General features: G+C 35.9%; 1 long non-coding RNA gene across 4 annotated transcripts; it reads left to right on the top strand.

The window, feature by feature from the left end:
- The first annotated feature begins 41539 nt into the window (after nt 1-41539).
- LOC145108324 (uncharacterized) lies at nt 41540-45251 on the top strand. Of its 4 annotated transcripts, XR_013708201.1 has the most exons (11): nt 41540-41869; nt 42081-42191; nt 42363-42560; nt 43052-43397; nt 43482-43572; nt 43657-43778; nt 43896-43982; nt 44072-44203; nt 44301-44458; nt 44534-44639; nt 44723-45251. It is a non-coding gene; the product is annotated as an uncharacterized LOC145108324 (long non-coding RNA). The 4 variants fall into 4 exon arrangements; XR_013708199.1 differs by lacking the exon at nt 43896-43982; XR_013708202.1 differs by lacking the exon at nt 43896-43982 and having other exon boundaries at nt 43482-43585.
- The last annotated feature ends 26838 nt before the right edge of the window (nt 45252-72089 follow it).

Below are 72089 nucleotides of genomic sequence, written 5' to 3'. Positions count from 1 at the left end.
AGACTGCGGTGTGGCTCGTAACAATCGTATATTAGTATAGTTAGACTGCGGTGTGGCCCGTAGCATTAGTATAGTAAGACTGATGGGTGGCCCGTAGCATTAGTCGGCAGATAGTGTAGAAGTGTGGTGAGACTACGGGATGGCCTGTAGCATTAGTTGGCTGGTAGCGCAGAAGTGTTGTAAGACTATGGGGGTGGCCTGTAGCATTCGCTTGTTGGCAGAACGAGTATAGTAAGACTACGGGGTGGCCCGTAGCATTCGTCGGTCCCTATTCGACAGTATGAATGTATCAAATGCATGATTCGCTGGCAGGGTTTTTCAGATAGTTTAAGATAGGGCAGGCCAGCCACTCGGATGTGAGTATGCCACATTATGATTGGATTCAAAAGGAGGTAGATCACTGGAGACCAGAAGTGATGTAAGACTACAACGGTTTTGGTAGCATTCACCTTTAGTAGTAGATTTGCTGGCAATGAGTAGTCAGACAGTACAATCGGGTGGGTCAGCAGGAATGCTGGAGCCGTGAGTAAGGGTGTGGATCGAGGGGTTTCGATAGCTAAAGTTCTTCGGAGGTCGTTGGAAGCGACTGAGAGATTGTGCTTGAAATTAGTAGCCGGTGGGAGTCCGGTAATCCAAGTAATGTCAGATCATTTGCCGAGCAAGGTACTATCAGTTCATCCGAATAGTGGTTAAGAGACAGCAGGATGTTCGGATAGAAAGGAGTACTGTGAGGAACCTTGTGCGCGAATTACCTCACCAAACGAAGGCACTAAGTCACTTAAAGACAAATTGAATAATCTCAGAGTAATGGGTTTGACCCTGCAGCGCAGCTCTCGTATGAGTCTAACCGTTACAGGGATGAATCTGCTACTCGATGGATTATCTGAGCCCTCTGTCAAGTATCAGTATGCTACAGCTAGTTATGGACATGCATTTTGTTCTGATGATAGTGTTGAGATAATCAGCACTGGGGAGTGTGCATTGGTCAGTTACTCGATGAGGTTTTGGCATGGTAGTTTTGGATTATAGGTCGTCCGTCAGGGAGACAGCCCAACATGGGATTCAAACTTTGGGGAGACAGAAATGATTTGCGGAAACTCAAAGTTTTGTTTGGTTTTAGGATGTGGGACGTGTAAATTGCACGATTCAGTAGTGGTGCCTTTAGGGGATATCCAGGAGGGTGACAGCCTGAGTTACAACGAGCGGCCAGTAGCTATCCTCGACAGGAAGTCGAATGATCTGAGGATTAAAAGGGTGGATCTGGTGAAGGTGCAATGGCGGCACCACAATGGCTCAGAATGGACTTGGGAGTCGGGGGACGGGATGAGAGAGCACTACCCGGATCTTTTCCGGATTCAGCAGCAGACTTCGAGGACGAAGTCTAAAATAAGTGGGGGAGATTTGTAGCACCCGGTTCTTGGTACCTATTCAAATTCAAGAAATTTGGTATTTACTCTAGGACTCGGCGAGTTGGGGGCCCAACTCGTCGTGTAGACTCGACATTATGCGGGGGTTTTAGTAACCTACTCGACGAGTCGGGGGACCGACTCGACGAGTAGAAGTTGTCTGGACAAACACTAATGTTCAGGGTTTGCACCCTATTTAAACAACTTTTCTTGCCTCAACCCAGCCTCCATCGTTCCTCCCAACCCAGAGAAACCCTAACTTGAAACCCTAAGCCATTATTGAGTGTTCTTGAGATTTTTGGTGCCTTTTGTGTGTATTAGAAGTTGAAGAAAAAGAAGGAAGCTTGGAAGTTCAAGTGGAAGTTAGTAGATCAAGAGGTTGTGCCACAACTCCAGCTCACTTGAGGTATAAAGCTGAAACCTTGACTATTCTTTGCTTAGATCTTGATTTGGGGCTCTTTTCTACCTTTTCCTAAGCCTTAGTGAAGCTATAGTCGAAATTGTGTGCATAAGTGGGTTTGTGCTTCAGATCTGGAACCATTGAGGGTTCCCATGGCATAAAGGTGCCAACCTTATGGCCATGGGAGACCCATGCTTCATATATATATACCTCTTTTATGGCTTTTTTAGCCAAAAACCCCATGCATGGACGTCAAGATTGGAACTTTGCGTATGAAATGGACCTTAGGAGGTCAGATCTATGGTTTTGATGCATTGAGACCCATTGTAATCGACTGTATAGTTTTGGACAAAGAGGGACTCGGCGAGTCACTTGGGTGACTCGGGATGCTTTTTCCCCCAAAACGTCTTCTGGAAATGGTTTAGATTGAGTGGAAGGAACACTCAGCCTGCTAGGGGTTTGTATTGGACCTGGAAATCATAGGACTCGACGAGTGTATGAACAGACTCGGTGAGTCCAAGGCAATCTCCCAACTCATGAAGATGGACTGCACGAGTTCTTCATACAACTCGACGAGTCATAAACTGAACATGTTCGTATGAGGGAGATGAACGCGACGAGTTCAAAGAGAACTCGGCGAGTCGATTGATGATGGTCCCGATATTATGGGTGAAGAAGGACCCGTCGAGTTGTTGCTAGACTCGGCAAGTAGAGTTGGGGTTTTAACATTTTATGGAAAAGGGGACTCGACGAGTTGGCGGGCCAACTCGGCGAGTCGAGTCAACTGGATGTTGACTTTGACCGGGGTTTGACCTTGACTGTGGGCTTGGACTTGGGTTGACTCTTGTAAGAGGGTTATGATTATGAATTAGTAATCGAGAATGGTTGTTGTGTAGGGATTGAAGAGTTGAGACAAGCTGATTTTCGTGCCGAGGATCGTGCTGACACTACACGACATCGAGGTGGGTCTCCTCACTGTTTGTATGGGTCTACGGCCACAATGTCGGCCCATTTAGTTTATGTATGGTAGGAAGACCCGGGGGTAGCCCTAGGAATTATCCTTGAAAGACCAGGAGGAGGCTCCTGGCACACAGTATGTTATTATGTATGGTAGGAAGACCCGTGGGTTAGCCCTAGGGAACATGTATGAAAGACCAGGAGGTGGCTCCCGGCACACTGTATGCTATTATGAATGAAAGACTAGGAGGTGGCTCTCGGCACAATGTATGTTGAGTAGCCTAGTAGAGTAGTATGTATAGTTGTCTTTGTGATGCTTGAATGGAAGACCAGGGGGTGGCCCTTGGCACTTGTCTGTAAGACCCAGGGAGTGGCCTCAGGCTTGATAGGAAAGACCACGTGCGGCCCGTGGCATAACAGCAAGACTATGTTTGGCACATAGCACCTTACTTGATTATGGATATGTTTGTTATGTATGGCTCATTGTTACGTATGGCATGTATGGATCAGTTGATATGTATGGTATGTGGTATCTGGGGAACTCACTAAGCTTCGTGCTTACGGTTTTCAGCTATTTGTTTCAGGTACTAATGTTTTTCCAAGGAAGGAGCTCGAGGCGATCGCAACGCATCACACCATATTTTCCGCACTAGATGATCTTTGGGATTTAAAACTTTGATAATTGTTTTATTAAGAATGTTATCAAATGATTGAGCAAAATTTATTAAGCGGTTTTAATTAATCAAAACGAAATTTTTGGTCTTGAATTTTGGGATGTTTCAAAGACATTGTTCCATGTATTTGTCTGGTTGCTATCTAGAACAGAGGATTATATGATCACTTATCTTAAATGGCGTATCATCATCATCTCAGTTCCGCGAGACCTTGAAAGAGCTACGATTGCTAATCGGTTCCTGAAGTCATTCTTGTAGTTATAGTTATTAGACTTATCCAAGTGGGAGACTGTTGGATTAGGTGTCTAAGTTCATAACTATTTCTAGAATGTACTTGACCCGATTAGCATGGTCCATTTAGGTTGCATGGCATTGCAATACTTGGATAGACCAAATTGAGAGAAAGGACACTTAAGGTTTATTAATATATTATAAGTTCTAATATATTAATAATATTATTTAATTAGTATTGATCAAAGAATTAATTTGGAATTAATTAAGTGATCAAAAAGAGACTAATTAAATATATGGGGTTGATTGTGTAAATCATCTATTCTTGTATAGTGGGCTAATGATCAATGGTTTGTATGGATTGGGTTAAAAATCATAAGGTGCTCCATGGATAGTCCATAGAGGTTACAGACCTATGGATCATGGAATATGGAAAACCATGACAATTAGGGTTTACATGGTGTAACCCTACTTGTGCCACAACTATATAAGGACCCCTAGTCTAGCAAAATCGGGACTACTACTTGTACAAGAGAGGGCAATCCGATTTTGAGGTTTAGTGAAACTTATCTCAAGGTTATTCTAAGTGTTGTGGCGTTGTATGAGACATTTGAGGCATCACACTTGAGGTGTTAGGCTCACAAGGTTCTCAAGGAATCCAAACCACAAAATGTATGTTCTTCTTCTAGCATTTATGTTTAAAATTTCCCCATGTATGCTAGATAGGTTAAGAACCTTGGAAAATCAAATTTGCATGTATCATAGAAAAAACATAGATCCAAGGTTTCTAGGGTTGCATATACACCATAGGAGTGTTAGAATGCTCAAAACCCTTCAGTAACCACCAGAACGTCGTCGGAAACACCGTACAGTCGCTTATTTACTCTTTCTACAACTCCGACTGTCAGAAACCACCTCCTCCACCTCTTCTCTTCCTGAACCTTCACTGATCCCGTTTCACTGACCACAAGATCTCGTTTCCTAATCTTGTTTCACCAGAACACTAGATCTAGTTTTCAGATTTAGAATCAGAGTATTCCGACCTCTGACAACAGCTCATCGAGACAGACGCTTTCATCGCCGAACTTCACTCTCAGTTGTTTACCGATCTCGTTTCACCGGCGACCACCGTTGCGACATTACAGCTCATCATCTAGCTAATCCTGTTCTTCCCTGCATACTGGTATGAATAATCTCTTACTCCAATCTTCAATTTGATGTACGTTACCGTTGATTCCCCGATTTCTTTATGAATACATTGTTGCAGCACTATAAACAAATGAATATTCCGCTCGTTTGGGAGGCGGAGAAGTCCGGCGATTTAATTGAGTGAAGAAATGAAGAAATAAAAATGAATCAACATCAATGGAAAAATAGAATAAATGGTGAAGAAAGACAACTGTGTTTGCACATGCGGCAGAAAGTGGTCAAAGAAATTAGGTCAAAAACATTTCCAAACTTTTCTTTTTCTATCTACAACGTAAATCTTAGCCCAATGTGTTTTTTAACCCAATCCTAAATAATTATATATGATATATTTATTAAATATTAGAAAGTTATAAATATATAATTACTAACGTATTAAAATACTTTTTTAATTAATTTATAATAACATTTATATTTTACTTGTCTATTTATAATATAATATGAAATATTATAAAAAGGTAAAAAAAATGCCATATTTTATATAAAAAATTTATATGTATAAATATTAATCATGCGGTAGATGCAAACGAGAATAATTATGGAATCGAGAATGTGATATTAAATTAATTATATGTGAATCGCTTAATCATATGTGAATAACATTGTTTAATCGCTTGCGATTAAACATATATAATAAGAAAAGTTGTTAAAAATAAAAACATCCATTCTATGTAGATTTACATGTGAATAACAGATTTAATAACATACGATAAGGTTAACCATATATGCCTAACATGGTTTAATCAAATTTGAATAAATACATATAATCAAAAGTGATTATATACACGACAACAACTATTAAATCAAAAACACGAAAAGGAATATTGTCCACATGAATCACATGTGATTAAATAAATATAATCACATGTGATTAAATATACAAAACCAACTATTCTATACAAAACGCGAAAATGAATATTGTCCATCTAAATCATATGCGATTAAACACATAAAATCACATATGATTATATGTATCTAATCAGATATGATTTATATGCACAAGATTCATTTTTGCGTTCTCGATAGTGGTTCTCATGTATTTAATCATATATGATTTTATTTTGAAAAAAATATTGTCTATATAAATTATATGTGATTAGATACATATAATCACATGTGATAAATCATATGTGATTAGATACATATAATTACATGCGACAATTGAATCAAATACGCGAAAATAAATATTGTCCATATAAATCATATATGATTAAATACATGAGACAAATTATTGAATCGAAACCACAAAAATAGATATTATCTACATAAATCATATTTTATTAAATATACATAATCACATGTGATTATATGTATACAATCACATATGATTTTTATGGAGAATATTCATCGTCTCGTTCTCGATTCAATAATTTTTTTGTCAACTTTAATCATATGTGATTAAATAAATCTAATAACATATGATTATATGTATCTAATCACATATAATTTATATACTATATAAATTGAATCGAAACCGCAAAAATAAATATTGTCCGTACAAATCATATTTGATTACATACATATAATCACATTGATTATATATATCCAATCACATATGATTTATGTTGATAAGATTCATTATTGTGTTCTCGATTCAATAATTGTTCTTTGTCAACTTTAATCATATATGATTAAATACATCTAATCACATCTTATTATATGTATCTAATCACATATGATTTATATAGACAAAAAAAATCTTGTCTATATAAATCATATGTGATTAGATACATATAATCACATGTGATTATATGTATAAGAGAACAACCATTGAATAAAAAATGTGAAAACAAATTTTTGTCCACATTAATCATATGTTATTAAATACATATAATCAAATATGATTAAATACATGAGAAAAATTATTAAATAGAAAACATGAAAATGAATCTTGTTTATATAAATCATATGTGATTAAATACATATAATCACATATGATTATATGTATTTAATCATATGTGATTTATGTGATTAAATACATAGAATCAAACATGATTTATATGACTATAAGCATTCAATCACATTTGGTTGAAGGTAGTAGGAGGTGTGGTATGGCGGAGATGAGTGGTGGTGAAGGTGGGAGAGGGTGGTGTCAGGTGGTAGTTGTAGGTGGTGGTGATGGTGATGGGGGTCGTGGATGATAGTTGGTTTATTGTAATTGTGAGTGGGGGTGTTGGTGGTGGTGAAGGGTGGTGGGTGGATCGGTGGTGGTGGTATTGATGGGTGGGTGATGTAGAGTGGTGATGATGGGTGGTGGTAGTAAGTGGTGGGTAGGTAGGTGGTGGTTGGTGGTGAGGGGGTGATGGTGATGATGGGTGGTGGTAGGTGATGGTGATGGGTGGTTGGTAGAGGCATGCGATGGTGATTGATAGTGGTGGTGATGGTGGCGGGTGGTGGTGACGGGTAGTGGTGGTTGGTGGTGGAGGTGGATAGTGGATGATGAGTGATGGTGGTGGGTGGTGAGTTGAGTGGTGGTGATGGGTGGTGGAGGCGAGTGATGGTTATTGGTGGTGGTAATAGGTGGGTGGTAGTGGCAGGTGGTGGTGGTGATGGTGGGTGGTAGTGGGTAGGTGGTGGTTGGTGTTAGTGGTGGTGATGGAGGTAGTGGTGGGTGGGTGGGTGGTTGGTGGTGGTGTTGGGGGTGTCGGTGGTTGGTGGTAGTGGAGGGTAGTGGTGGTGATGGGTGGGTGGGCGGCGGTGGTGTTGGTGGTTGGTGATGGTGGTAGCGGGTGGTGGGGGTGGTAGTGGCGGGTGATGGTGGTGATGATGGGTGGTGGAGGTGGCTGCATGGTGGTGGCGGGTGGTGGGTGGTAGGGGTCGGGGTGGTGGTGGTGGTGGCTGGTGAGGGTGGTGTGATGGGTGGTGGCGGATGGTGGAGGTGGGTGGTGGTGACGGGTGGTAGTGGGTTGTAGGTTGTGGTGATGGGCAGTTGATAGTGGTGGTGGGTGGTGATGAGTGAATGGTGGTGGTTGGTGGGTGGTAGTGGGCGGGTGGTGGTGGTTTTGGTGGGTGATGGGTGGGGTGGTGGTGTTGGGTGGTGGTTGTGGGTTGTGGGTTGTTGGTTGTGGTAATGTGTAGTTGCTAATGGTGGTGGTTTGTGGGTCGTAGGTGGTGGTGATGGGTGGTTGGTGGGTGGTATTGGTTGAGTGGTATTGGTTGAGTGGTGAGTGGTGTAGGTTAGTGAGTTTTTTTAATTGTTTTTAACTATTTTTTTATTTATATGAATATTATTTATAGTTTTTGATTTAATTACAAAAGTGCCACCTTGCAAATTAAAGTAGGATTTTTGTTGTCAAATGTTCTCGCAATAAAAAAACTTCTCGATTGAACGCTCAACTATATATATATATATATATATATATATATATATATATATATATATATATATATATATATATATATATATATATATATATATATATATATATATATATATAGAGAGAGAGAGAGAGAGAGAGAGGAAGAAACATTTGAGAACTCACAATTTCTCAAGAACCCGAGAACTAAAGGTGGAGCGTTAGATCGAAATTTTGAATGGTTTGGATCGATCATGGCATAATTATAATAATCACTTGTTTTAATGGCATCAAAGACATTTTATAAGGAATTAGAGGGGCATATTGGGAATTAAAAATATCATTTCCTAACAATTAATAATTAATTTAGTTTACCAAACACACACTATTTCTCTCTCTATTCCTTATCAGATCTCTCTTTCCCTCTCTCTAACTCTCACATCCTTCTGCATCTCCATCATCAGTTCGCCAGTTTATCGCCACCATCGAGGAAGTATCATTTGCGAACTCATAGTTTCCCGAGAACTAAAGGTGGAGCGTTAGATCAAAATTTTGAATGGCTTGGATTGATCATGGCATAATTGTAATTATCACTTGTTTTAATGGCATCAAAGACATTTTATAAGGAATTATAGGGGCATACTGAGAATTAAAATATCATTTCCTAACAATTAATAATTAATTTAGTTTATATACCAAACACACACAAACACACATTATTTCTCTCTTTATTCCTCATCAGATCTCTCTTTCCCTCTCTCTAACTCTCACGTCCTTCTGCATCTCCATCATCAGTTCGTCGGAGTTCATCGCCATCGTCGACCTCACCTCGGCGTCCTCTGTCCACTGAAGATCTGAACGGAGTTTCTCCGTTCGAACAATTGCCTTTTCACTCTCCAGGTCTACTACATCCGCCTCTACTCCTCCCACTATTGGAAACAATCTCTCACCACCTTCCTCCTCCTTCCATCCACCACTTCTACCTCTTCCTACGATGAACAATGACTTAACGATCCATTGTCCTTATCTGTCATTTGATCGACAGCGAATCCATGAGCCAAGAGATCGACATCGTTGATTTTCATCTTCGATTGCAACAATAATCGTCAAAGATCTGGTAAGGGTCTCTATCTGCATAACCTCCGAGATCAAATTTTTATGAGCTTCGATCTCACTCTAAATTTAGTATCTGATGATGAAAATTTAGGTATCATCTGTTTCTATTGTTCATTCCAGACCTTTGTTTAACCTTTATAAATTGTTTTTGCCTAATCGTTAAGCTGAACCTGTTTAGTCAATATGTTTTTAAAAAGAGTTAAATCCTTATGTTGATTGTAGGTATAAAAATAGACGCCTGTGTTAAAGAAAAATATAGATATTTGTTTGCACTCAACATGTTCGATGATATGCCTCAATGAGAAATATCACATGTTACACACTTTTCCAGTTTAGGGTAGTTGTAATTGGTCTTGGTGTTGAGCTACTTCCTATGTTTCTCCATGGATGCATTCCATTTTTAAAAGTTGAGGTATCTTTTTTTAGTTTTTATGCCAAATTTATTATTTAAAAAAAAGATTAAAAAAACATTTTGCAATTAAAAATTGCTTATTATTTACATGTGATTTACGTGTAAATCCCATATAAATAAGTGATTTACATGTCATTCACATGAAAATATGTGATTTACATGTGAATTATATGTGATTAACATGTGAATTACATGTGATTCATATGTGAACTACATGCGATTTACATGTAAATCACGTGTAATTCACATATGAATCACATGTAATTCACATGTAAATCACATATTTACATGTAAATCAGATGTAATTCACAAATAAATCACAAGTGATTCACATATGAATTATATATTATTCACATGTAATTCACATGTAATTCACATGTAAATCACAAGTGAATCACATATAAGTTACATATGAATCACAAGTGATTCACATATGAATTACATGTGATTCACATGTAGATCACATAAGAATTACATGTGATTCACATGTAAATAACATGTAATTCACATATGAATTACATGTGATTCACATATAAATCACATGTAATTCACATATGAATCATATGTGAATCTTACATGATATATACATTTGCATTTTTGTGAGTGTTCTTGCATTAATCAATTTTTTTTTAATTTTCTTGTAGATTTTGAAAATTTTGTGGAAAATATTGAAAATGTAAAAAGTGCTAAATTGAAGAAAATATGGAAATTTGATATGAAGAAATGATAACACTGTGAATCTTTGTAGTTTTTTGATATTTTATTTTGCATCGAATAAAATACTTGTATTATTATGTTTATAGATTGATTAATAAAAATCGGATTTTTTATAACTTACTTACGAATATTATAGTATAAGAAATATGCATATATGCATTTGAAAAAATATGCATATATGCACCTAAAATGTTGATTTTTTTTTGTTAATAAATCAGAGTGTTTTTTTTTTAAATATTCTAGTTTTTTTTAATTTATTGATTTTTAAAGATTTACTTTTTAAAAAAATGCACTTTTTTAAATAAAGTTTTTTTTAAAAGATTGTAGTTTTTTTTTTTTTGAAAAAATGCAGTTTTTTAAAATAATTGCAGTTTTTTTTTTTGGAAAAATGCAGTTTTTTTTTTAAAAAGTGCAGTTTTTTTGAAAAAAATTGCAGATTTTTTTGAAAAAAATGCAGTGTTTTTGAAAAAAATGTAGTGTTTTTGAAAAAAATGCAGTTTTCCAAAAAAAAATTGCAGTTTTTTTTGAAAAAATTGCAATTTTTTTAAAAGAATATTTATTTTCATTTTTATTTAAAAATTCATGTTTTCAAAAAAAAATTCTCCATTTTTTTTAAAAAATCGAAAATTATTTAAAAAAAAATCTGAAATTTTATTTATTATGTTAATTTTTAAAACTTTTTATTAATATTTCCAATAAGAAAAAAATTAAACATTAAATGAGATCGGTAAGATGACGATAATGCCCTTAATGAGTTAATTTTGATCTAACGTTTCAACTTTAGTTGTCAGGTTGTCGGGAAACTATGAGTGTTCAACGGATCTCACCAATATATATATATATATATATATATATATATATATATATATATATATATATATATATATATATATATATATATATGGTGTTTCCTTAGGAACAATACTTTGATCCTATTGGTGCCTCTTTTTTTATTTTTTTTATTTTATTTAGTTATGGGCAGTAGAGTGGTTGACAATAACAACAACGTCTGTCTGATTCTACCGCCAGTTTAACCGATAACAATGGAATTAGTGTGCGTATCCACTACTTCATTCCTTGGAATTATACGAACCCACTACTGATCTTTGTTAATATACGAACCCACCTGCTCGCCTCATGTACGCCCAATGTTTATTCCAATAGACCAACCTTCTTTTCAGATTAGTTAATCTTCAATACATGGATCGCATGGCTTTTGACTGCTCCAATTTGCTTCATAGATTCTCTTGCAGATGGAGTTATATTACTTGTATCAGTCAACAATTCGTCAATTTCATGTTGTCCAGGTTTGATTTTTTTTCATTCTATGCTCAATTTGGCTTTTCTGTTTGAAAAGCTGCCCTTTGAAGCCCTAATTTGCACTTTAGAATTGATCAAATGGTCTTCTAAAGCGTTCAGTGTGCTACATGTGCTTACTTCGCCATAGTATTCATCGACTCCGGATTTGGGTGTGTGCTCTTCAATTTGTTTCCCAAACTCTCTCCTGTATCTCCTTAAAAGGGTCCAATTTTCCAAAATACTTTCAGTGATTATGTTTTCTGTTTTAGTTTCTTCATTCTTCTTTTCTCTTCTCTTTTTTCTTGGTTACACTTCAAATCGTCACCAAAAGACATCTAGTTCATCTTCCTGTTTATTTATGTGGTTCGTTTGTTTTATTTGGGCGTCTATGTGTTGAATATACAGAAATCAACCCATTTTTGGGTAAATGAGTCGAATTAATTTGAAGATGTTTACCAACTATGTCTATACTGATTGGGCATTTATTGCAGGAGCTTCAGAGAATAAAACTTTAGTTGAAGATTTCTCATCTACAAGTTCTATTAGAGGTAATATAGTCTCATCATATAGTGTTTCAGGGCTGTATATAGCCTTGGTGTTTGCAATTATACGTTGGAGATATCGATGGGGTAAGAGTATTGAGGCATGACCTCATCATGATTGATGTTTTGTATGTTGTTTTCTTATTTGATTTCATTGTTTTTTTTATTCTTGATTATGAAGCTCAGTAAAACCTTAACTAAAACCTTAACTGAATTATGCCCATCGAGTGTTTGTTAAAGTGCTAAATATAGATGTTTGATCTGTTACATCATTATTTTTTTACTCTGAGTTTTCCTGTACATTAATTGATTAAAAAAGGTTTTTTTGTCAGTTTTTTCAACTGTTATATCATTGTTTTTTTAACTCTATCCCATTTTTTGCTAAGTAAGGAACGCCTCGCAGTAGCAGCAGCTACAACCATGGCTGATAAGTATGGAATTCAAGTCCCAGAATCTTTGAAGACAAGACCACCAACGCCATGACAAGACGAGAAGCAACTATAATTGTTGATGTTAGGTAACCTAAATCCTTCTTCAACATTACCATTTATAAGAAAATGTATTTTCTTATAAGTTATAAAAATTCTCTATATTCGGCTACTACCTTAGTAATATATGAAAAGGGTACTTGAAAAATACCATTTAAAGAGAATTTACATGCTCATACTAGTAACAAATATGGAACTAAGCAAGAATACATCATCTTACATAGCCAATGCGTTGCAGTGGGTCCATTTCACACTGATTTGCATTAGTTGATGGGCCTGCGGCTTTTGAATTTAAGCAAGGGGACAACACTGTAAGTGAAAAATAATTATGGTTTATGGGTTCCAGTTTTGCTATTTATTTGACATTTTTTTTGTAGGGGAATCCATTATTGAATTAGTGGAACTTGCTAAAAACACCAACTCAGAAGCAAAAAGAAAATGATCATGATTTTTTTGTAGGTGTAATACTTATTTTGATGTAAGTAGTTCTTTTGAAGATTTTTTTTTTTCATATTCGTATATTTTTAAAGTCGCCGTGATGAAAATGTTTCAAATTTACATATGTAGCCTTCTCAACTGGAATGGTTTTTTTTTTTCTTTTAAATTTCGTTACACTGCTATTTTTATTGGAATGTTTTTGGAAGGAAATGTATCTTGGTAGAGTTGGAATATGAAGGAAGCATGAACAATTGCATGTTTGGTCGACTTTAAATGGAATGGAATTCGATAAATAAAAATTAAATTTATTTTTTAATTTTTTATTTATATTTAAATAATTTTTGTTAGCCAAACGTTAGATATCTCCCATTATTTTATTACATTTTTTTCGTAAAAGGCCAATAGGGTGTACGATTATTGGTTTACATGAGAAAAACGACCATTTACCTTGAATTAGAAAGTGAATAACTAGCTTTTGGTTTTTCCTTCCTTCCGTAGTTCCGTTTATCCTTATTATAGCATTGTATTTCACAAATGATACCCAATTATGATTAGATATTTCAAAGTACAATAATATAATTGGATTGATTTTTCAAAGTACAACGTCTCATTAAGAAAAAAATGAAGGTACAATGTTGTAATAAAAAGAAATGTAAGTGAGACAGCTTGAATAAACGAATAATATGAAGCAAGCTGCCATTTCTTGCATTTAACTCTAATAGAAAACAAGAATGGAATCATATTTCCTTCCATCTGGGCAACCAAACATGCCATGAAACAGAATCTCGAATTCCATTTCCTTCGGAAAAACTCCCTTTAAACTAATTCATTTCATTTCATGGAAGCTTGAATTCCAATTCCTTCATTTTGCATGATTGCTATTTTTCATATTGTAATAATAAGGTACTGAAATATGATTTTTTCGAAATTATGTTGCTATTAATCCGGCGTTCTTTGTGATTTTGAACTTTAGCAGGTGTCATAGTGGTGGTCGTTATTGGAGGAGCATCAACTAATGAACAACTCACTAAATCCACAATTAAAGCTCATAAAATGCAATAAAGACAAAGCTATCAGTGAAAAGAAATGTTACCATGTTTTAGGAATTAACATCTGAAAAAGCTACACAAGGTAACTTAATCCAAGTTATTACCTCTTTACATTTGTGAAATTACACTACTGCCCTTCCTTAGGCTACTATTTTTACAAAAAACAGGCTAGCATAGGGTTAAATGAACTTGATTAATTTTTATTGGTTTTCGGAATAGATTCATCGAACTCCACCGCAAAGGAAAACTAATCATCTTCCATTTCCTTAAAAAGGACTCTAGGTAAACTGTAAGCCATGTTACCAGTGTTACATTTTACATTTTTATTTTTCTTGTTTTCCTAGAGTGTTACATGTAGGTCGATTTTTATTTCACTTCACACCGATTTCTTTACTTCATTCAGTTATTCTAAAATCTTTTTTTGTATATCAAGCTTACATATAGTGATTTATGCTGTCAGGTACCTTAATCCAAGAACATGAAGGTAAAATTTATAAGTTTTCTCACTTCATTGACTTGCTATAACACATTACTTAAAACAAGATTTTACAAAATCTTTTTTTCCAGTCTTTGGACTGTAAAGCACACTTTTTTTACTTCTTTCAACTGTGCAAAAAGTCTTTTTTTGGCTTCCATTTCGATAATCTTTCCATTTTATATGTATTACATCATCTACAAATTAACAAATTTGTCTGGTTGTTTATTGTCTTTATGTTGAAAAAAATGTAAGTGAAATACAATGATCAAAATTGTTACAAAAAGTATATTTCTATTTTTTTCAAGTAAGATGCTCAGATCTGGGACCTGTGTGTAGGACCGAATCTATATATATATATATATATATATATATATATATATATATATATATATCAAATTTTAAGAAAACATATATAATTCCATTGTACGAAAGGGAGTGCTTCTAAATACGATATTATCCAGGTTAAATTACTTGAACCAATTAATTTTAAATTTGCACATGGATTCTAACTTTTACACATTTGTTGTTGCAGAGGTGGGAGATATACAGAACACGATGCTAAATCCATTGTTATGCAAATACTAAATGCAACTTCATTTATTCATTTACAGGGAGTTGTACACCGTGATTTAAAGCCAGTGGTATCTGTTGTATATACAATTACTTTTTTTTTAGTTTAATGACTTAATCTCATTCATTTTAACACGATGATGCTTGCATAGAACTTTCTTTTTAGTACAAAATACAAAGATTCTCCAATGAAGGTTATAGATTTCGGTTTCTCCAAAAACGAAAAATATTTTTTTTTCACTTTCCCTGTGGCATTCCCTCATTGGTTGGTTTATATGAATCATATAGTCATGTGAATACAAAAACAAATGCTGGTGCAGAAGGTTGCAAAGATTTTAGATACAGGAGCTGTTCGGTAAACCTGTAAAGGATGTCACTGTGTATTCTGGTGGCTCTGCAACTTTTGATCTTCCGTTACATGTTGCCAAGGCCATCCCTGGTGCTTTTTCTCACTCGTATGGTTGTAGGGATCGATATGCACATACACTCTCTACTAGAAACCATTGTCATCTTACACATGTAAAGGATGTGTTTGTGAATTATGGTGGATGTCTATGCATTTTTTTGATCAAGTGTAATTCAATTTGAGTGGTTGTTTCTTAATATGATCTTGTGTGAAGTGGGGATACTTCACTAGTTATGTATTATTTATTTAGGAATGTTTGTACAAATTTGACATTGTATCATGGTAATTGTATTCTAAATTATTTATTTTTTGAGAACATGACTAATAAACTTTCCTTTTTTTTTTATTATTTTTTTTTATTTTTATTATTTTTTTTATTTTTCTCATTGAACTCGTATTTAACGAAAAAATAGGATTTTTCCAAACATATTTCCAACGGAAAAAGTTTATTGGAAGTTTCCGACATAATTCCAGACCATAAGATAGCATTTGAAATTAGTACCTAATCATAACACCAACACCACGATAATTGGAAAATCACCACTCCAAATATAATTACTATTCGTCCCCGGCGCCTTGTTTTGATATAAATACTCTGTTAAGTCTTGTCGCACGTTTCAATAGATTGAATTTTAAGAGCTTTTAATGTATAGATATTTATACTCTCATAAAGTATAGAGGTCCTCTGTGTAAATGTATTCTGGTTATTATTTAAAAACATGGAATACAATACAAACAATAACAAGTATTTCACTAACATACATGATATCAAGTCGTATTCCTACTGCAATATGATACATTCTGTTGATTTTTTTCTAGTCGACGCCAAGGTCTTTCCCCTATCCTCGTTGATCTCTCATCAAGGCTCAAATGATTTTTGCTACATCCACTACAAAAAATATGTCATTTAGTGGCAAATAAAAAGTGTCACTAAAAACCCAAAAAATGCCACTAAAGGCCACTTGGAGAATCGCGACACCAATAAAAAGTGTCACTAGAAACGCTCCCACTAAAACCCTTTAGTGACATTTTCGGATGTGATGCTGCAACATTTTGGGACTTTAGTGGAACTTCGTTTTTTGTCACAATAGAAGATAAGTTTTTTGTGGCATATATTATGTGCCGGTAAATACTAACTCATTTCTAAAATTTATGTTCTTTTAGTGGCACTTTTTTAGCTCCACAATACAATAAAAGTTTTTTATGACACATATTTTGTGTCCTTAATACTAATGTGATTTTAGAATTATACTACTAATAATATCAACAAGATTTTTAGCTATAATATAATAGAAAAAAAGCTAATTAAATTTATATACCATGAAAAATAATAAAAATTTCATTGTTTTACATCAATGTCAAATTAATTTAAATATAGAACCATATAGACACTAAATATAAAAAGCAACTAAACAAACAACCCCTTTTTTTTTAAACTTCATTGCAGTTGAATTTATTCCCCGAACTTTATGTTATCTTCAATAACCTCATATAGAACCAACACTAGCAGTTCTCTATCAAATACAAAAATGAAAATGTCAAAAGTTTTCTATTTACGGTAATTTTGATAATATCCAGGCTGCAAGATATATATATATATAGATAGTTTAGTACATACCTGACATATACTTGTTTTACATATTTAATCAATAGGGTGAAAAGAGCTTGGTTCAAAAACTTCTCCCACATGCTTAGCAACATTTATATGGAGCAAGTTTAGCAAATTTATTAATCTTTTAGTATCTTTAATGAAAAATATATATTTATAAAAAACTTACATCATGACGATCAACTAAGTTAGCTAGACTCCTCCACTAGCCGAAATTATGTCTATAACACCAAAAACTACCCTCCATTTTTTGGCATCAAGTGTAACGCCCGCAGATCCGGGCTAGTCAATTTAGAGACGATGAGCATTAAAAATGAGTTTTTGATGCAAGGTTATTTAGAAGGATTAATCTTAACCAAGTTTTAGTATATGTTACAAGGGCTCCGTACATATAAAGAACGCCAAAATCTGAGTTATAACGAAGAAGTTATGGCCCGTCGAAGTTTTACAGCAAAACCGGCACGGCACCGGGAGACGTAAATAGTGAATTTACGGTAGAATAATTTTTATCCTTAATGATCTAAACAAAATTAGTAGTATACGTTAAACCGAGAACATACAAAAAAAGAACGCCCAAATCTGACTTCGTATGAGGAGGTTATGAATTTTATAAGATTTAGCATAGCAGTGCACGACCCGAAACTCGAATTTTAGTTCGAGCGGTTTTTGGCCTACGCGACCTAAATGAGAGTTGAAGATCTCATTAATAGGAACTCAACGGTAAAAAGACAGACGAAAACGGAGTCCGTATGTAGAAGTTATGAATTTTACGCGGACATTTAACACTATAATCTCCTCGTAGTGTTAAATTTAAGATCGGTCGAGAATTAGCCGACGGAATCAAAATGAAAGTTGTAGATCTTATTTTTAACTACGCGTTTATATAAAGAACGTCAAAAACGGAGCTCGTATGCGAAAGTTACGGGGTTTAGAAGTCGGCAGGGTGCTGCTGCAAAAGGAGTGACGTGGCACAATCTTGGCCATTGCTTTCTCCCCAAGGCTTGCCACTAGATGGTGACATGTGGCACTAATTTTAGCCATATTTTACCCTATAAATACAACCCCTTCTACCCTCATTTCTTCACACCTCCACACTTCTCTCTCTACTCTCTCTCTAAGCCTCCCAAAACTCCCCTAGCGCTAGAAGAAAGCCCCGGAGCGCTCGACGGCTCCGAGAAGAAGAGCTTTCGGCTCGGAAGTTCTGCCCCTGCAGAGCGCGGCTTCTAGCCAAACCCCCTCGTAGGTAAGATACGCCTACCTAATTTTTAATATAGCTTTTATTTAAATATAGTAACGTTATTAGGACCTTATAATAATTATTTGAGCTATTATTATGGGTTATATAAGTGTTGTTATAATATCTTTTTAACTACTCGTGGTACGGGGAATCTGGTTTGAAGGGCCGCATAGGGTTGTTGGATTTCAGAAGTGCTATATCCCAAAATGGTCCTGCCCTCCGGTGTTTTATGTCTGCCCCTGTCTGTACATAGTGGTTGGAAAATATTGTTTAAACGCTTATATAATAATAATAATAATAATAATAATAATAATAATAATAATAATAATAATAAGACTAATAATTAGTCACGGTAAATATTAGACTAAAATCTACTGGTAATAATACTAGGTTTCGTCGAAGGAAATTATTTTAAAGTAAACGAAGCGCTGCCCGAGTACCGAGTCACCACCTTATCAAGTGAGTGCATAGTCCCTTTCATCTTACACATAGATATGAAGTATTTAATATAAATTACATGTTATGTGTGCATATTGTCTGTATACTTGCCGTATGTGTTGGGTGAAAGATTTTTATACATGTTTTAAATGATTTAAACTGTATATGTATTTTATATCTACAAAATGTGTTGGGTAAAACATGGGTAGATGAAATAGTTGTTGTGTGACAAAAACAAAATGATGAGAGGTGATATAGACCATGAGATAAGGGTGAGAGGTAAACCATGAGAGAAGACTTTTACCCATGTGTTGGCCCCGTCATTCAGCAGAGTATGGATGACAACCACAGACTATTCTAGACAGTCCAGTGGACACTAGTAGGCTCGCAACCTGTAGGTGTTTTGAACTGTGTGCTCACCAGCTGTACTCTAAAAACCCCTTGACATGTGTTGTGAGAGGAGTCTCGGAATCGATATTGTCGATAAAAGAGAATAACCCTGGCGACTATGAGACTTAGTGCCTATTGAGTAAACCATGGCATCGATGGACTTCGTGCCGATTCCTTAGGATAATCCTTAGGAATGAATGAACGATGAATAGCTGATTCTTAGGGTAGATCCTTAAGAGTAAATAAGATAATGGGGATGGGTAATTGGGTTGATTGATTGTTTGATGATTAAACATAATGATTATATTATTGTGGGTTGAAAACCCTATGTACTCACCAGGTTTCCCAACCTGACCCACTCAAGCTTATTTGTATCACAGGTGTCGATATGAAGCTACCTTACACTGAGAGATTTAAAAGAGATGTAGATCACTAGTGTAAATGAATGTAAGTTTTGTTTATGCTTATGTTTCTGTATTGACGATGACATCCCAAGGTTTTGAAAATGAATAAAAATACATTTCTTCGGAAATGCTTTGATAATGTATTTATCATGTTTTTCTAGGAACAAATTCCGCAACATTTTTATTAAAAGAGGTACTCTGATTTTTATAAAGCATAAACAAAATCGGTCTTTTCTGGCCGTGAAAATGGGGATGTCACAGTTGGTATCAGAGCATTAGTTTAAGCGAACTAGGAATAAGGATTTATTTCTAGACTTAAACTTAGAATGCTAAGCGATGATCGTGAGGAGTGTGTCTAATATATTTTAGGAAGTGCACCTGAATAGACACGGGCACTAGCTCATTTAGGGAAGATGTCTAAATTGCTTTTATGTGCTAAATGATTTGTGATGCTTTATTATGCTATCGTTTGATCGGATCTATGGTCTGTTGCCGACCGGATCTGGAAACTTTATGTGTTCAGATTTCTAAACGTTTAATTACGATATTAGACCTGACATTTAATTTTTCGAAGTAATAAGGAGGAATACGCGTCTAAACCTTCCTCTATCTATATTCTCGTCTCGATACACCAAACAACTGCTTTGGTGTGTAGAACATCATGGTGAAGACTCGTAGTGAATTGAGTAAATGGAGGAAATGAGAAGGCTTACGATATTGAATGGTACATATCGGAAGATATCGTAAGAGTGATGTCTTGCCTTTAGAACGCGTCTAAGAAATAATATATCTAGTACGGGAGAAGTACACTTTCGATTAGCAGAAAGAAAGATTTTTGGTATAATCCATGAAGTTATCCCATCGTCTGACATTTCCATCACCAACCGAGTTGAAGCAGAGTTGATGATTGAAGATGCGCATGGAAGAAGTCCTAGTAGAGTCTAGGGAAAATTATATGGTTGTTTGGACACATTTGTATGTGTTAAAATTGTTTTTGTGATAATGACTTGGAGAACTGCGAGACAATACTTGGGACGAGTATGAGTAGGTGTGAAAGGTAGTAGAGGCCTATACTACCGGAAGCACAAGACTCACGCTTGGATCAGGGAAAGTCACAAGGTTACCAAGGAGCTAGTAATTGATTTCGTTTTGTTCATGTATGTCATTACCATCGTTTCGGTAATGACTAAGAAGATTGTTGTTATTCCGACCCTAGTGGTCATATCATATCGAGTCCGACTAAGATGAGTCTGTTACGTGGTTCAGAGAACCAAGTTTGATGTAGCATCCGACTTAAGCCAGAAGATTAAAGTGAAAGATAATCAAAGCGATCAATAGAAGTATCGTGATCGTTGTTAAAGAAGCTAGTAGCTAGAAATGCTACATGTTAAAATGTTATTATATCACATTAGAACATGAAGGAAAGTATATTCCATTATGGAATTTGACTCTAAGAGACCTGAGTCTAAGCGTTGCAACATACGATGATAGGTCATTAGAAAATGACACATCGTTCCATTGTAGTAATAAAAAAAACTTATCTTAAGTTTGTATCCAGTGAGGATCGAGATTGTGACTTGAAGGTCATAATTTGGAGTCTAACGTGAGATAGGGAGCAAGTGCAAGATCGAGCACCACCTGCAGTCGAGAAATCCAATAATTAGATACTCATTCGAAGGAACATAGAAGTTACAATTATTACCTAGGATAAAGAGATAACGTACGGAGTCATTATACAGCCCTGTTTCGTTGATGATTCCGGGACGTAATCATCCTAAGGGGGAGATAATTGTAATGCCCGCAGATCCGGACTAGTCAATTTAGAGACGATGAGCATCAAAAATGCGTTTTTGATGCAAGGTTATTTAGAAGGATTAATTTTAACCAAGTTTTAGTATATGTTACAAGGGTTCCGTACATATAAAGAACGCCGAAATCCGAGTTATAACGAAGAAGTTATGGCCCGTCGAAGTTTTACAGCAAAACCGGCACGGCACCGGGAGACGTAAATAGTGAATTTACGGTAGAATAATTTTTATCCTTAGTTATCTAAACAAAATTAGTAGTATACGTTAAACCGAGAACATACAAAAAAAGAACGTCCAAATCTGACTGCGTATGAGGAAGTTATGAATTTTATAAGATTTAGCATAGCAGTGCACGGCCCGAAACTCGAATTTTAGTTCGAGCGGTTTTTGGCCTACGCGAACTAAATGAGAGTTGAATATCTCATTAATAGGAACTCAACGGTAAAAATACAGACGAAAACGGAGTCCGTATGTAGAAGTTATGAATTTTACGCGGACATTTAACAGTATAATCTCCTCGTACTGTTAAATTTAAGCGCGGTCGAGAATTAGCCGACGGAGTCAAAATGAAAGTTGTGGATCTTATTTTTAACTACGCGTGAATATAAAGAACGTCGAAAACGGAGCTCGTATGCGAAAGTTACGGGGTTTAGAAGTCGGCAGGGTGCTGCTGCAAAAGGGGTGACGTGGCACAATCTTGGGCATTGCTTTCTCCCCAAGGCTTGCCACTAGATGGTGACATGTGACACTAATTTTAGCCATATTTTACCCTATAAATACAACCCCTTCTACCCTCATTTCTTCACACCTCCACACTTCTCTCTTTACTCTTTCTCTAAACCTCCCAAAACCCCCTAGCGCTAGAAGAAAGCCCCGGAGCGCTCGACGGCTCCGAGAAGAAAAGCTTTCGGCTCGGAAGTTCTGCCCCTGCAGAGCGCGGCTTCTAGCCAAACCCCCTCGTAGGTAAGATACGCCTACCTAATTTTTAATATAGCTTTTATTTAAATATAGTAACGTTATTAGGACCTTATAATAATTATTTGAGCTATTATTATGGGTTATATAAGTGTTGTTATAATATCTTTTTAGCTACTCGCGGTACGGGGAATCTGGTTTGAAGGGCCGCATAGGGTTGTTGGATTTCAGAAGTGCTATATGCCAAAATGGTCCTGCCCTCCGGTGTTTTATGTCTGGCCCTGTCTGAACATAGTGGTTGGGAAATATTGTTTAAAAGCTTATATAATAATAATAATAATAATAATAATAATAATAATAATAATAATAATAATAATAATAATAATAATAATAATAATAATAATAAGACTAATAATTAGTCACAGTAAATATTAGACTAAAATCTACTGGTAATAATACTAGGTTTCGTCGAAGGAAATTATTTTAAAGTAAACGAAGCGTTGCCCGAGTACCGAGTCACCACCTTATCAAGTGAGTGCATAGTCCCTTTCATCTTACACATAGATATGAAGTATTTAATATAAATTACATGTTATGTGTGCATATTGTCTGTATACTTGCCGTCTGTGTTGGGTGAAAGATTTTTATACATGTTTTAAATGATTTAAACTGTATATGTATTTTATATCTACAAAATGTGTTGGGTAAAACATGGGTAGATGAAATAGTTGTTGTGTGACAAAAACAAAATGATGAGAGGTGATATAGACCATGAGATAAGGGTGAGAGGTAAACCATGAGAGAAGACTTTTACCCATGTGTTGGCCCCGTCATTCAGCAGAGTATGGATGACAACCACAGACTATTCTAGACAGTCCAGTGGACACTAGTAGGCTCGCAACCTGTAGGTGTTTTGAACTGTGTGCTCACCAGCTGTACTCTAAAAACCCCTTGACATGTGTTGTGAGAGGAGTCTCGGAATCGATATTGTCGATAAAAGAGAATAACCCTGGCGACTATGAGACTTAGTGCCTATTGAGTAAACCATGGCATCGATGGACTTCGTGCCGATTCCTTAGGATAATCCTTAGGAATGAATGAACGATGAATAGCTGATTCTTAGGGTAGATCCTTAAGAGTAAATAAGATAATGGGGATGGGTAATTGGGTTGATTGATTGTTTGATGATTAAACATAATGATTATATTATTGTGGGTTGAAAACCCTATGTACTCACCAGGTTTCCCAACCTGACCCACTCAAGCTTATTTGTATCACAGGTGTCGATATGAAGCTACCTTACACTGAGAGATTTAAAAGAGATGTAGATCACTAGTGTAAATGAATGTAAGTTTTGTTTATGCTTATGTTTCTGTATTGACGATGACATCCCAAGGTTTTGAAAATGAATAAAAATACATTTCTTCGGAAATGCTTTGATAATGTATTTATCATGTTTTTCTAGGAACAAATTCCGCAACATTTTTATTAAAAGAGGTACTCTGATTTTTATAAAGCATAAACAAAATCGGTCTTTTCTGGCCGTGAAAATGGGGATGTCACAGTTGGTATCAGAGCATTAGTTTAAGCGAACTAGGAATAAGGATTTATTTCTAGACTTAAACTTAGAATGCTAAGCGATGATCGTGAGGAGTGTGTCTAATATATTTTAGGAAGTGCACCTGAATAGACACGGGCACTAGCTCATTTAGGGAAGATGTCTAAATTGCTTTTATGTGCTAAATGATTTGTGATGCTTTATTATGCTATCGTTTGATCGGATCTATGGTCTGTTGCCGACCGGATCTGGAAACTTTATGTGTTCAGATTTCTAAACGTTTAATTACGATATTAGACCTGACATTTAATTTTTCGAAGTAATAAGGAGGAATACGCGTCTAAACCTTCCTCTATCTATATTCTCGTCTCGATACACCAAACAACTGCTTTGGTGTGTAGAACATCATGGTGAAGACTCGTAGTGAATTGAGTAAATGGAGGAAATGAGAAGGCTTACGATATTGAATGGTACATATCGGAAGATATCGTAAGAGTGATGTCTTGCCTTTAGAACGCGTCTAAGAAATAATATATCTAGTACGGGAGAAGTACACTTTCGATTAGCAGAAAGAAAGATTTTTGGTATAATCCATGAAGTTATCCCATCGTCTGACATTTCCATCACCAACCGAGTTGAAGCAGAGTTGATGATTGAAGATGCGCATGGAAGAAGTCCTAGTAGAGTCTAGGGAAAATTATATGGTTGTTTGGACACATTTGTATGTGTTAAAATTGTTTTTGTGATAATGACTTGGAGAACTGCGAGACAATACTTGGGACGAGTATGAGTAGGTGTGAAAGGTAGTAGAGGCCTATACTACCGGAAGCACAAGACTCACGCTTGGATCAGGGAAAGTCACAAGGTTACCAAGGAGCTAGTAATTGATTTCGTTTTGTTCATGTATGTCATTACCATCGTTTCGGTAATGACTAAGAAGATTGTTGTTATTCCGACCCTAGTGGTCATATCATATCGAGTCCGACTAAGATGAGTCTGTTACGTGGTTCAGAGAACCAAGTTTGATGTAGCATCCGACTTAAGCCAGAAGATTAAAGTGAAAGATAATCAAAGCGATCAATAGAAGTATCGTGATCGTTGTTAAAGAAGCTAGTAGCTAGAAATGCTACATGTTAAAATGTTATTATATCACATTAGAACATGAAGGAAAGTATATTCCATTATGGAATTTGACTCTAAGAGACCTGAGTCTAAGCGTTGCAACATACGATGATAGGTCATTAGAAAATGACACATCGTTCCATTGTAGTAATAAAAAAAACTTATCTTAAGTTTGTATCCAGTGAGGATCGAGATTGTGACTTGAAGGTCATAATTTGGAGTCTAACGTGAGATAGGGAGCAAGTGCAAGATCGAGCACCACCTGCAGTCGAGAAATCCAATAATTAGATACTCATTCGAAGGAACATAGAAGTTACAATTATTACCTAGGATAAAGAGATAACGTACGGAGTCATTATACAGCCCTGTTTCGTTGATGATTCCGGGACGTAATCATCCTAAGGGGGAGATAATTGTAATGCCCGCAGATCCGGACTAGTCAATTTAGAGACGATGAGCATCAAAAATGCGTTTTTGATGCAAGGTTATTTAGAAGGATTAATTTTAACCAAGTTTTAGTATATGTTACAAGGGTTCCGTACATATAAAGAACGCCGAAATCCGAGTTATAACGAAGAAGTTATGGCCCGTCGAAGTTTTACAGCAAAACCGGCACGGCACCGGGAGACGTAAATAGTGAATTTACGGTAGAATAATTTTTATCCTTAGTTATCTAAACAAAATTAGTAGTATACGTTAAACCGAGAACATACAAAAAAAGAACGTCCAAATCTGACTGCGTATGAGGAAGTTATGAATTTTATAAGATTTAGCATAGCAGTGCACGGCCCGAAACTCGAATTTTAGTTCGAGCGGTTTTTGGCCTACGCGAACTAAATGAGAGTTGAATATCTCATTAATAGGAACTCAACGGTAAAAATACAGACGAAAACGGAGTCCGTATGTAGAAGTTATGAATTTTACGCGGACATTTAACAATATAATCTCCTCGTACTGTTAAATTTAAGCGCGGTCGAGAATTAGCCGACGGAGTCAAAATGAAAGTTGTAGATCTTATTTTTAACTACGCGTGAATATAAAGAACGTCGAAAACGGAGCTCGTATGCGAAAGTTACGGGGTTTAGAAGTCGGCAGGGTGCTGCTGCAAAAGGGGTGACGTGGCACAATCTTGGGCATTGCTTTCTCCCCAAGGCTTGCCACTAGATGGTGACATGTGACACTAATTTTAGCCATATTTTACCCTATAAATACAACCCCTTCTACCCTCATTTCTTCACACCTCCACACTTCTCTCTCTACTCTCTCTCTAAACCTCCCAAAACCCCCTAGCGCTAGAAGAAAGCCCCGGAGCGCTCGACGGCTCCGAGAAGAAAAGCTTTCGGCTCGGAAGTTCTGCCCCTGCAGAGCGCGGCTTCTAGCCAAACCCCCTCGTAGGTAAGATACGCCTACCTAATTTTTAATATAGCTTTTATTTAAATATAGTAACGTTATTAGGACCTTATAATAATTATTTGAGCTATTATTATGGGTTATATAAGTGTCGTTATAATATCTTTTTAGCTACTCGCGGTACGGGGAATCTGGTTTGAAGGGCCGCATAGGGTTGTTGGATTTCAGAAGTGCTATATGCTAAAATGGTCCTGCCCTCCGGTGTTTTATGTCTGGCCCTGTCTGAACATAGTGGTTGGGAAATATTGTTTAAAAGCTTATATAATAATAATAATAATAATAATAATAATAATAATAATAATAATAATAATAATAATAATAATAAGACTAATAATTAGTCACAGTAAATATTAGACTAAAATCTACTGGTAATAATACTAGGTTTCGTCGAAGGAAATTATTTTAAAGTAAACGAAGCGTTGCCCGAGTACCGAGTCACCACCTTATCAAGTGAGTGCATAGTCCCTTTCATCTTACACATAGATATGAAGTATTTAATATAAATTACATGTTATGTGTGCATATTGTCTGTATACTTGCCGTCTGTGTTGGGTGAAAGATTTTTATACATGTTTTAAATGATTTAAACTGTATATGTATTTTATATCTACAAAATGTGTTGGGTAAAACATGGGTAGATGAAATAGTTGTTGTGTGACAAAAACAAAATGATGAGAGGTGATATAGACCATGAGATAAGGGTGAGAGGTAAACTATGAGAGAAGACTTTTACCCATGTGTTGGCCCCGTCATTCAGCAGAGTATGGATGACAACCACAGACTATTCTAGACAGTCCAGTGGACACTAGTAGGCTCGCAACCTGTAGGTGTTTTGAACTGTGTGCTCACCAGCTGTACTCTAAAAACCCCTTGACATGTGTTGTGAGAGGAGTCTCGGAATCGATATTGTCGATAAAAGAGAATAACCCTGGCGACTATGAGACTTAGTGCCTATTGAGTAAACCATGGCATCGATGGACTTCGTGCCGATTCCTTAGGATAATCCTTAGGAATGAATGAACGATGAATAGCTGATTCTTAGGGTAGATCCTTAAGAGTAAATAAGATAATGGGGATGGGTAATTGGGTTGATTGATTGTTTGATGATTAAACATAATGATTATATTATTGTGGGTTGAAAACCCTATGTACTCACCAGGTTTCCCAACCTGACCCACTCAAGCTTATTTGTATCACAGGTGTCGATATGAAGCTACCTTACACTGGGAGATTTAAAAGAGATGTAGATCACTAGTGTAAATGAATGCAAGTTTTGTTTATGCTTATGTTTCTGTATTGACGATGACATCCCAAGGTTTTGAAAATGAATAAAAATACATTTCTTCGGAAATGCTTTGATAATGTATTTATCATGTTTTTCTAGGAACAAATTCCGCAACATTTTTATTAAAAGAGGTACTCTGATTTTTATAAAGCATAAACAAAATCGGTCTTTTCTGGCCGTGAAAATGGGGATGTCACAGTTGGTATCAGAGCATTAGTTTAAGCGAACTAGGAATAAGGATTTATTTCTAGACTTAAACTTAGAATGCTAAGCGATGATCGTGAGGAGTGTGTCTAATATATTTTAGGAAGTGCACCTGAATAGACACGGGCACTAGCTCATTTAGGGAAGATGTCTAAATTGCTTTTATGTGCTAAATGATTTGTGATGCTTTATTATGCTATCGTTTGATCGGATCTATGGTCTGTTGCCGACCGGATCTGGAAACTTTATGTGTTCAGATTTCTAAACGTTTAATTACGATATTAGACCTGACATTTAATTTTTCGAAGTAATAAGGAGGAATACGCGTCTAAACCTTCCTCTATCTATATTCTCGTCTCGATACACCAAACAACTGCTTTGGTGTGTAGAACATCATGGTGAAGACTCGTAGTGAATTGAGTAAATGGAGGAAATGAGAAGGCTTACGATATTGAATGGTACATATCGGAAGATATCGTAAGAGTGATGTCTTGCCTTTAGAACGCGTCTAAGAAATAATATATCTAGTACGGGAGAAGTACACTTTCGATTAGCAGAAAGAAAGATTTTTGGTATAATCCATGAAGTTATCCCATCGTCTGACATTTCCATCACCAACCGAGTTGAAGCAGAGTTGATGATTGAAGATGCGCATGGAAGAAGTCCTAGTAGAGTCTAGGGAAAATTATATGGTTGTTTGGACACATTTGTATGTGTTAAAATTGTTTTTGTGATAATGACTTGGAGAACTGCGAGACAATACTTGGGACGAGTATGAGTAGGTGTGAAAGGTAGTAGAGGCCTATACTACCGGAAGCACAAGACTCACGCTTGGATCAGGGAAAGTCACAAGGTTACCAAGGAGCTAGTAATTGATTTCGTTTTGTTCATGTATGTCATTACCATCGTTTCGGTAATGACTAAGAAGATTGTTGTTATTCCGACCCTAGTGGTCATATCATATCGAGTCCGACTAAGATGAGTCTGTTACGTGGTTCAGAGAACCAAGTTTGATGTAGCATCCGACTTAAGCCAGAAGATTAAAGTGAAAGATAATCAAAGCGATCAATAGAAGTATCGTGATCGTTGTTAAAGAAGCTAGTAGCTAGAAATGCTACATGTTAAAATGTTATTATATCACATTAGAACATGAAGGAAAGTATATTCCATTATGGAATTTGACTCTAAGAGACCTGAGTGTAAGCGTTGCAACATACGATGATGGGTCATTAGAAAATGACACAACGTTCCATTGTAGTAATAAAAAAAACTTATCTTAAGTTCGTATCCAGTGAGGATCGAGATTGTGACTTGAAGGTCATAATTTAGAGTGTAACGTGAGATAGGGAACAAGTGCAAGATCAAGCACCACCTGCAGTCGAGAAGTCCAATAATTAGATACTCATTCGAAGGAAAATAGAAGTTACAATTATTACCTAGGATAAAGAGATAACGTACGGAGTCATTATACAACCCTGTTTCGTTGATGATTCCGGGACGTAATCATCCTAAGGGGGGAGATAATTGTAATGCCCGCAGATCCGGGCTAGTCAATTTAGAGACGATGAGCATCAAAAATGAGTTTTTGATGCAAGGTTATTTAGAAGGATTAATCTTAACCAAGTTTTAGTATATGTTACAAGGGTTCCGTACATATAAAGAACGCCGAAATCCGAGTTATAACGAAGAAGTTATGGCCCGTCGAAGTTTTACAGCAAAACCGGCACGGCACCGGGAGACGTAAATAGTGAATTTACGGTAGAATAATTTTTATCCTTAGTTATCTAAACAAAATTAGTAGTATACGTTAAACCGAGAACATACAAAAAAAGAACGTCCAAATCTGACTTCGTATGAGGAAGTTATGAATTTTATAAGATTTAGCATAACAGTGCACGGCCCGAAACTCGAATTTTAGTTCGAGCGGTTTTTGGCCTACGCGACCTAAATGAGAGTTGAATATCTCATTAATAGGAACTCAACGGTAAAAATACAGACGAAAACGGAGTCCGTATGTAGAAGTTATGAATTTTACGCGGACATTTAACAGTATAATCTCCTCGTACTGTTAAATTTTAAGAGCGGTCGAGAATTAGCCGACGGAGTCAAAATGAAAGTTGTAGATCTTATTTTTAACTACACGTGAATATAAAGAACGTCGAAAACGGAGCTCGTATACGAAAGTTACGGGGTTTAGAAGTCGGCAGGGTGCTTCTGCAAAAGGGGTGACGTGGCACAATCTTGGGCATTGCTTTCTCCCCAAGGCTTGCCACTAGATGGTGACATGTGACACTAATTTTAGCCATATTTTACTCTATAAATACAATCCCTTCTACCCTCATTTCTTCACACCTCCACACTTCTCTCTCTACTCTCTCTCTCTAAACCTCCCAAAACTCCCCTAGTGCTAGAAGAAAGCCCCGGAGCGCTCGACGGCTCCGAGAAGAAGAGCTTTCGGCTCGGAAGTTCTGCCCCTGCAGAGCGCGGCTTCTAGCCAAACCCCCTCGTAGGTAAGATACACCTACCTAATTTTTAATATAGCTTTTATTTAAATATAGTAACGTTATTAGGACCTTATAATAATTATTTGAGCTATTATTATGGGTTATATAAGTGTCGTTATAATATCTTTTTAGCTATTCGCGGTACGGGGAATCTGGTTTGAAGGGCCGCATAGGGTTGTTGGATATCAGAAGTGCTATATGCCAAAATGGTCCTGCCCTCCGGTGTTTTATGTCTGGCCCCTGTCTGAACATAGTGGTTGGGAAATATTGTTTAAACGCTTATATAATAATAATAATAATAATAATAATAATAATAATAATAATAAGACTAATAATTAGTCACGGGAAATATTAGACTAAAATCTAGTGGTAATAATACTAGGTTTCGTCGAAGGAAATTATTTTAAAGTAAACGAAGCGCTGTCCGAGTACCGAGTCACCACCTAATCAAGTGAGTGCATAGTCTGTTTCATCTTACACATAGATATGAAGTATTTAATATAAATTACGTGCTATGTGTGCATATTGTCTGTATACTTGCCGTATGTGCTGGGTGAAAGATTTTTATACATGTTTTAAATGATTTAAACTGTATATGTATTTTATATCTACAAAATGTGTTGGGTAAAACATGGGTAGATGAAATAGTTGATGTGTGACAAAAACAAAATGATGAGAGGTGATATAGACCATGAGATAAGGGTGAGAGGTAAACTATGAGAGAAGACTTTTACCCATGTGTTGGCCCCGTCATTCAGCAGAGTATGGATGACAACCACGGACTATTCTAGACAGTCCAGTGGACACTAGTAGGCTCGCAACCTGTAGGTGTTTTGAACTGTGTGCTCACCAGTTGTACTCTAAAAACCCCTTGACATGTGTTGTGAGAGGAGTCTCGGAATCGATATTGTCGATAAAAGAGAATAACCCTGGCGACTATGAGACTTAGTGCCTATTGAGTAAACCATGGCATCGATGGACTTCGTGCCGATTCCTTAGGATAATCCTTAGGAATGAATGAACGATGAATAGCTGATTCTTAGGGTAGATCCTTAAGAGTAAATAAGATAATGGGGATGGGTAATTGGGTTGATTGATTGTTTGATGATTAAACATAATGATTATATTATTGTGGGTTGAAAACCCTATGTACTCACCAGGTTTCCCAACCTGACCCACTCAAGCTTATTTGTATCACAGGTGTCGATATGAAGCTACCTTACACTGAGAGATTTAAAAGAGATGTAGATCACTAGTGTAAATGAATGTAAGTTCTGTTTATGCTTATGTTTTTGTATTAACGATGACATCCCAAGGTTTTAAAAATGAATAAAAATACATTTCTTCGGAAAATGCTTTGATAATGTATTTAACATGTTTTTCTGGGAACAAATTCCGCAACATTTTTATTAAAAGAGGTACTCTGATTTTTATAAAGAATAAACAAAATCGGTCTTTTCTGGCCGTGAAAATGGGGATGTCACAGTGTATTGAGTACCTGAAATGTATATAAAAATGAAAATCAGAAAATGATTTTAGAAAAAAAGGGAATTTTATAAATTTATTACAAATGTCCAAAATACAATTTACAATTGCTTATTTGGTGTTCTTTTAACTACATCACATTGTTGTTTAGTGCTATGTGTGTACATGATATAGGATGGTAGAAACAAGTAGGCTCATTTGTTGTATTGTCAAAGAAAGGGAAAAAATGGAAAATTGTTCAGGCTAAAATGATGTTTATATTGGTAAAATGACCATTATATCCTCTGATCAAATCTTTCATTTAAAAAATATTAAATAAAAGTAACCTAATGTTCAAATAAAAAGTAACCTAATGTTCAAGGTTATTCTATTTATGTTGCCAAACTAAAGTAAATCTAACATCATATCAAAGTCTAAGCATTGGCATATATGGAATCACCATGTGCATAGCTTGATTTTAAAGATCCAAATTAGATTAATATTTCATATCACAAAAAATATAAACATACAAGAAATGATTATATGCAAAAAAAACATACACTTTTCTTCCTACACTTCCTAAAGATTATAGCAATTTATTAACTATATACCAGTTGATTATTTTGATTATGTGGCATCTAATAATAGTAACTTACTACAATATTTTACCAATCATAGCAACATTACTTTAGTTTTTACTAATAAAAGCAACATACTTATATTTCGTTGCGATTATAGGTTACAAATTGTTATTACCGGTAAAAAGATATAAGTATGTTGCTATTTATGTGTAAGAAATTTAACTATGTTGCTTTTATTGGTAAAAAAAGTAAGTATGTTCCCATTATGGCTAAGGAAAAGTAGATGCAAGCTAATATTGGTATAAAATGAAATCGTAATTAGTGAAACGTATGTTTCTATTTCCTGTAATTAAACTAAGATTTTTTTGTGTGAAAAAGCATAAATGAGGCAATACGTAAGGTGTTTCCAAAGTTTTAAGGGTATATACAAATGCAGGCCTAATATCAGACAATCTTCACACTGATCAATAGGAGGTTGAATATAAGCAGTCTCCATTAACAACTAGATTAAACGAGAACCCACTTATATATAAATCATGAAAGTGAGAACTGATTATTGAAAATTATCATCAAAATTACGATTTTTGCCAACAGGGCATAAACTATAAAGTACAATCCTTGACTTGAGCATTATGACCCCATGGCTTTAATTGATCTTGTTGTTTCACTATATGCCTTACTTGCTGCAACCTTTTCTTTTTAAATAAATTGGTACTTTTTCCTCAATTTTTGTAATTGTTGCTCTATCGTTCACACTTCACACTTCAAAGCTTCTGAATCAGCAGGGCTCTCATTTAATGAAGCATTTCATTTGGATTTATCCATGAATCTATGTATTCTCGTCTGATTATCTGAAAGAAGGAAAACTTAAAGTTAAGTCTTTGGATGTCATAAATGGGGGAATGAAAGATTTGATTCAACTAACCTTATGTTCAACAGTTTCACCGATAGGCAGATCTTCCTGAACCACCCTAGCACCACCATGACCTCCGCCAGTCATCAATAGACCCATTAACTTGTGTATTGTAGTTGTCGTTATCATATCATCATGTAATTGGTTAAATTGTGAAGCATAATCCCCCCGATTCCTACCTCCCCTGCATAAATCCTGCTTTGAAGCAATGACGTTCTTCAATGACTCAAATAAGCAACCAAGAAACAATGATTTCACATAATGAAGATTGGGAGCGAGTTTATGTTCACACATGTCGACTAAAATTTCCTAGTAAATGTCAATTTCTAATACATATATCAACTTATTAAGATAATAAATCCATAGCAAGTTGAAAAAAAAAGAATGAAATTAACAATGAGGTTGAAGTGCTTACCATTTTCAACAGTTAAAAGAGGACAAATATCGAGCCGGGGTGCTATTCTGCCTGATGAGATTTGAACTAATTATAACTATCGAAGTTCGGAAATCTAGGTGAATTGTAACCGTGCATCACAGACGTTGATGGATGTGAAAGATCCTGGTTATGAATCAACATTTCTCGCCCTTCCTGCTTCATAGGCATTGACGACGGCGACGTATAGTCTAGAAAGTCAAGGAAATCATGTTAATAATATTCATATTTCTTTTGTCGCTTGAAGAGCCTTTACTTCGGCTCCTGATTTGAGGCGGCGAATACATGATCCATAAAATCCTCGTCTCCGTTCTCGTTGAGTAGATTCGAACAAAAGGAGCTCATAGAAGAGAGATAATACAATAAGGAACTCTAATTCTCATCCTGTTGATTTTGATTTCGAGTTTGTTGATCATAATTCGGATAAGGATCCAATGAAACAACTGTTTGATCTTGGCAAACTCGCCGTCGACCCGGATGTATGACGTGAACTGTTAAATGCGATCAATTAGGGTATAAGAAATGGGAAACATCATATTTTACATAACAACTATATGCAATAAACTTTGTTCATTTTGTAGAGGGCAATAAGGGGGATTCAACTTTTTTTAGTGGCACAAAACCAAATTGGTAAAACACATAATAAAACTTTAGTGCCATATAAAAAAATATATGTCATAAAATATAGAGTTTTTAGTGGCATTTTAATATATTTATGCCACTAATGAATACTAATATTAGCGACATAAATTATTAAGTGTCATTAAATCTATTAATTTTATAATGGAATTTAAAATATGCCAATGAAAAACATGTTATAGTGGCATAAAAAAGATTTGTCATTAAAAGTGTATGCCACTAAATGTCATTTTATTTGTAGTGCTCCAAGCTACCACCAACATTCCTATTTCTCCCATAAGCCAGTCACGCACAAACATTGCCGCCGCCATCGATCCATACACTACTATTTCCGCTTCTTGCCTTCCTTCTCGATCTACGGTGTAGTATAGTACACGTTGCTACAATCCTTCAACCCAGAGTAAGTGCATTGATCTTTTTTTCTTTTTTATTTCAATTGTCTATTGATTTTCCGGTATCATGTCCACTAGCACTGCACATTCATCTACTACCGCACCTACTGCTCAACAACTTGTCTATGCAGTCACGAATGTTTACAAACAATTTAATTTCAAGCTAAGAGTAGATGGCTCCAAATATAAGTTATGGTGCAAATATTTTCAAGATATTTGCAACGGTGCTAAAGTCCTTGGTCACATAAATGGAAAATCCTAACGCACTATTGAAGATGATGAAGATTAGGAGTTCATTGATTCACAGGTCAAGTCTTGGGTCTATTCTCCATGTGATCCGAATCTCCTTCAAATTATCTCCAATGATAATTACACCGCCAAGGATTTATGGGACAATCTCCATGAATTTTTTTTCTCAACAACAAGATGTCTAGAATGCTTCAACTTCAAGACCAATTTCGGACTACAAAGAAAGGTGTTTTATTTATTATTGAATATTGTCACAATCTCAAAAATCATTTCGATGTTGTCTCCGATGTTAACTCCGAAATTACTGAGGTGGAACTTGTGATGCAAATTACCCGAAAACTCCTACCCTCCTACCATAGCATAATGGATGTTTTTACTAACACAAAACCGTTCATGTCTTTTTCAACCAAAAAACATGCTCCTTCTACATGAGTCTCGTGAAGAAAATGTCGATTCATTGTTTGATGCTTAAAACACCACTACTATAGCTCTATATTTGGTTTCCACTCAACTTGGAAAATCAAAAAACAAATGAACTAAAACTATAACATCAAGTTTTAGCATGTTTCTTATTTCAATATTGTGGACCGTAATTCGATCATGTAAAGGCCTTAGGATTCAAGGGAATATCGTTTAGACCCTATCAGATCTTGATAATTTTGGTTAATTGATTAAAGTCCTCGAACTGTGCTTTGAAGCAAAAAGGTTAAAATAGGAAAAGTAATATTTTGGGCTCCTTGCATGGATGATGGTTTTATTTCGACATATATAAACTCAAAAGTAATTAGATAGGGTTGTGGGGCTTGTCAATACTTTCGCGTGCATATAAAGATCACTAAAAAGTAGTTGAAATGAAAAAGTTATGATTGTTTGAAGGTAGAGTAGAATTCTGTGAAAAGCCGGTGTCACGAGATGAAAAACATGTTGTCACGAGGCGAGAGTTGTAACGAGGTGACAACTAAATTGTCACGAGGTGACCACTGGGTAGCCCAAGACCACTAAATTTTTTTAGGGTTTTCATGTAAATGGAATGATTCATGTTTTAGGGTATTTTCTTAGCCTACATCAATCTTTGAACTCCTTAAGAGCAACCCAAGCCCCCCTTTCAATATTTGAGCTCCTCCTATCTCCTCTATTCTCCTTTGGATGTTTTTAATGGTATTATTGATGGAGCTTGAAGATCAAGATTGTTCTTTTGGTTGCAAGGAATGTTGTTTTAATTTGGATCCATCAAAGCCATTCTATTTTTGGACTAGTGTGAGTATAAAGTTCATATCTTGCTCTTTAGTTCTTTAGATCTCTTTAGTTGTGGGTTTTGGCCCTTTTTGTCCTTTTTATGGTCGATCTTGGAGTTGAGTGGACTCCAGCAACTTTTGATCAGTTTGGAATGCTTCTTTGACCTCATGGATTAGGAAAGTTATGATATTTTGCCTTTCCTTTTATCCATGCAAGTTATCTTGGTCCTTTAGTGATGGGTTTTACATGTATTAAAGCGGATAAATCCTTAACACTTAAGGATACATGCAACCTATTAGATTTATGTTATAACACTATTGATGTAACATTCTATTGAACAACAAGAAACCTATGAACCCTAGGTATTTTCAAAATTGAAAAACAAGTTAAAAATTACATACCTTTTTGATTGTTGTAGTAAATAAAAAAATCCTTTCTTTTTTGGTTTGGAAGCTAGCACCACAAGTGTCGTGCCTCTAATGATTCATACACAAACCCTAGCAACGAAGGAAACTTGAAGAGATAGAGATAGAGAGAGAGAGAGAGAGGAGAAGAGTAGAAGACGAACAATTTTCGGAATTCTCTTCTTGGTATGAGGTGAAAAACAAAAATAAACCCAAAAGGGGTTTATATAGGTGATAGGAATGTATTGGATAAGGCAGGTATCTCCAAGATAACCATAATCCCTTAACTTCCTCCCTAAGGCATCCAAAGCTCCTTAATGGCCAAGGAAAACCCTAGAACCTCTTCTAGGATTCGTCCCCCTCCAGGGGAGGTTCTAGAATGGGTCAATGTTTAAATCTTAAACATTTTCACATTTAGTCTTTCTACTTTTAATTAATCCAATTAATTCCAAAATTAATTCTAGTTAGTTCTTGATTAATTCTTAATTAAATAACAATATTTCTAATTATGCTCATAATATATTAACAAATCATTTATTTTGATTTCTAATTAGTTTATTAGTCATATAATAAATTAATAAATTAGTCTCTAATTCTTTAAAAGTTATCATATTCAATTAATAAATTAATATATTATGCTCATAATATATTAAAAAGATTGGTCAACCATAGTCAAAGTCAAAGTCAACGATTAAGGTCAACAGTCCATGTTGACCCAACTCGTCCAATGCACCTCTTGAACTCGTCGAGTTCTACAGTACTCAGAACGTCGGGGAAAACCCTAGCCAACTCGCCGAGTTGGCTGGGAAACTCGTCGAGTTTCCCCACTTAACACATTCAGATGATTCATCGATTCCAGGGACTCTAAGGCTCAGATATGAACTCCAAATGTGTCTAAAAGGATAAAATTTCCAACTTTATCCTTTGGGGCTACTCCAAATGCTCAAAAACCCTTCCACAAGGCTTGAAAACTCAAAGGCTTAACCATTAAGCACAAAATCCTTGAGATCTGGAACCCAACTTTTCCAGAAGAGATTCTAGCCTAAAAAACGTCCCAAAGGTTGGAGCTTTATAGACATGCATGTACAATGCATGTCTTGAACCCAAATGGGTCAAAAAGGGGAAATATGACCTAAACTCCATGCATGACATCAAAGCTTGGCTAAATACCAGATCTAACCCACTTATAAGGTCACCTTGACCTGGAGATTCATAAAGTTGCAAACTTTATGAAGTCCATCCATTGCAACATCCAAGAATAAGGAGAAAAGGCGACAAAACTCAAGATCTAGCTACATATATAGATAAAAATCGGATCTTGAACACTTACAATGGTCCAAAAGAGTGCCAAACTGAAGATAAGAGCTTTGCTTGCTAGATCCTTGCTTCCTTCTCTCAATCTTCTCCTTCTTTTGCTCCAAAATGCCACACTAGCTCACAATAAGAGATGAAATGATGATTAGGGTTCACAAGGCCGATAATAGGTTTTGGAGGCTGATAAAAGATCATCCTCAAGGACTTAAGGAGGTTATATAGGGTGAAAAGCCTAAAATTTAGGGTATCACAATTAGCCGCCAACTCGTCGAGTTGGTCCAAAAAGATGCGCGACCCAAAGCCTTTCAATACGTCGAGTTGAGGCCATCAACTCGCCGAGTTCCAAGGGAAATTTTCCTTTTGAATAATAAATCTCATACCTATGAATCGGGATGTTACATGACATCTAAAGTGCTTGGCCGAGCCCTGACTGGAATTGATGTGTTCAATTTTGTAGTCAGATGCAGTCGTCACAAATCTCTATCGGGAAACATAATCTTGAATTCTGAGATTGACCATTATCCATGTCTTGGATTCATACAAATATCATAGAACGAAGGGATGGTTGATCACTTATCTAAGGGTTGAATCTTGATTAGATCAAGGGTTCGGTAGTTGCATTGGATGACTAAGTATCTGTTGATTATTGAAGAAATATTGGACCTCATATAGTTGATGACTTATCCAAGTGGGAGACTATTGGAAATAGTGTCCAATGTCATTAACTATTGGTAATATTTCTAATAATAATAGGATCATTTTGGGATGCCCTTATGACCAAAATTGAGTATAATAAATAAATGAGAAATTGGTTTATTAAGTATTATGGTTAATAATTACTTAGAAACTAATTGGAAAACATTTTGGGAATTAATTAATAGTTTAATTAATTAAAGGGTTGAATATTCATTAATCGATAGCTGATTAATCAGGATTGTTCCAGAACCCTTATGGAATTAGGGTTGGTCGAAAATCACTCCATCCCACATGAAGGAGTGAATTTCATGGTTACCTCTTCATCCCACATGAGAAGGAGTACAAAACCTAGGAAAGGATCATAGGCTATAAATAGGGCCTTACGGATTTCATTCTTCCTTTCACCTTGGCTTGAAGTCTCGCCAACCCTTCTTCCTCCCCCTCTTAGGGACGATTTCTAACCCTCTTAGGGTTTGTGAAATTGACACTTCTCCTACTTATATTTATTCCACTCTTTGGTGTTATTGGGTATGATACCATTATAGGGATTCTGGTTTGGGTCCTCTCATCCAAGCAACTTCGTGGAGGATCAAGATCTCAAGAATGGAGATCAAGGGCTACATAAGAGGTATGTTTTTCTTCCTTATGTTTTTGTTTTCTAGGGTAGATGTAATTAACATGAAACCATAGATCCTAGGGTGCATTTACACTTAGGTATATCGTAGTTTCGATTTTTCTGCTACCTAGTTTAGAGTGTATTTGATGCGTATAAAACCCAACAAAAACATATTTTATTTTACAAACTTGATAAGTATATTTAATTTTTTGTTACTATTATTAACCGATTAGTATTCTTCAATCAGTTAACTACATAGTCTATAAAATTGATATCATTATCAAACTTGATAATTAGAGGATCGGGTTTATAAAAAAATTCAAATGAGTTGGTGTTCTAAAAAAATATGTTGCTATTTTATGACCTTAACCCAAAAATAAGATACTAACAACAAACTTCTACTTTGCAACTGTTTTTTGGGATTATAATATAACAACCTATGTCTTGTTTTATACACAATTAATCAATCCACCAAAACTCAAACAAAACAATCCTTCATAAAATTCAAATCACACCAAAGGTTTAAAGCAACCTTGACAACAAATACAAGCCACCAATATCCCAAGGACTACCCCAACAATGATATGTGATGGGGTGTGCCAAACAAATCTTTCAACTTTCTTTTACTCATGTGATTCCCTTGGAACAAGTCCTTTACAATCATATTCAGATTCAGAAAAAATGTTTATCTTCACATCATATAAACAATAACATAAAATTAGAAAGAATATTTATACATAAAATATTGAACAGTGAACACAAATATATTTCAAAATTAATGTCACCAAAATCTTAAATCTGATTTTTGAAACAATATATACAAACCTGATTGCTGAAACAGTAGAGAAATAAGATACAAATCCGATTTTGAAGCTCAAACATGGAAAAAAAACAGTACATAAACCACCCACATTGGATTTCAGAAACAATGGAGAAATCGGATAATAAGACTTAGAGTAGAAACAAGATATATAAGAATAAATCATATTTCTTAAGAAACCTAAATAAAAACAAATTTCAAGTTTAAAATTACCTGGATATGATTTGATGATTTCTGAAACAACAATATCGATTTTTGAAACAACCAACAAGAAAGGAATCACACCCAAATCAGTGAATCACAAAATCAGAAATTCAGAATCACCTTTAGTTGTATCAGATTAGAGAAAACCAAACCAGATTAGATAAATCGCTACTATTTCGGAATAAGTGTCGACTGATAGTTACTAAATTGAGATTTAAGAGCTATGTAATATCGATAATCGATTGGGAGGAAACAAAAGAGAAATACACTCTTACTTTTCATTTATAGGAGACGTATTCTAGGTAGGCAGTGATTTCTCCCATCGATAACAATGCCAACGAGATTCTAAGCACGAACGACGTTTGGCTTCTCTATGAGCAGATATATGATTACTTGGAATTGGCGTGTCTTCCCCAACTTTCTTTCTCAAGACCTTGGTAAACAGATCATCACTATGGGCTATGTTTCGAGACCATTATTATATATAGTAGGGGTGGCAAATGATGATAAATACACGACACGATAAAAAGAGAAATTCGTTCTTACTTTTACACTTTTCCCAACTTTCTTTCCCACGACACGAAACTAAATTGAGGCAAAACTGAAATTGAAATTCGTGTTTGTGTCGTGTTCGTGTTCAAAATTTGACAGGAAATTGACACGATTTAGCATTCGTTTGTCGTGCTATGTATGATTAAATATAAATTAAATAAACTAATTTATATTATGTTATCTTTGTTGTGTCATGTCGTGTTTGTCGTTTTTAATTGGTTCATTTTTGTGTTAGTTAAAAAAACATGACATTGTGTCGTGTCCTGTTCGTGTTACATAAAACCTTATTGTATCGTATCATGTCAGACGAAAACACGACATGATGATGCGATTTGGCACCCTTGATATATATATATATATATATATATATATATATATATATATATATATATATATATATATATATATATATATATATATGTGAAACCCTTTTCTGCGCCCTTAAGCTGTCCACGTTTATGAGAAACTTCCCTGTTTGCGTGCTTCAACTCTTTTCAGCTTCAAATACTGGGATTGAAGAAACGACGTCGTTTGGCTGCTGAAAGATGCCATCCTGCTTGCTTCCGGTCAGCCTGACATCAGGATGATGAAGAAGACTTGGTGGTGGGTTTTCCTTGTTGGCGGTGTCGTTTCTTCCGATGTTGCTTGCCACTCTTGAATCTCCTTTAATTGACACCTCTCCTTGATTGCGGCCGACTCGCCCAAAATGAGGTAATACCAACCTAACTCGATTGGGTACCGGTTTAATTGCTCCATCCTACTACAAAGAGAAAAAGCCCTAAATCAGGTACCCACATAATTTCTTCTTCTTCTTTTTCTACGATTCTAAAAAATCATATCTGGGAGCCGGCATCGCTTATTTGTTGATATGACTTTGTGAGATTCTCATGATCGTGCACTTTCCACCGCCTCTATTTTCAATCATCACATCTGCCTTGAAGCTTCTCTGTCTATACAAAACCTAATTTTCAATTGCTATTTGTCTTTCCTAATCGCAGGTAGGTATCTCTCTGTTATAGTTGCCTGCTTGTTGATCCTGACCTCACGCCAATGCTGGAGACTTCAAAATTAAATGTTTGCAGTTCATTTGCGTAATACACATTTCAAAGGTAATTCTTGTTTTTTTTCAACCAAAGTTACCTGTTTCATGTATCAGTTTCTCAAATTCTCATGATCGTGCACTTTCCACCGCCTCTATTTTTAATCATTAGATCTGCCTTCAAGCTTCTCTGTGTATACAAACCTAATTTCGAATTGCTATTTCTCTTTCCCAATCGCAGGTAGGGACCAAATTACCTTTCTGATTGTTGCTAACCCGATGGACGTTGATGAGTCAACACCAGACCGAAAACTTGAAAACATGTAGATCAATATGCTCCCTGTTGGGAGAAAGAGAAAGCAACGATTAAAAAGTTTGAGTCAGCTACAGATGGAGGGAAAACAATAGCCGGGGACTTTGAAACTGTGAGGACCATAAGGTAATTTTTATGTTAACAAAAAAAAACCCTTTATTTCAATACTAGGTGATGAAGTTCTTTTTATAGTCTTACTCTTTTTATGGAAGCGTTCAACCATATATGTGGTTACAATTCACAAAGAGCATTACACTTCCGCTAAGTGGCACTGAATATTTCAGCTTACAAAACGAGGATGAAGAAATTTTATATGGCATAAAGTACACTGTTATGCCACCTACAAAGCATTTCCACACCTGATAGTCACTCTATATCAAAAAAATGCTATGTTTTTCTAAAAGGCAATTCAGTATAGTCAGCTAGCAAGCCAGACACCAGCACAAACAAAATTGACTGGTGTAGCCCTTGATTTACTTTTTGCCATACATGTTTTTTTTATTTATAAGAACTTTAGGCAGTAACGGGGCATTTTTTAGTAAACTAACTTTGTTTGTGATAATTTTGCTAACTTGAAATATATTATTGCACATCTCTGACTTCAAATATTATTGTAGGTTAGAATGTTATCACGTACAACATATGACCAAAGACGATAGCGAATACAAGAGAATTATGATGATGGATCAGGAAGGAATGACAGTGACAGGGCTCATTTTTAGTGATCATTTGGATCACTATGCAACCATCTTCATCCAATACCACAAGTATAATATCTCCAGCACTACTGTTATACGAAATGATCCTAGGTTTTCTGTTGGTTCCTATCTTTTTCATGGATTTTGACCAAAAGTACTATTGTGGAAGAAATACTGGAACGTATTCCAATAACTATACCTTGGTCGTTGGAATTTACAAAATTCAGCAGACTACATGCCTATGCTGAATCAGAAAATCTGCAAAGTAAGGTTACATGTAATATTTTGATAATTTCTCCTTCCGAATAAATTATACTTGCACACTTCCTCATTAATTTTTCAATTGTAGACGTTAGGGGTATTGTCTTACAATGTTTACCGAGTCAGGAACACGGTGCTGACCTTGTAACAAGACGTGATATTATCATTATCAATGAAGAGTATGCAATATAAGTATATAACTTATTTTCATTTTTCAGTTTTACTTTATTATTGAACTTTATATTTCCATACGTTTATTGTAGAAAAATATTGTTACATGTCACATTGTGGAAAGAATTTGATGAACACAAAGGGAGAATGTTGGAAGCCATAAGACAACCACCACTGATTTTTGGTTTAAGGCTAAAAGTCACAACCTTCAACTGTAAGCAACTTTTTTTAATATATATCATATACCTATATATATGGTATATATGCAAGCCCCTATTTAGCTATTCGTTTATAAGTTTACAATGTCTAAAATTAAGACTTTATGTTATAGCTATTTCACTTGCAACGATACCAAACACTCCATTCATGATCAATCCACCTGTTTCTGAGGACTTGCAATTACGAAAGTTCTAAACATGTATATATATATAAATACTTTTGAATTTTTAATCTAAGTATATAATTTCCATATTATCATATGTGCGTTTATATATTACTAATGAACAGGTACCTGGACAACAGAACCGGAATTGATGAGTTACTACGTATGGAAAACCATAAAAATACTGAACTGCTACTCCCATATCCTCCTGATGATGTTATACTTTCCATTGGGTCGTGACTGCTTCTCCAAACATTGTAACTTACTACACTTAAATGCATAATTTACTGTTATATTGGACAAAAGGTACATGTAAATGTTGTACTTCCATAGTAACTTCATCTTTAATAACAGTTCAAGACCGTTTGGATTAAAGGGAGACTTGGACTTTCTGCAAAAGGAAGAATATTCTCGTATACAGGATGTTCGAATTGTCATAAAGCTTTAGAAGCCGACACCACATGGGTTGTCATGTGTCCTTCTTGTAAAGTCGTATCAAACATCGAGGCAATGTAAATTCCCTTTCCTTACTACTTCTCATAGTTATTAATATAAATCTATTTCTCATACAAACACTTTAATTTTAGGATACGAGCAACTGTTAATTACTGATGAAAGTGGAAGTATTGAAGCCAATGAAAGTGAAAATTTGTACTTTTCAATCCAGAAGAAGTGAAAATCAATGAAAAAATTGTAAGTATAAGTAGCTATTATCTTCAAATTTGTAATAATTATTTGCTATAAAGACATTGCATAACCATTATAACATGTGACAGAGTATGGACATTCACAGTGACATTGCAGCTGCATTGGAATTGTCAAAAGTTGTAGCCTTTGTTCGTTTGTATGATGTACGTTTCCGTGGAATGAAAGAAACGAAAGTTAGCATTGTAAAAGTATACAAAGGAGATGAAAACCCAAATATCGCAATCGTTTTACCCAAGTCTCCATCACCTACTTTAAACAAACAACCTGCCATTTCTGTTGACAGCACAATATCAGCACCAACAACACATCTTCCAGACGTTACTTCAACTTCCTGCTCCAAAAGTGAAACCACACCACTTCCTACAAAGACGGAACACAATCATGAAGCTCGTGATAAAAGGCCGAAAAAAAAGTCAAAATAGTTAATAGTTTGGGAAAGAATGGTTGAAGGTAGGCTGCATAAAAAATAGTTAAAGGTAGTTTTTAATGGTTAAATACATGTTTTTTGGGTAACTAAGATAGTAAACAAGTTTTTTGGGTACGTAACAATGTAAATATTAAGTAACCATAGTTAATGGCGTAGCTTCTTTTGTTGTATATAGGCCATTACTTTTGATAGCAGCTTCTCATAGTCTGCATTGTATGTAAATACAAGTTTCTAATGAATCGGTTACCTTATATATGTATAAATGATTACCATACAAAATACTTTCTGTAGATATTAGCTACATACCATTTTCGAGTTATATGCATTTTAAATGTTACTTTTCTATTTCATCTGATTTTATAAACAACATGTATATATACCTTTAACCAACTAAAATCTTATTTTTCCTTTTCACATTTTACTTGGTTTATTCTATATTTTAGGAAATTTTAATTTAATAATTAAAAAATAAAAGCGTACATAAGTAAAATACACATCATCATCATCTCATTCTTATACAAACTAATATAACTTTATATTAAATGAAATTTACAATTTAATACGAAAACCATAAAATACCCAATATTCCATGCTTACAAAAGAAAGTTTCATTACAGATACCAACTAATCTTTTAATAAGATCATTTAAATTAACAGTTTTATCACCAAACAATCATTGAATTTATGAAAGCACTGTGGCGAAGCTATTGCAAGTTTTTTTAAACATTAAAGATACCACATTACTAAAAAAAAAGAATAAAACCGTTCCCACACGTCTAAATCAACAAAACTTAACTCGCTTCAAACCTTTTAAGATCGTTCATCACACATTGTTCTTAAAATTACAAAATTACCTTTCGTGGGCCGTGCTCCGCACGGTCCTTTAAAATTCACTAGTATATATATATATATATATATATATATATATATATATATATATATATATATATAGACTATTTTGACGCCCTCGATAATTTGTTGTCCTGGACCTGAGCCCAAGTCGTGCATGTATTGGGCCTGACCTGTATAGAGTTTCTACTTTGAAGTATTTGTCATCTTCATCAACTTCTAATCTCTTATAAGAATAAAAGTCTTCAAATGTTGTCGTTCTTTTTCTTTCTATGGTTGTTTTAATCTTTGCATGTCTTGCAAAATGATTATTGGTAGGTATAAAATGGTTTTAATATTATTCAAATTTTAATGCTTCCGTTGTTAAACTCATAATTTATCATAGATTATTTTTGAATAAAACCCAACATTATCCCTAAATACATTCGATCAACATTCAATCTTTATCCACCACTTGACAATGATTTAAGTTTCTCTCAAATCCCTTGCTATGCAACACCTTCGAACAATCATGAAACAATGTTGTATTTTCTTCGCATGAGATAACCACGAGATCAACAAAGCACCAAAAACCCATTAGATGATAAATGTTTTCTCAACCATTTGGTAATTCTGTAAATTTTAGGGAATGTGGGGTTTTTATAAAAAGAAAAACTTTTATATTACCAAGTTCACCTACAAATTGGTTAACCTAATAAAATGAAAAAAATTTGCCAAAATATTTGGCTTTAATTATCAAAAACTTTTTTGTTTTAAACTAGAAAAACAATGAAAACTTTGAGACTTTTATAAAATTAATCATTATTTAGAAGCTCTTAATTTTTTCCCATTAAATCTATTTGTTTTCATAAATTGGGTGAAATTTCATCTATATATTTTGACAATAAAATTACAAATTTTGTCCTTGTGTAATATTATTTCTTTTTCCGGATTTATATAAAGGGTCAAATGGACATATTTAAAAACGATTAGAATAAATTACTAAAGTCGTCTCTAACATTTTTTTTGCACTCGGATGTTCCTAGGTTTTGATTTTGTTGCATGTTTGGTCTCTTGCAGACATGAAAAGACCATATTGCCCTTATACCTTTTAGCTTTTTTAATTTGATTATTATTTATTAAATACAAAAAATAAATTAAGTAAATTTTAATAAGTGGGATCCACTACCACCACCACCCTCTTTTTAAAGGAACCAACGACCACCGTTTTTACCCCCAACAACCACCACTCATTTTGCCTCCGGCAACCACCACCCTTCACCTCTGGAACCCACCTGTGACATCTCCATTTTTACGGCCAGAAAAGATCGATTTTGTTTATGCTTTATAAAAATCAGAGTACCCTTTTGAAGAAATGTGTTGCGGAATTTGTTCCCGGAAAAACATGATAAATACGTTATCAAAGCATTTACGAAGAAATGTATTTTTATTCATTTTCAAAACATTTGGGATGTCATCGTCAATACAGAAACATAAGCATAAACAGAACTTACATTCATTTACACTAGTGATCTACATCTCTTTTAAATCTCTTTTAAATCTCTCAGTGTAAAGTAGCTTCATATCGACACCTGTGACAGAAATAAGCTGTAGTGGGTCATGTTGGGAAACCTGGTGAGTACATAGGGTTTTCAACCCACAATAATATAATTATTATGTTTAATCACCAAACAATGAACCCAATTACCCATCCCCACTATCTTCTTTACTCTTAAGGATTTACCCTAAGAATTAACTATTCCTCGTTCATTCTTTCCTAAGGATTATCCTAAGGAATAGGCACGAAATCCATCGTTATCAGGATTTACTCAACAGGCACTAAATCCATAGTTGCCAGGGTTTGCTCATCAGGCACTAAATCCATAGCTGCCAGGGTTATCTCGTTTATCAACAGTATCGTTTCCGAGAATCCACTCGCAATACATGTCAATGGGTTTTTATCTCGTTTATCGACAGTATCATTTCCGAGAATCCCCTCGCAATACATGTCAATGGGTTTTTAGAGTACAGCTGGTGAATACACAGTTCAAAACACCTACAGGTTGCGAGCCTGCTAGTGTCCACTGGACTGTCTAGAATAGTCTGTGGTTGTCATCCATACTCTGCTGAATGACAGGGCCAACACATGGGTACAAGGCTTCTCTCATGGTTTACCTCTCACCCTTATCTCATGGTCTATATCACCTCTCATCATTTTGTTTTTGTCACACAAAAACTATTTCATCTACCCATGTTTTACCCAACACATTTTGTAGATATAAAATACATATATTGTTTAAATCATTTAAAACATATATAAAAATCTTTCACCCAGCATAGACGGTAAGTATACAGACAATATGCACACATAGCATGTAACTTATATTAAATACTTCATATCTATGTGTAAGATGAAAGTAACTATGCACTCACCTGATAAGGTGGTGACTCGGTACTCGGACAGCGCTTCGTTACTCCTAAAACAATTTTCCTTTGACAAAACCTAGTATCATTACCACTAGAGTTTAGTCTAATATTCACTGAGACTAATTAATAGTCTAGCTATTATTACTATTATATAAGCGTTAAACAATACTCTTCACCCACTATGTTCAGACAGGGGCCAGACATGGAACACCGGAGGGCAGGATCATTTTGGCATATAGCACTTCTGAATCCAGCAACCTAAGCGGCCCTCCAAACCAGATTCCCCGTACCGCGAGTGGTTAAAAAGATATTATAACGACACTTATATAACCCGTAATAATAGTCCAAATAATTATTATAAGGTCCTAATAACATTATTATATTTAAATAAAATCTATATTAAATATAGTATAGGCGTAGCTCACTTACAGCGGGTTTTTATTAAAAACCGGGCTTCGCTAGAGCAGCGTTTCCGAGCCGAAAGCTTTTCTTCTCGGAGCCGTCGGGCGCTCCGTGGCTTCCTTCTCGTGCTAGGGAGGTTCCCTAGGCTTGGGAGGGGTTTAGGGAGGCTAGAGAGAAGTTAGAGAGAGAAAGAGAGGTTATGGTGTGAAGAAAATATGAAGGATTCATCCTTTATTTATAGGGATTTTATCGTAGAGTAGTCTCTAAGCTTCGTCTGTATCTTCCGCGTACGAGCTCCGTTTTCTACGTTATTTATATCCACACGTTGGTATTTACGAGTACTACAACTTTCATTTAGACCCCGTCGGCTAATTCTCCTTCTATCTCATATTTACAAAAATTGTATCGTATTTATCGCGCACGAAGAGTAGCGACTAAGCTTCGTCCATATCTTTTGCATACGAGTTCCGTTTCCGACAATATTTATATCCATGCTTTGGTATTTACGATTACTACAACTTTCATTTAGACCCCGTTGGCTAATTCTCATTCTATCTCGGATTTACAAAACTGTATCGAATTCGCCGCGCTCGCAAATTAGAGACTAAGTTTCGTCCATAACTTTCGCATACGAGCTTCATTTTTGACGTTATTTATATCCACGCGTAGCTAAAAATAAAATCTACAACTTTTATTTTTACTCCGTCGGCTAGTTCTCGACCGATCTTAAATTTAACAGTAGGAGGAGATTATACTGTTAAATGTCCGCGTAAAATTCATAACTTCTACATACGGACTCCGTTTTCGTCTGTCTTTTTACCGTTGAGTTCCTATTAATGAGATCTTCAACTCTCATTTAGGTCGCGTAGGCCAAAAACCGCTCGAACTAAAATTCGACTTTCGGGCCATGGACTGCTATGCCAAATCTTAAAAAAATCATAACTTCCTCATACGAAGTCAGATTAGGGTGTTCTTTTTATGGATGTTATCGGTTTAACATATTCTACGACTTTCGTTTAGATCACTAAGGCTAAAAGTCGCTCTATCGTAAATTCACTATTTACGTTTCCCGGTGCCGTGCCGGTTTTGCCGAAAAACTTCGACGGGCCATAACTTCTTCGTTATAACTCGGATTTCGGCGTTCTTTATATGCACGGAACCCTTGTAACATATACTAAAACTTGGTTAAGATTAATCCTTCTAAATAACCTTCCATCAAAAACTCATTTTTAATGCTCATCGTCTCTAAATTGACTAGCCCGGATCTGCGGGCGTTACACTACCACATGTGTCCGTATTGCAAATTTTAGAAACAACCAAACCAAAAAAATCAAACATTAAACAATAAAATTGTGTTTTAGTGTTCAAACCTATGTTCCACTGTTCCAGGCAGTGAAATCGACATCAAAACAAAATCAACTAAACATCAAACCTAAGTTTAAGAAATGAAAATCGAAATCAGTTGTGTCTTTATTTCGAATGTCAGAAATCCAAATCAAACCTAGGATCGATCTGCAGTGCTAGGGTTGTACACACACAAAGGCACTTCGACTTGTAGAGTTAAGGATGTAAGGTGGAATAGATGCGAAGCAGAGTAGACTATGATGGTTGTTCCTGACATTTCGGACTAGAAAAGGAGGAAGCGGAGAAGTTAGGGCTAACACACAAAAGTATCTAACATCAAACGTGGAAATCAAACAACCCTTCTAATCAGACAGTGACTCGAGGTACAGGTTCTATGTCATATTTAGAGGTGCAGAACTCCGGCGGCAACGACTTTAGAGCTGCCGAACTTCGACAAATTTAGAGGTACAGATCAGCTGAGGTTTAAATGATCGGATTTTAGGGTTGAGTTTAAAGAAGAGAGTGCGAGAGAAAGATTCCAGGGCTAGAAAGGGCAGTCGCCGGACTTGGAGTGGTCGGCGACGAGAGTGAAGTGGTGGTCGCCAGCTATGAAGAAAGTGGAGAGGAAATGTGAAAAAGGGAGGGAGATCGACGCTTCATTTTAGGGTTGGACTAATTTTCTATACTTAATAAATAATAAATAAATTTAAAAAAAACTTAAAAAGAAGTATAAGGGCAATATGATATTTTCATGTTTGCAAGGGACCAAACACACAATAAAATCAAAACCTAGGGTGTAACAACGTAATTTTTCAAACCAATTTTTCATTTTTAAAACACATAAAACTCATATATTATATTTCATAAGAATCACAAGTGTCTCAAATGTCAACAATCCACAAGTGTAAATCACAATCCCAGAATCATAAAATAATCTCTCGCCAGTGTGTACAATCATGCTGGTGCCTTCCCGCGATCCTCGAAACTACCTGAAACACATAACACATAACACATAACACGGTAAGCACATAGCTTACTGAGTTCCCCAAAATACCACATACAACACAATACATTAGCCACTTGAGGCTATAACTCTGTAAGACCCTCTCGTCAATATGTCTCAGTGGAACCCTCCAGTCCCACGACTTGTTGGACCCTCCGATCCGGTCTGGTTGGGACCCTCCAGTCCCATGGCTCGTTGGACCCTCCGGTCCGGTCTAGTTGGGACCCTCCAGTCCCATGGCTCGATTGTGACAACCCGAAATTTATTCCGTCACTGTGACCCTTTCCGTTAATAAAATTTATTTTATTATTAAAATTGTCCGTTAACTTTTAAGTTAAATAATTCATCTAGGGTTATTGTCATAATTTCCTACGTGTAGGAAATCAATAAAATCACATATAATTCCCTCGATAATCCTTTGGAAAAATTTCTAGTTTACGACTAAGTCGGGTTACGGTCACTTAATCGGGTAAAATCTTAAACTCCGTTTAATGTCGGGACTGGGTGTGTCCCCACCTAACCGTGGACTCAACCCCATATAAGGGTTGAGTGGACTCCATTTGAACCTTTTCACCCGCCTTGGAACTTTCTCTCTCTACTCTCTCTCTAAAAATCGGGTTTTGATCAAGAATCACCTCATTCAAGCTCCAAAATCGTAAGTAATCCTTCCTAGCTTGTTGTTTAACTTAACATGCATGCAAATCTATGGGTTAAACTCTCAAAAACCCCAAAAACTTGTGCTTACGGTTTGGGAACACCTCCCAAAACCGTAAACTCCCATAAGGGGGTTTTGAAGCCCCAAAACCCTTTCAAACCTCTTCTAATGTTTAGCTATGGATTAGGAACTTGCATGCATGAACTTAGAACACCAAAATCATGTCTTTATGGGACTAGACATGGGTTTACGGTCCATGAACATTCATGAACCGTAAACACCCTAAAAAGGGGTTTTGATGCCCCAAAACCTTTCCAATGCTTGGCTAATGACCTAGAAACTTGCTTGAATGATCTTACAACCCTAAAACATGGATTGAGAAGTGTAAACATGAGTTTACGGTTTGGGAAGGTCTCCCAAAACTGTAAACACCTCCAAAGGGTGTTTAAGTGCCCTTAACACCTTGTATGGCTTACATTTGGGTCTAGAACCTTGCATGCACGACCTACAACCACCAAAACACATGAAAAATGGACACACATGAGTTTACGGCCGTAAACCCATGTGTTTACGACTGTAAACTCCCCAAGGAGTGGTTCAGAAACCGTAAACTCCATAAAGGGTCCATTCCAAGCCCCAAACACTTCCTAAGCCTTTGATTCAACCCTAGGACCCTTCTTTGTGAAGCATGAGACCTTGAAACACCCAAATGCACCATTCCCATGAGTTTACGGCCGTAAACTCATGGGGGATATGGTCTTTGGACCGTAAACACCCCTAAGGGCTTACACTTGAAGAGTAAACTCCATATCAAGGCCCAACACTCCTTAGATGCAACCCGAATCATTCCTAACACTTGAAATAAAGTGTTTTCGCGCCTCGGGTGTATTATCTTACTTAATTAGTAGTTCAATGTCTAATTAGATACACTTATGTATCTCCTCATGTTACATAGGATCCTCGCGCGTGTTCAAGCTCTAAATTGACACTTAGCATCCTATCCGGCACATTTCTCGTATGGTGAGTTCATACCCCTACATTTTTCCGAGTTTTTCATGTTTTTCAGTGGGGGAATACAAGCAAATCATAAAGGTTTTTTTGTAACTTAAAAACTGATGTAATTATACGATTTTCTGTCAAACTTTAGATACTGTATCCCTTTTGTAACATGCGGAGCATAAGGGACGATTTCTAAATATAATTACATAGTTTTCAGAACAACGTAAAAACTTCTCAAACCATTCAAATTATTATGGGAATAATTTGGGATCTTTATTACTTGTTTTACGGATTCAGATTTCATGCAAAGTCAATATATATAAACTATGTCTGATTTAGTTTATCCATGTTAAACCTAGAGTATCATGCTAAATAATTACTTTGTATTTAATTATTTATACTCTACTTTGTTCCAAACGATTTCGAAATTCGATGACGACCAGTTATCCCGTGATTTAGTTAATACTAGCTTGTGAGACTTGTCTTCGATATACCCTTCGGGTTACTAGTAAATCCTCTCCGGAAGTATAACCAGAGTCTCCTGGAGGGAGAACGTGAAATTTGTGGATAGATCTATTCGGGACTGACAATCCCACACCTAAACTGCTAGCTACAATTAGGCGGGCACGCCTGGGGTGACAAATTTTGGAAATCGAACGACGCCTGAAGAACGTCAAGGAGGTCACGGGTCAAATCAGTATGGTTATACGACTCACAATACGTACTAAATTAACTAACTCTATTCACGGATTTCTTTCTTTCATCTATAGTTTTATGTATTAAAACTACCTACTTTCGTACTGGAGGGGAATTCCAGGATCCTAACTTATGGTTTTTCTTAACTTATTGATGATTAGCCATGGTTTTTCTCATTTTATGGAAACCAACTTACATGTTAGAAAATATGGGATTTTCTGGGAAAACATGCTTATGTAATTCATAACTCAGTTACAATGTTTTTCGATATAACAACAATCTTTATTAAAGGAAATGAGTTATGTATCACAAGATTAAATAACCGGTTTTTCCTTACAAAACATGCTTATGAACTTACCAGCTTTATGCTGATATTTTAAAACTGCTTGTATTCTCAGGTTCTCGTTAGGCAGGTATCCCGTTACTTTTGGAGAAGACGGAGTGTATAGAAGTCTCGTCTTTACTTTTGATATACTGATGTATAAAAACTATGTATTTCTCCACTTTCAAACGAATGTAACTTTTCTTGTGTAATGTAATGGTTGTGTTTACTATGATTACTATGTTCAATGGTTGTGATACTACGTATGACGTCCTCCGCCCCGGAACGATTCCGCCGCCGGTTTCGGGGTGTGACATCGATGGACCCTCCGGTCCGGTCATAATATAGCATATATCAAACAGACAATTGCACAACTCAAGAAAGAACATAAAGACCTTCCGGTCACACATAAATACCACTCTAGGTAAAGTATAGTGAGAAGACTCACCTTGTAAGCTAGCTAGTAAGAATCTCGTGCTCGGAAATCCTCGATCTAACCTCCGCCTATCATATTAGATAAGCATCTATAATCAATACCCCACTCTTACTCAAATACACCAAAAGTCCTCTTACTCTCTTTCTAACCCTTGGAATGGGTAAAAGACCATTTTACCCCTCCCTAGTCTCAAATGCTCATATTTGACCCAACAATAAAGTCAACAGTCAAAGTTGACCTGACTCGCCGAGTGCACTCTTGTGACTCGCCGAGTCCACTCGTATCCTTAGAGCTCTCCCTAGGGTTTCACTCAGCTCATCGAGTTGACTTCCAATTCGATGAGTTATCACTGGGTCAAGAACGCTGGGGCAACCCGATCCGACTCGTCGAGTCATCTCATAGACTTGGCGAGTTGACTCATTTGAATTTCTCATTTGGGCACCTGAGGTCAGATCTGCAACTCCAACCTCTAGATCTAGCCTCCTAATACCCAAAAGTCATGTAAACGTTTGATCTTGATGACCATGCATGGCATATATTGTTCTATATGCCATCACTACTCCATTAATGCTTCCAAAACACAAAACTCCTTGGTTGATTCACTAAAGCTCTAACTTTTGGACTCTCTGGACCTCACAAGGTCTAGATCTGAAGTCTAAATTCGAAAAGGGGCTTGATGCATCCATATCCCCATCAAGAAGGTGTTACAAGCCCTAAATCTCAAGAACATGAGATCTAATCATCCTACAAGAAAGGTAAAAGCTTTTTACCTTGGTCTGAAGCTTGAGATGAAGAAGAACCAGATCTACTAGCCCTCCCTTCTTGATATTTGATGAACCTTCCTTCCTCTACAAGGAAATGAGCCAAAATGAACACAAGATTAGCTATCCTCACCACTCTAGCTCACTATGGACGTTAGGGTTTCTCGTAAGGGTGTAAGGGTTCTGGTGAGGCGAAATGGAGGCTATAAGTGCCCTTAAATAGGTCGCAGGCCTGAGAATTTAGGGTTTCCTTCAGCAACGCTGACTCGGCGAGTTGCCTCACAGACTCGTCGAGTCCATTCATTAATCCACGTCACCAGTCGCGATTCTACTCGACGAGTTAAGGAATCAAATCGTCGAGTCACCCTACAAATCTCAAATTAAATGATAAAATAATATACCTGGGAATCCGGATGTTACAATTCTCTCCCACTAGAATCAGACTTCGCCCTCGAAGTCATGCTCAGCAAATAACTCTGGCTGTTGCTCCCGCATCGCTGACTCCGGCTCCCAAGTCAACTCGGATCCCCTCCGATGTTGCCACTGGACTTGAACCAGGGGCACTTCCTTGTTCCTTAGAACCTTCACCTTTCGATCTAGAATCGCGATCAGCCTCTCAATGTAATTCAGGCTCGCATCTACCTGAATGTCCTCCAGTGGTACCATTGCCGTCTAATCGGCTACACACTTCCTCAACTGGGACACGTGGAAGGTGTTATGGATCTGAATCAACTCCGCAGGAAGATCCAATTGGTATGCTACTTTACCCACTCTGGCAGTCATTCTGAAAGGACCGATGTATCTGTTGGGTTTTGAGCATTCTAACACTCCTAAGTGTACATGCAACCCTAAATACCTTGGATCTATGTTTTATCTATTATACATGCAAATATGAACATTCCAAGGTATTACCCTAACTAGCATACTGTTGGGTTTTGAGCATTCTAACACTCCTATGGTGTACATGCAACCCTATAAACCTTGGATCTATGTTTTCACTATTATACATGCAAATATTAACTATTCCAAGGTTTCATCCTAACTAGCATATTATGAAGCACCTATACTACAAAGTTCTAGTTAGATGACATACCTTTTGATGTAGCTTGATGTCTTCAAGCTTTAAGAGCTTAGCCCCAATAGTATGGAAGCCTCAAATGGAATCACAAATCACAAACACCTTGGAAGAACTTGAGAGAATATGTATGCACACTAAAATCGGCCCACTCTTATTTTCACACACTTGTGCCAATTTTGTGAGCCAAGGACCCCTTTATATATTATGGAGGATTAGGGTTACATCCATGTAAACCCTAATACCCATGACCTTTCATTTACATAGGATCCATGGGTTAAAAGCTCCATGGACCATCCATGAAAGCTTAGCCCAACCTAAATGAACTTGGCCCATTCCATATATATAAGAGTCCATATATAATTAGTTCTTTTTTATCACTTAATTAATTCTAAATTAATTCTTGATCAATACTAATTAAATAATATGATTCCATATTAATATATTAGAACTTATAATATATTAATATAAATCATAAATATACTATTCTCAAAAGACTATCCATATAAATTGTGTCGGTGAAGTGCAACTCAAATGGACCATGCCGGGTCGGGTCAAGTACATACCAAATATAGTTATAGACTTAGACATTAATCCAACAGTCTCCCACTTGGATAAGTCTAAAACTATTATTGAGTATGACTTCAAAACCTAACTGGCAATCATAGCTCTTAAAGCCGCTGTCGAACTCTGACCTTGTCAATGACTTGTCCATTAGATAAGGGATCATATATTCCTCCATTGTAGATATCATATGGACTGAGACATGGATTATAATCATTCTCTCTGTCCATTTGTTGTTTCCCGATTTTCGATTTATGATGACTGACTGATTGAACAAATCAAATCAGTCATGGCTTTGCCAAGCACTCACATGTGTCATCGCTAAATCATCGAGGGGCCCACAGATATCACTTTTATCTCGAAGGTAAAAGGAATGGATAAACTTCGACTCATATGGCTTGTTCTACTAGTTGTTGAATCATACACAAAAGGCACTTTTTATAACATCGAGTTACCAAATGCGTTTTCGTGCAATCAATGTATAACCAACTCATAGTAACAACTCATATCTCTAGGTTTGAAGAATATAAGATATTATCGTCTCATGATCACTCGTGATAAAATCCATGAAGTGATTCAAATGAGCGCGGGTTGAATCCAATACTCAGAACTTATGAGCACTCATGAGTGTTGTAGCACCACTTTGTCCACCAACTTGGACCTCTACAAACCAACTGTGGATGGTTTGAATAACTTAATCATTTAGGAAGAGCGACTTAGTTATTCTGGAAGTCAAAACATGCAAAGTGAAACAAAAGAATAAATGAATCAAATATGGTATCAAACCCTATGAATATAAATAAACACTTTTATTTATCACCATACTGATTACTCATTATTCATTGTTTCAGTTTTATCAACTTTATACTTGAATTAAAAACACTAGTTGTCCCATGCTCCAAGCATGTACACTATGTTTTTCTTAAACAATAGCTTTGCCATAAACCAAGTATGCACTCTATGTTTGTCTATGATCCTTACTTTGTGAAATAAACCAATTGAATATAATTTCAATGATTCTAATTTCATACTCCCAAATCCTTATCGAAAAATGTGAGAATTTCAAATTCCTATCATTTATCGAAATCTGTTTAGATTTTAAACTTATATGCACTGACCCTCCTGTAATGAATATGTACAAAGTCACAAAGACTTGTCAACGGTCATTATAAGGTATTCCAATGGAGATCAACTCCATGGAAACTAAGTCTCATATTCAAAGTACATTGCTTTGGACATGCTTCTTGCATTAAGTTTTCTAATCTTACACAGATAACTTCCACCTATGGAGACAACTCCATATTCTCATTTTGACTATCACTTCTGAATAAGAGATGCCTCTTTTCAGAATATGTCAATATGGTCCTTCCAAAATTAGCACTATACTTCCAACTGTCCCTGAGCAACCAATCTTTGGTAAACCTCAGATTGTCCTCGACAATTGCTTAATCATTTTAGTCATATCCAATTCTAGACCTTTTCCCTTCTTAATGCCTCTGGGCATTTGGAAAAATTTAGAAATGACAAATATTATAGCACATGCAATCGATCCTGTACCCAAAGCAAATGGTACACGATTCATGATGTCTCACATAAAGACATGATTCTAGACCAGTCTTTTGCTACAATATTTTTATTTGCCATGTTTTCAAAATTTTACTATGAAGAGGGATGCCGTAATCATAATTGAATTTTGAGAACACAATATATAGAATTTCCTTAAGTTGAACCAATCCAACATGAAATTCATATATATATATTCTTGACTAAAGATGATTAAGGTCTCAATCTAAGCCTTTAGAACTGAAATGAAGTATATCATCTCCCTTAATTATAGCAAAACAACTTTTTCAATCCCTGCAGCCTCACGAATTGAAACTTTTGTTTTCTATAATTAACATTGCTAACTTGCAACACTAACAATAATTATCATGCTCCCACTAACATGATGATTATTAGCATAACACTTATGCTCCCACTAGCTTTGACATGTACTCAGAAATCAGCTGGACTTCTAGAAATCAATACTTTATTGACTTTCTTACCAAAGTTCAGATTTCTGATACGAGATGCTTTGATAAAACTTTATCAAAATCATACACCTTTCCTTAGATAGCATGCATGTGTGTCTAAACAATTTCAGAACTATGAAAAGGGATGCCGTAATCATAGTCTCAATTGTATAGACCTTTTGCCATCTGCTTCAAATGTACTTGGTGGAAGTGTTTCCTCACCATCATTTTCATGAATCGGAGAGAAACCTTATGACCCTTAGATTTTATGGTGTATGTGTTCTTATCTATGTGAATTGTCAAAACCATAGTCACAAGACAAGGATAATGACAAATCCAAACTCATATGGACTGAACTTATGCAATCTTAACTTCTTGCCACCTGGCAGTACAGGGCCTGCCATTGCTTCCAAATTGTTATGCAACCAATTGAGAACTTTCAGAACTCCTATGCAAAGCCAACTTTAACTGGAATGGGCACAGAATATGTCAACACGATAGGTTATAAACCTCAAGTCGTGTGCTAGTGAAGAACCTCAGGTTTTATTCTTGATTAATTCTTGAAATTCTTTTTAGGATCTTTAAGACTCCCACTATCCTCTTGACATATAAGACTATCTTGCCAAAAATTCAAGAGATAGTGCGGATTCTTTATCAAGACAAACACTTCACACAATTGGCCTTAGTTGGTCTTTGTTTTATCCAAAACATCACAACTTACCAATTTCAAATGTACAAGAGTAGGACACTTTTACTCTTACATTTGACCAGTGTTTTAAACCTTTCTTTAAGATATGTCACTCAAGTTACAATCTTGGAGTATGACTCTAAGAATTGTTTTGGAACGAAGTATGACTCATCTTCCTGATCTAACCATTTCAACAATTCATGACTCCTCTTCTTAGTCATAAGAATGCACTAAGATGACCTTTAGAGGACTAATTGTGATATGATTTCTAAATCATTAAGATGATCACAAACATGATACTAAAGTACTCTCCCATCTTTTCAGATTTGAGAAACTTTTATCTTTCTGCCTAATTTGATTCTTCCCATTCGTTCTGCCATACATTGAGACTTTTCCAATGTTTCAGAATTATACTTAAACTTGTAAGTATAACCATATTTACTAAACTTTAGTAAATCAAATAGTCTTAACGTGCTTTGTGGTGGACATGACCAGTGCACAAGAATGTGTACTCGATCCTTTTAGTCCTTCACTTGACTCACACATCCATGTGAACAACTAATTAGTCTTGATTTTCTAATGCTTGAAAGTTCTCATTCATCATACTATTCAACTTGCATGATTCCAAGTTTCGGTCCAATTGAAACTTGGGTGATGAGGAACTTTCCTGATTTGGTAAATTTAGACACTACCACAAATGAAAGAATCAAATCCATTTTCCAATATTGTTGTCAGTGGAATCATATAAACAACAATTTTCCACAAATGCCATTGTAAGGATACTTCAAATAAATAAAATTAAACAATTTTCTTTTATTTTAAAACTTTGCGGAAAAACTTATCCTTACAATCCACATGGAAAATTGTTGTTATCTATTCCTTAGCAATATATCATAACTTCTTAAGCAACTGCTCAAAATTCTGATGCGATCGAAATCCACCTTCGTGATCAGAATCAGCATATACTTCCTTTAAGATTTCTCTCTATTCTTTGATTCTTAAAACATCAACATGTGACCCAGTCACATCATGTAATGAGGATCTCAGAATAGAACTTAACAGAGTTAGATAATGGGCTATTCCTGATGTAGAGTCAAACTTATTGACTTTAACATCCTTAGGTAAATTTGGCAGCTTTGCAATCAACGCCCCTTCCTTTGGCAAAATAAACATATGGACCCTTTGGTAATGGGACTATCTCAGACTTAGCCTTTCTCTTTACCATTTGGTCAACCGGGTTGACTATGGCCAATCCCTTTCCATTAGGAAGAGAATGTTTTTTCTGGATTTCCAGTGTCACCATTGTTACTGTCCATAAAGTTTTTGGGAAGTTGATCTTCTAATCAAATTTGCTTTACTATCGTTCCAAATCATTGCTGATTCAGCAGCACCAAGCAAATAGATCTGATCATTAAGGTTCATGTCATAGTCTGTTTCATAGTAGTCCCAAAGGAACTCACTATGTGACTTAGAAAGTGATTGAACATCCAACTTTCTCAAGACTTTGACACCCAACTCTCCCGGCTTGTCAATATGTGACTTCATCTCTAAGATGTGATCACACATAGACCTTGCTTGCCATTAGGGCTTGAGTGACCTTGAACTTGTGGGTTAGGGAGAATAATTGGAGGAGGTGGAGGAAGAGAAGTATGACTTCCATGAGCCAAACTCGGGAAGTCATATTCATTAGGAAAGCTTGGTTTGGGAAGATCATTGTTGTCTAAACCAGACATCAACAATGGGAGAAATTCACGTAAAGTTGATTTAAGTCCTTAATATAACACCCAATATGATATATTAAGGCTAGGACCCAACAAACTATTTTATAACTTGGAAGAGGGATGCCGTAATCCAAGCTATAAAATATTTGAAGGTAGGTGAATGACGATTCACCAATTTCCACCAAGATAAACGAAATGTATTATTAGGTTTTAATTGGTTTTGAAACTCCTAGATTCTTTTGAGATTCATTGAACTTTTCAATGGCATGTTTCAATCTCGAGTGTGCCCTTCAGGTTTTGTGACTGGGATGCCGAGGATCACAAAACAAGGTGTGAAGTAACCATGCAAATATACTTGGTACCCTTAATATTTACCCCTCAATCGATGTGCCGGTTAACCACACACGCTCCAACGATACTATGATAAACATTAAGTTACCCTTTGCCTACCTTGTTAAGTCCATTTTAGTGTGCCGGTTAACCACACACGCTCCACTAACAGCTTAAACAAAGTGCAAAGTGTAATTTCATGGATTAGCACCTTATTCACATTTTCCTAAGTAACTAAGATTGGGAATTTATAAGTGTTTAGTTACTTAGTATTTATCATTATACTTATAATGAAGGGAGAATTATAGTCCTTGTCCTACCTGTTCGGCTAACGACCCTCCACCAGTCAAGGAAGCGGTGGGTGAGAGTGGACACCCATTAAACTGCCATTTTATAGGCAGTAACCTTATACCCCCCTTATAGACCGGCTTCGTGAATGAGGCCTACTAATGCTAAGACGACTTGCTCTTATACATATAATATATTAAACTTTTAATATTATAATAGTATAAGGGTGTAATTTAGACATTTAAAATACTTGGTGGTTTAATCTATTAATTAAACTATACTCTTAATTTAATTAAATTTAAACCATGTCATTATGGAATTATTAATTCTCTTTTAATTAAACACTTTAATTATCTATTAATAAAGTCCATAAGAGTTAATTGAATTATTCAATAAAAACATCATAATTCCAATTATTAAATTCAAAATTAAAACCATTTAATTAATTGTTTAAGTTATGAACCCAAGAGTTTTAGAATTCAATTCTTTTTTTTTATCATAAAAAACTTTTTCCAAATTCCAAAACTTGAGGGCAAGTTTTGTAACTCTTGAAAACTTTTGGATTCCATAACTTATGGAGTTTAATACTTGTTTTATGATGAAACTTTTCATGTTCCATAACTTAAGAACAAGTTATGGAATTCTTTAAAACATTAAGACCAAGTTTTGTAACTCCATAAAAAACTTTGAATCAATTTTTTAAAAACCTTTTCATATCCATAACTTATGGAGGTTTCAAAAAACTCTTTAGATCAAACTTTTAAAACTAATAAAATAATCATATCATTTTATCTTTTACTAAATTTGACCTAATTCAACTCATATAGCAAATGATTCAAATTTTACAAATAATTAGTTTTTCACAAAAACAAGTAATTATCTTAAAATTTGACAAACGTCATGTTTTTTTTTCCTTTTTTTTTCAACTTGAAAATAAAACATTTGCATCAATATAACAGAAAACAACCCATGGCTCTGATACCACTGTTGGGTTTTGAGCATTCTAACACTCCTATGGTGTACATGCAACCCTATAAACCTTGGATCTATGTTTTCACTATTATACATGCAAATATTAACTATTCCAAGGTTTCATCCTAACTAGCATATTATGAAGCACCTATACTACAAAGTTCTAGTTAGATGACATACCTTTTGATGTAGCTTGATGTCTTCAAGCTTTAAGAGCTTTGTCCCAATAGTGTGGAAGACTCAAATGGAATCACAAATCACCAAAACACCTTGGAAGAACTTGAGAGAATATGTATGCACACTAAAATCGGCCCACTCTTATTTTCACACACTTGTGCCAATTTTGTGAGCCAAGGACCCCTTTATATATTATGGAGGATTAGGGTTACATCCATGTAAACCCTAATACCCATGACCTTTCATTTACATAGGATCCATGGGTTAAAAGCTCCATGGACCATCCATGAAAGCTTAGCCCAACCTAAATGAACTTGACCCATTCCATATATATAAGAGTCCATATTTAATTAGTTCTTTTTGATCACTTAATTAATTCTAAATTAATTCTTGATCAATACTAATTAAATAATATGATTCCATATTAATATATTAGAACTTATAATATATTAATATAAATCATAAATATACTATTCTCAAAAGACTATCCATATAAATTGTGCTGGTGAAGTGCAACCCAAATGGACCATGCCGGGTCGGGTCAAGTACATACCAAATATAGTTATGGACTTAGACATTAATCCAACACATACAATCTTTTGATACTTGGGTAATAAACTAGATAGAATTACATACCTTGTTGATGTAGCTTGACTCCATGAAGCTCGAGAGCCTAGTGCCCCAAGTGTGACACCTCAAATGGTTCACACAACATCACCAACACATGGAATAACCATGAGAAGAAGACACTCATGCTCAAATCGGCTAGCCCTCATATATGTATCACTAGTACCAATTTCTTGAGCTCAAGGGGTCCTTATATAGTGTGCACATTAGGGTTACACCATGTAACCCATGACTTTACCCATTCCTTATGCTCCATGGGTTTTAACCTCCATGGAGTATCCATGGGTCACCACATGGGTTAAACCCAACATAAGGAATCATGGATCATAAGCCCACATATATAAGAATAAATGATTTACACAATCAATCCCCATATATTTAATTAGTCTCTTTTGATCACTAAATTAATTCTTGATCAATACTAATTAAATAACATTATTTCATATTAATATATTAGAACTTATAATATATTAATATGTCACAAATGTCCTTTCCTCACAAACGGTCTATCCAAACGTTCCGATGCCATGCAACCCAAATGGACCATGCCGAGTCGGGTCAAGTACATACCAATTATAGTTACGGACTTAGACACTAATCCAACAGTCTCCCACTTGGATAAGTCTAAAACTATTATTGAGTATGACTTCAAAAACCAACTGGCAATCGTAGCTCTCAAAAGCCGCTATCGAACTATGACCTTTTTGATGAACTCTGACCTTTGTCAATGACTTGTCCATTAGATAAGGGATCATATATTCCTCCATTCTAGATATCATATGGACTGAGACATGGATTATAAATCATTCTCTCTGTCCATTTGTTGTTTCCCGATTTCCAATTCATGATGACTGACTAATTGAACAAATCAAATCAGTCCTGGCTTGGCCAAGCACTCACATGTGTCATCATTAAATCATCGAGGGGCCCATAGATATCGCTTTTATCCCGAAGGTAAAAGGAATGGATAAACTTCAACTCATATGGCTTGTTCTACTACTTGTTGAATCTTACACAAAGGCACGTTTTATAACATCGAGTTACCAATGCATTTTCGTGCAATCAATGTATAACCAACTCATAGTAACAACTCATATCTCTAGGTTTGAAGAATATAGGATATTATCGTCTCATGATCACTCGTGATAAAATCCATGAAGTGATTCCAATGAGCGTGCGTTGAATCCAATACTCAGAACTTATGAGCACTCATGAGTGTTGTAGCACCACTTTGTCCAACATCTTAGACCTCTACAAGCCAACCCATGACAATCTTGATTCATATCTACTTCCAACATATGACCGACTGTGGATGGTTTGAATAACTTAGTCATTCAGGAGGAACGACCTAGTTATTCTAGAAGTCAAAACATGCAAAGTGAAACACAAGAATAATCGAATCCAATAAGGTCTCAGAACTTATGAATATAAATAAAACATCTTTTATTTATCACCATATTGATTACACATTATTCATTGTATACTGTTTCAAACTATCAACTTTATACTTGAATTAAAACAATAGCTGTCCCATGCTCCAAGCATGTACACTATGTTTTCTAAACACTAGTCATGTCATACTCCAAGTATGCACCCTATGTTTGTCTAAACATTAGTTATGTCATACACCAAGTATGCACACTAAGTTTGTCTATGATCTTTACTTTGTGAAATAGATCGATTGAACATAATTCCAATGATACTCATTTCACAATCCCAAATCCTTACCGCAAATGCAAGAATTCCGAATTCCTTCCATTTACCTAAATCTGTTAAATTCTAAACTTATATGAATTGGTCCTCTCGTAATGATTATGCACAAAGTCACAAAGACTTGTCAACAGACATTACAGAGTGTTCCAATAGAGATCAACTCCATGGAACAGAAGTCTCATATTCAAAGTTCATTGCCTTTGAACATTCTTCTTGCATTAAGTTTCCTAATCTTACACAGATTTAATGAATAACACACTATACTTCCAACTGTCCCTGAGCAACCAATCTTTGGTAAACCTTAGATTGTTTTCGACAATTGCTTAATCAAATTAGTCATATCCAATTCTAGACACGATTCATGATGTCTCACATAAAGACATGATACTAGACCAGTCTTTCTGCTATAATATTTCTATTTCTATTTGCCAAGTTCTCATAATTCAGATTATGAAAAGGGATTCCGTAATCATAATCGAATTTTATAACGCAAATAATGGACCCATATATCGAATTTCCTTATGTTGAGCCATTCCAACATAAAATTCATATATATATATATATATATATATATATATATATATATATATATATATATATATATATATATATATATATATCTTTGACTAAAGATGATTAAAACCTCAATCTAAGCTTTTAGAATTGAAATGAAGTATAATTTCCTCTCCCTTAATTATAGCAAAACAACTTTTCCCAATTGAAACCTTTTTGTTTTCTATAATTAACACTGCTAACTTGCAACACTTATCATAATTATCATGCTCCCACTAACATGATGATTATTAGCATAACACTTATGCTCCCACTAGCTTTGACATGTACTTAGGAATCAGCTGGACTTCTAGAAATCAATACTTTATTGACTTTCTTACCAACTCTCAGATTTCTGATACGATATGCTTTGATAAAACTTTATCAAAATCATACACCTTTCCTTAGATAGCACACATATGTGTCTAAGCAATTTCAGAACTATGAAAAGGGATGTCGTAATCATAGTCCCAATTGTTTAGACCTTTTCCATTTCTCACAAGTCCATGTTAGTGTGCCGGTTAACCACACACGCTCCACTAACGACTTTGAGAATGCAAATATCACAATTGCTATCTACTTAAAATCTACTTAGTGAAAGTGTTTTCTCACCATCATTTTCATGAATCGGAGAGAAACCTTATGATACTTAGATTGTTTATGGTGTAAGTGTTCTTATCCAAACCATATGGGCTGAACTCAATCTTACTTTCTTGCCACCTGGCAGCACAAGGGCCTGCCATTGCTTCCAAGTTGTTATGCAACCAATTGAGAACTCTTAAAACTCATATGCATAGCCAAATTTAACTGGAATGGCCACAAAAATGTGAATATGTCAACACGATAGGTTATAAACCTCTAGTCGTGTGCTAGTGATAAACTACAGATTTTATTCTTGATTAGACTCTTTCAAGATCCTTTAGACTCCCACTGTCCTCTTGACATATAAGACTCTCTTGCCAGGACCCAATCCTTGACAAAAAAATATTCAAGAGATAGTGCGGATTCTTATCAAGACAAACACTTCACACAATTGGCCTTAGTTGGTCTTTGTTTTATCCAAAACATCACAACTTACCAATTTCAAATGTACAAGAGTAGAAATCCTTTTACTCTTACATTTGACAAGTGTTAATAAACCTAGCTTCTTTATGATGTGTCACTCAAGTTACAATCTTGGAGTATGACTCTAAGACTTGTTTTTGGAATGAAGTATGACTCATCTACTTGATTTAACCATTTCACCAATTCATGATTCCTCTTCTTAGCCATAGGAATGCACTAAGATATCCTTAGAGGACTAATTGTGATATGATTTCTTAATCATTAAGATGATCACAAAACTTGATACTAAAGTACTCTCCCATCTTTTCAGATTTGAGAAACTTTTATCTTTCTGCCAAATTTGATTCTTCTTATTCGTTCTGCCATACATCGAAACTTTTCCAATGCTTTAGAAGTATACTTAAACTCGTAAGTATAACCATATTTACTAAACTTTAGTAAATCATGACGAATAGTCTTATCGATCTTTTGTGGTGGACTTGACCAGTGCACAAGAATGTGTACTCGATCCCTTAGTCCTTCACTTGACTCACATATACATGTGAACAAGGAATTAGTCTTAATTTTCCAAAGATGAAAATTCTCATTCATCATACTATACAACTTGCATGATTCCAAGTTTCTATCCAACTGAAACTTGGTTGATGAGAATCTTTCCTTATTTGGTAAATTATGACACTACCACAAATGAAAGAATCAAATCTATTTTCCGATATTGCTATCAAAGGAATCATATAAACAACAATTTTCCAGAAATGCTATTGTAAGGATACTTAAAATAAATAAAATTAAAAATTTTCTTTTATTTTTAAAACTTGCGGAAATACTTATCCTTACAATGCAAATGAATATGAAAACTGTGTTGTTATCTATTCCTAAGCAATCCATCACAAATCTTAAGCAGCAGCTCAAAAATTCTGATCACCGAACCATGCGATCGAAAAACCATCTTCGCAATCAGAATCAGCATATACTTCCTTTAAGTTTCTTCACTTTTCTTTGATTCTTAAAACATCAACATGTGACCTAGTCACATCATGTCATAAGAATTTCAGAATAGAAACTTAATAGAGTTAGATAGTGGACTTTACCTGAAGTAGAGTCAAACTTCTTGACTTGATCAACCTTATGATCTTTCAGGTAAATAGGCAGCTTCGCAATCAATGCCCCTTCCTTTGGCAAGAGAAACATTAGGACTCTTTGGGAATGGTACATGGGACTATCGCAGACTTAGCCTTTCTCTTTACCATTTGGTCAACCGAGTTGACTATGGCCGATCCCTTTCCATTGGGAAGAGAAAGCCTTTTCTAGATATCCAATGTTACCATTGTCAATGTCCATTGGGAAGTTGATCTCCTAATCAAATTTGCTTTACTAGTCCTTAAATCATTGCTGATTCAGCAGCACCAAGCAAATAGATAAGATCATTAAGGGTCATGTCATAGTTTGTTTCATAGTAGTCCCAAAGGAACTCACTATGTGACTTAGAAAGTGATTGAACATCCACCTTTCTTAAGACTTTGACACCCAACTCTCCCGGCTTGTCAATATGTGACTTCATCTCCAAGATGCGATCACACATAGACCTTTCTTGCCAATAGGGCTGGAGTGACCTTGAACTTGTGGGTTAGGGAGAATAATTGGAGGAGGTGGAGGAAGTTACAGTTCCAAGAGATTTGGGAAGATCATAGATGTCTGAACTATACATCTTTTGGGAGATATTCAAGATAGTTGATTTAAAGTCCTTAATATAACACCCAATATGAAATATTAAGGCTAGGACCCAACACAATATTTTATAACTTGGAAGAGGGATGCCGTAATCTAAGCTATAGAATATTTGAAGGTAGGCGAATGACGATTCGTCAATTTCCACCATGAAAAATGAAATAATTTATTAGGTTTTAATTGGATTTGAAACTCCTAGATATTTTTAGATTCATTGAACTTTTCAATGGCATGTTTCAATCTCGATTGTGCCCTCTCAAGTTTTGTGACTGGGATGCCGAGGATCACAAAACAAGGTGTGAATAACCATGCAAATATACTTGGTACCCTTACTATTTACCCCTTAATCGATGTGTCGGTTAACCACACGCGCTCCACCGATACTATGATAAACATTAAGTTACCCTTTTCCTACCTTGTTAAGTCAATCTAGTGTGTCGGTTAACCACACGCGCTCCACTAACCGACTTAAGCAAAGTGCAAAGTGTAATTTCATGGGTTAGCACCAAATTCACATTTTTCTAAGTAACTAAGATTGGGTATTTATAAAAGGTTTAGTTACTTAGTATTTATCATTAATACTTTTAATGAAGGGAGAATTCTAGTCCTTGTCCTACCCGTTCGGCTAACGACCCTCCACCAGTCAAGGAAGCGGTGGGTGAGAGTGGACACCCATTAAACTGCCATTTTATAGGCAGTAACCTTATACCCCCCTTATAGACCGGCTTCGTGAATGAGGCCTACTAACGGTAAGACTGACTTGCTCTTATACATATATATATTATTAACTTATAATATTATAAAGTATAAGGGTTGAATTTTAACGGTTAAAATTCTAAGGGCTTAACTTGGAATTAAAGTATTCATAAGGGAAAACTTTTCAAATTCCAAAACTTGAGGGAAAGTTTTGAAACTATTCAAAACTATTCAATTCCATAACTTATCTGTTTAAAGTAGTTTTAATACAAAAAACTCTTCAAGTTCCATAACTTGAGGACAAGTTATGGAAGACTTTAAACTATTAAAAGAATTTAACTTTTCCTTTATTCATAACTTATGAAATATTTATGAGTTTTATGATTCTTAAATATGACTTTTCATGTAACTTGAGGACAAGTTACAAAAACACATTTTAGAATCAACTCTAAGATTAAAATGGATTGAAAACAACAATTTCACATAACTTTCTATTAATCTAAGCTACTCATAAGAACAAGATAATTCAATCAAACTTTTTCATGTAATTAGACTAACCATTAAACTAATACAAAACATGAATCTATTGATAATTATCTTTGAAATTGGATTAGCATGAACATTACCACATCAAAAATAGGTTTATAGGTTCAAAAACAACTTATGGTAATGTTCCTAGTCCATTTCCAGCCAAAAAACTCGAAGATATGCTGTCAGGGGGTCCAACTCGTCGAGTGCATGAACCAACTCGGCGAGTTTGATGAGTTTAGCCTTGGACTCGTCGAGTCCCTTCATGGACTCGGCGAGTGTGCTGAGCAGACAGCAATAAACTTCGATTTTTCAGCCAATTTTGCAAGTATAACAATAAAACAAGCCTTGGCTCTGATACCACTATTGGGTTTTGAGCATTCTAAAACTCCTAAGTGTACATGTAACCCTAAATACCTTGGATCTATGTTTTCTCTATTATACATGCAAATATGAACATTCCAAGGTATTACCCTAACTAGCATACAATCTTTTGATACTTGGGTAATAAACTAGATAGAAATACATACCTTGTTGATGTAGCTTGACTCCATGAAGCTCGAGAGCCTAGTGCCCCAAGTGTGACACCTCAAATGGTTCACACAACATCACCAACACATGGAATAACCATGAGAAGAAGACACTCATGCTCAAATCGGCTAGCCCTCATATATGTATCACTAGTACCAATTTCTTGAGCTAAAGGGGTCCTTATATAGTGTACACATGAGGGTTACACCATGTAACCCATGACTTTACCCATTCCTTATGCTCCATGGGTTTTAACCTCCATGGAGTATCCATGGGTCACCACATGGGTTAAACCCAACATAAGGAATCATGGATCATAAGCCCACATATATAAGAATGAATGATTTACACAATCAATCCCCATATATTTAATTAGTCTCTTTTGATCACTAAATTAATTCGAAATTAATTCTTGATCAATACTAATTAAATAACATGATTTCATATTAATATATTAGAACTTATAATATATTAATATGTCACAAATGTCCTTTCCTCACAGACGGTCTATCCAAATGTTCCGATGCCATGTAATCCAAATGGACCATGCCGAGTTGGGTCAAGTACATACCAATTATTGTTATGGACTTAGACACAAATCCAGCAGTATCGGGGTCCCAACTTACCCCGCTTCTGGAATCGGATCACCCCTTTCCATGGGGATACCTTCAAAGCACAAAATCCCCGACCTGGAATTCTAGCTCGGACCGTCGCCTGTCCGCATAACTCTTCTGGAGACTCTGTGCCGTCAGAAGCCTCTGTCTGACCTGCTGAATCTGTTCGGTCATTTTCAGCACTATCTCCGTGCCAACCATCACTCTCTGTCCCACTTCTCCCCAGCAAATGGGAGTCCGACACCTTCTCCCATACAGAAGCTGAAAGGGAGGCATACCAATACTCGAATGGTAGCTGTTGTTGTAGGAAAACTCAGCCAGTGGTATGTATGTGTCCTAACTCCCCCTGAAGTCCATGACACATACCTGCAACATGTCTTCAAGCGTCTGCATCGTCCGCTCGCTCTGCCCGTCCGTTTGTGGGTGATACGTCGTACTGAAATGCAAGCGTGTGCCCAGCTCCTCATGAAACTTCTTCCAAAACCTGGAAGTGAAACGCACGTCTGGATCCGACACTATCGAGACCGGCACGCCATTACGCGCTACCACTTCTCTTACATAGATCTCAGCCAATCTCTCCGCAGAAGAGCTCTCACTAATAGCAAGGAAGTGAGCACTCTTCGTCAGTCGGTCCACGATCACCCAAATCGCGTCAACTCCACGCGCAGTCCTCGGCAACTTGGTGATAAAATCCATCGAGATTTGCTCCCACTTCCACTGGGGAATCTCAAGAGGCTGCAATGGACCATGTGGACGCTGGTGCTCTGCCTTGACCCGACGGCATGTCAAGCACCTCTCAACCACCCAGGCAACAATCCGCTTCATACAGGGCCACCAGTAATCCCTCTTCAGGTCCAAGTACATCTTAGTAGCCCCGGTATGGATCGAGAATCTCGATCTATGCGCCTCCTCCATCAGTATATGCTGAGCCCCGCCTGTATAGGGCACCCAAATCCGCCCTCGGAAAGTCATAAGTCCTCAGCCATCTGTCACAAACTCGGACACCTGCCTAACCACCTGCTCCCTCTTGCGGTTCTCCGGTTTCACGGCCTCCGACTGGGCCTCTCGAATGGTATCCAAAAATGGAATCATCACTGTCATCCTCATACACACGTCTCGAATCGGGGCACTCACAACTTTACGGCTCAGGGCGTCGGCTACCACGTTAGCCTTGCCCGGATGATACAGTATTTCACAGTCATAGTCTTCCACCACATCCAACCATCTCCTCTGCCGCATATTCAGGTTGGATTG

This window comes from Lactuca virosa, chromosome 4 (genome assembly GCF_052849685.1).
Source record: "Lactuca virosa cultivar CGN04683 chromosome 4, Lactuca_virosa_CGN04683_v6, whole genome shotgun sequence".
NCBI lineage: Eukaryota > Viridiplantae > Streptophyta > Magnoliopsida > Asterales > Asteraceae > Lactuca > Lactuca virosa.
This window is presented reverse-complemented; position numbering and strand designations above follow the sequence as displayed.